Source organism: Empidonax traillii, unplaced genomic scaffold (genome assembly GCF_003031625.1).
Source record: "Empidonax traillii isolate 1590-97213 ecotype Southwest subspecies unplaced genomic scaffold, ASM303162v1 scaffold123:size1378231, whole genome shotgun sequence".
In the NCBI taxonomy this organism is placed as follows: Eukaryota; Metazoa; Chordata; class Aves; order Passeriformes; family Tyrannidae; genus Empidonax; species Empidonax traillii.
In genome coordinates, this window is record NW_020955316.1 from 278,293 (window position 1) to 350,006 (window position 71,714).

The following is a 71,714-nucleotide window of genomic DNA, read 5'->3' on the forward strand; positions in this document are numbered from 1 at the left end:
TGCTTGGCCACTGACCAGCAGCTGGGAGTCCTTTTGGCAATCTCCTCCTCACCCCACCAGCTCCATGTATCCCCGGTGGGGGACCATCAGGGAAGAACTGTAGAGTCTCTACCCATCACCAAAGGCATTTGCATGGATTATCCTGCTGGATGCTCTATGTGTCAAAGGGTTCCCTTAGCAGACCATTACAAAAAGAGGGAAAATAAGAAGGAACACGTATGACTGTGAGCTGTCTGTTGGGCAGCATGGGACATTCCTGGGGGGAGCACATTCCCCCTTGTGCTGGTGAAACATCAACCCTTCCAGTCTTTTCTAAACCTTTCTTTCCAGACCTGTGAAGCAAATTGTTTTAAGTCATATTGATACTTGTTTGGGCTTCAAGTTAGCAGTGTGTGCCTTAGCTGTAAAGAGAGCCACGTGTTTGGGAAAAGGGATTGGGGAGTCAGCCCTGCAGTGGTGGAGGCAAAGCACATTCCTGTAGATTTCAAGACATGGGACAGAGATGATCTATGGACCTGATCTTATCTCCAGAAAGCCCACAGAGGAGAAGGATACTGGGTATTTGGCCAGTACTAAAGCAACATACGGAAGAGAGGATGGAATGGTTCAGGATACTTCTGTCATTTATACAGCTTTGAAAACCACTGGAAAGAAGTGGATGGCATGTAGGGTTCTCCTAAACTGCCAACAGATACTAACTCATTGCAGCAGTAGAGTAGTTATCCGACATCCTGTTTGTGCCTGGGTCCCAAAGACTTGAACCTTTCAAGACCCACAAGCCTGAAAGCTCGTGAAGCCTGCCTGGACAAGGGGATCAAGCACACTCTCAGTCAGTTTGCAGACAACACCAAGGTGGGTGGGAGTGTTGATCTGCTAGAGAGTAGGAAGACTCTGCAGAGGGATCTGGACAGGCTGGGTTGATGGGCCAAGGCCAGTTGCATGAGGTTCAACAAGGCCAAGTGCCAGGGTGTGCACTTGGGTCACAACAACCCCAGGCAGTGCTACAGGCTGGGGGAAGAGTGGCCGGAAGCTGCCTGGTGGAAAAGGACCTGTGGTGCTGGTCCACAGTGGTTGAACATGAGCCAGCAATGTGCCCAAGGCCAGTGGCATCCTGGCCTGTATCAGCAATAGTGTGGCCAGCAGGACCAGGGCAGTGATTGTCCCCCCTGTACTTGGCACTGGTGAGGCTGCACCTGGAGCCCTGTGTTTGGTTTTGGGCCCCTCACTACAAGAAAGACATTGGGATGCTTTAGCATACCCAGATAAAGGCAATGAAGCTGGGGAAGGATCAAGGATCTGGAGCACGAGTCTTATGAGGAGCAGAAGAGGGAGCAGGGAGTGTTTAGCCTGGAGAAAAGGAACCTTATCACTCTCTACAGCAACCTGAAAGAAGGGTGTAGCCAGGTGGGTGACAATCTCTTCTCCCAGGTAGCAAGAGGCAGGATGAGAGGAAGTGGACTGAAGTTGCACCAAGGGAGGTTTAGACTGGATATTAGGGAAAATATCTTCACAGAAAGAGTTCCAGTTCAGAAAGAACAGTTATAAAGCACTGGAAAAGGCTTCCTAGGGAATCACCGTGCCTGGAAGTGCTACAAAAACCTGTGGATATGACATTTGAGGACATGACAAATGTTTATTGGTGAATGTAATGATGCTGAGTTGACAGTCAGGCTTGATGATCTTAAAGCTCTTTTCAAACCTATGATCTTTAAGGTCCTTTGCCAACCCAAACCATTCTTTTATTCTATGATCATTAAGGTCAGATGTGGGTGTAGACAGGGATTTCTGTGTTGTCATAGAGTTGAAACTGTCAAGCACGTCTTTAATGAAGACCTTAACTTCTCATCACACTGGTAGTAATGATGAGATGTGGCTACTCCTGGACAAAACAATCTGGTTTCTTTGGTGAAGTGTGATTAATCCAACAGGAGGGAAGACTTTTTTACTTGGCTTTGATAAGAACTAAGGACATTATAAAGGAATTTATCATAGAAAATATCTTGGATTTAATGCCTCCATGGTATTTCAATTTAAATTAAAAATGAGTTGTTAGCTTGCTGCTAACTTTTTCAGAGGTGGAATTTTGAGAAATTCAGGGAATTAATCAGGGATATCAACTAACTTAAAACAATCTGGAGTCCAATCACAGGCAAGAAGAAGAGACCTCTCAGGGGAAAAGCTAAATCCTTAAATGGATGAATTACCACAAAAAAAACCACCCCCTCCAAAAAAAAAAAAAATTAGGAATAACCGCAAGCCTGTAATGGACGGAAAAAGAGATTAACCAGCCAAGAGAGTTTTATGTTAAAGTTCAGGCAGTGCAGGGGTAACATGAGAATTGCCAAAGTCAAGCTGTGTTAGATCTTCCCAAGGAAATTAAAACAAATAGCAAAATGTTCCTGAATCATAAACCAAGAAAGAAACGTGGCTTCTGCATGCCCAGGGTGTGGCTGAAGATACTAAATCCCTCCTAACTACTACATCCCTCAAACGAGGTGGCTGTTTGTTGTCAGGCTTTGGGAAGAATGAGAAAGCTGAATCTCAGGCCAAACTGAAGATGGATGGATATCGGAATATGGAAACAACCACATCTAAAGGGGAAAGAAAACTCAAAGAGCTCGGTGCATGCAATTTGGAGGAAACTGGACTAGCTCCACCCCAGAGTTGGAGAAGAAATGGCCATGAAATTGCAAATCCAGCAGCAAGTATTTGGAATTAATCTACAATGGTTTAGAAGCAGTGCTGGAAAATAGTAATTTAAGGAAGGCAAGAAAGATGCCCTGGGAAACTGCAGCTCTCCCTGTCTGCAGCAGGCCTGCCGAATGGAATCCTTGCTAGGGAATTCTTCAAGCTTTCCTGAATAAATGATTTTTCTAGGCAAGGACAAGACATTCAGTTACATTTTTCTGGACTTTAGTACCTTTTTCTACAGTGTCTTCTGTGAAATGGTTACTTAAAATGGAGAAGACAATACCTGGTGTGAAGAAACTGTGAAATGGGTAGCAAAGGAATTAAGGGAGATACCAGTGCTCTGTCTCACTAAGAGTTTACTCAGGCTGCACAGAGATAACTCCTGATGATCCTCAAAGGTCAGGTTTAACCATTTAGTATTTCTGGCAGTACCAGAGTCACAAAAAATAGTGTGCTGATGAATTTGTGATAACATAAATATGTAACAGTTTTCACCAGAAACAAACAAAAAAAAAGAAAAAAAATTATATGTCACTTTGGAGGAACTGAACAAACTTATGGAGTGAAATAATAGAAATAGGATGAAGTGTAACAGGACAAAAAGCCTGAATTTATGGATAATGGTAATGTCTCCTAGCAGATAGGCAAATATATATATATATATATATATATATCTTTGTTTCAAATGCTGAAGGGAGATGATGATACTGAACCACTGACACAGTGGTGTCCTGGAAAATCCAAGTACCCTCACAAGAGTATCAAGCATTTAAGAGCAGCCTCCTGCTTTTGCAGGAGACAGCCATGAAGAGAAGGGAACACAGTCCATCCATGTTTGAGAGAAAATAAGTCTAAACCTGGACAGGTTGCAGGCTGAGTGAAGTGATTCAGAGCACACTAAAAGTGGCAGCTTGGCATTTCCAGCTTGCAGGATTGATGCTCTTGCCTTCTACCAAGGAAGGTGGGAGAGACACTTAACTACCAGACTGCCCTTGGGATGGGGGCTTGGAAGCTGTGGTATCCTTTCCTCTGACACCCCATTTCCCAACCCAGCCCCCTCCAGAAGGGTTGGAAGTAATCTCCTTCAGGGATGGATCTGTCCTCCTGTGTAGAACTTCTGTGTGTCCCTCAGTTTATTTGGTCATATATGTGTTAAATAGCAGCAACTAAAGTCCAGAGATGCTGAACTAAGTGAAATTTGAGGCTGCAAGGGCTTGAAGCATTCCCCCAGCTACCACCTTGTGTCGTGGATCCCGAGGTATCTGCTGAGCCTCTCGCGTGGCTGAGCTGCCCAAGCTGCTGCAGCGGCCCTGGGGGATGCACCATGCTTGGACCACTTGGGGCTCTGTAAAGCCCTAGGTAGTCCTGGTGACAGGAGCTGCTTCCCTGCCACTGCTCTCTCCAACAGAGAACTGTCAGGAGCATCCACTGCTGAAGCCAGCAGGATTTCATTTAAGCATCTCTACCTTGTTTCTGGTAGGAAGGATCAGGAGAAACCTCTGGGATTTGTTTCTCTTAGAGGAAACACCACGGGAGCACATTTTCTGCCAGTATTTTCAGCTGTAAATACCCTGTCTCCCTCCTGGGACCATCCTGGCCAGGATGTCCCCGGGGTCTGGAGGGGACCTGCCAGTAAATAACCAAGCATGGATCCAAAGTGGGGTGCCTGCTAGGTGATGTTGTTTTGGATTGCCCACCTCTGCATTCCTAACCAAAAACGGTTGCTGCAAGGCCCCCAAAGCTATAAGTAATACTGGTAGTAATAATAGTAATAGCAATATTAATAGTAATAACAGTAATAATAATAATAATAATAATGGTAATAATATCATCCATTCTTACATATCCACAGGAAAACTGATTAGTTTGTCACAGGTTGCTTATTTTCAACCAGAAGATGTTGCCATGGGCAACATGATAATGCAATATGCTGTCTGGAGGAGCAAAATTGAAAAGGGAGCTGAAATGTGTCATTATATCTAATATTTTCACAGCAGAAATCCACATTTCCCCACAGCAAAGGGACCTTGCCCTGCACCTCCCTGAAGAGGCAGATCCCTGCCATCCCCAGGGAGCAAGGTGATCAGAGCCAGATCCTGAAATCCATGCTGTTCCCCTGGAGATGCAAAATTGGTCCTGGCTCCTGCTAGCACACCTACACACATCAGAGCAGCCAGCAAGGCTGGAAACAAGCCCACCACTTCAGTGGATTTACTTGCTCTCCTTGAGACTGGCCCAAAGCCCCAGTGGAGATCAGCCCATCAGCTTGTCTGAGGCTGTGCATAAATCACAAACCTTTCATTTTTCATCCAGAAAGTCATAAAAATATTCCATGCAGAGGAGCTGGAAGGTCCTGGAGAGGTTCCAGGGTTGGGATCCTCCTTTTTGCTCTCAGCCACATCCCCCTTTGGTGTCCCCCCACTACCACATACCCAGGGCAGCCTGGGGGACCTCCTCACCCAGGATGCAGGAGGTACATCAGCACTAAAGGAGCAGGCACTTAATCAACCACCAGCTGGCTGCAAACACTAAAACAGCCCCACCTGGCATGTTACACCCCCCAAAAAAAAAGTGGTTGAGGACGTTAGCTCAGACTCTGGACTTTCAGTTCTCCACAGCACAAAATTATTTGCCTGTTGGCCCTCCGTGGAGCAGTGAGATCCTGCCAGCTCTGCAGGGGAATCTCTGCTCTGGCGCCTGGATCACCTCCTCCCCCTCCTTCTTCACTGACCTTGGTGTCTACAGGAATGTTTCTCTCACTTATTCTCCCTCTTCTCTTCTCTGGCTGCAATTGCCTCTGCACAATAAATTTTTTTCCTTCTTAAATATGTTATCCCAGAGTTGCTACCACTGTTGCTGATGGGCTCAGCCTTGGCGAGCAGCAAGTCTGTCTTGGAGCTGGCTGGCATTCATTCTGTCAGATGTGTTGGAAGCTTCTAGCAGCTTCTCACAGAAGCCACCCTTGCAGCCTCCCAATACCAAACAAGTTTGCCACACAAACCCACACCCATGTATGCTTGTGACCCCACCACCCAGACACCTATCCCCTCTGTCTATCTGCTGGGAAAACCCCAACCCAGCCAGCTAAGGCACAACCCTCACTTTATGGTGGAAACTTCATAAAATAAAAAAACCCCTCACCGATCAAACTACTGATAATGCCCGTGAGCCCCAGCAGTGCTGTAGGGGAGAGCTGGCCTGAGCACTGAGTCGTGGGGACACGGCTTTACAGAAGAGAGCAACCCTGGGAGCTGGGGCATCCATAGCACCTGCCCCCCTCCTGCTTGGCCTTTAACCAGTGTCCCAGGCACACACCTTCACCTGGCCCAGTCCCTGAAGATGAGTGAGGTTCTGCTAAGCTGGGCTGGAAGGTCAATCCATCCCATAGCACTCACTCAGCCATACCATCTTGGGCAGGAAATACGGTGAGAAGCAGATGCTGAACATGACCTGGGAGATACGTGCTCATGACACATCTCCCCAAATCCAGGAGCACCAGCACATGTTGGCATTTGACTGAGCTATTAAAATGATCCAACAAAGTGAAGGAGATGAGGATTGCAGCAGGACCAGTGGAAAGCAACAGGCTGTGGGAGCTGTGGGAGCTGTGGGAGACTAAGGGAGATAGGAGCTTTGGAAGAAGCCAAGACCCCAGCCCACACAGGGGACACCAGAGGAGCAGGAGGAGGAAGATAGAGGAGGAACAGCACTGTGGAACCTTTGCTTAATGGTGGCAAGCCGTTATTTAAGCATCTCGTAAGCATGACAGGGATTTCTTGCTCACTGGCTGACATGACACTTGTGATGAACTTTCACTGAACATCTTTCAGTGCTATAAATGCACAAGGTGATTCTGGAAATGCAGTGCCAAAAATAGGGGTGGTGGAGGCTCCTGAAGTCTGAAGACTGAAGCAAGGTCTTTAGAGTTGGACCCCTAGGCGGAGTATGGCCACTGCTATGTGGGAGGAAGACTGTGCCTTCCCAGTGGGGATGCTGAGCCAGAGCATCCCAGCACAGGGGAGGAGGCCACAGGGCTGGGATGGAGCCATCTCCTATGAGCAAGGAAGGACTGTGGTGTGGGATGGAGTCTGAGGGGGCAGACAGTTGCCTCTGGCAGATGTGGTGGTACTTGGGTGAGAGGCCAGGGCTGCCAGCTCTGAAAATGGCTCATCATTTCCAATAGTCAACAGGGTAAATCTTCCTTCCAGTTAGCTGGTATTTTTCCTTCCATTTAGCTGGTATGGGGTGGGATGCTTGGTTCCACAGTGTGATCAAAGGGAAGCAGGAAGAGGAAATGAGTTGGAAAAAGAACATTTCTTCGGTCTGTGGAGGTAAAAGGAAGGTTTAGCACTGAGCATGGGTTAATGCAATGGGGTAATGGTTGCCCTGCTTGTTGCCCCCCTAGCCCTCAGCCACCCTGCATTTGAGTACTTGAATGGGTCAGTCTTACATAAATAACAGCTTTTGCACTTTTCTTTTGGTTTTCCAAAGAAAGACTGTTCTATTCCTGGAAAAGATACAGAATTAATAGACATGACCTTCAAATAAGACATGACTTCTGTGTAATCAGAGATTATTATAAATATTATTAAAATATTAGTCTGTGTTACCATGAACCGTTTGTTTTTTTTTTTTAATAAATGCCAGCCAGCAGTTTCAGCAGAAGCTGAAAGCTCAATTCTTTTTGTCTTCTGGAGATGGGTTTTCTTTGACCCTTCTGAATCAGTGAGTTGAAATGCTTTACTTGGGTCAATGTTTTATTTTTCCTCGAACTTTTAAAATACTTGGAGGCATGTGGAAAGGGGGAAGGGTGCTGCAACTTTTGTCATTTGCTCAATCATTTTAAAGGGAAAACACAAGCAAAAATACAATTTAAACAAGGCACAGAAGAATCTGATGCTGCCCTTTGTTGCCAAGGAGAGCTGTCCCCTGCCAAATAAACACTAGTTGCCAGAGAGGAGTCAGAAATGCAGAGTGTAAATTGAGCATGGACAAGGAAACGAGTAGTTTATATTAAAGGAGATTGTTTTCATTTCTTTCTCTTGGGATCTCTTGGCCTTGCCTTGACCCGTCGCGAGGTGTCTCACAGCCTGCAATGTGGAAGAGTTCCCTGGTCTGGAACAACAAAGAGGCTGTTGCAAGAGATATCACTGATAGACAAGTGAGGTTGTTTTGTCTTCACTGTGATCTCCACGTCATCCTGGGGTAGCATTAATGCATTGCAAAGGTGCAGCCGAGTGAGGTCAAGGCTTGGCTTTGGGATCTGAATACTTCAAAGCAAGGAAAAAAAATGGTGGGTGTTTTCATGAGCATTGGGCTCCTTCCATGTGCCTGGTATTGAGGAGAAGGGCTTTCACGTGGGCTTTCTCTCTCCCAGCTGCTCCTTGGTGAGTCCCACTCATTGGTGGGAGCCTTGTGGGGACCAGGTTTTCGCTAATGGACATCCAATGGGTAGCCCTGGGTGAAAACACTTGGAGAAGAAATAAGGTGTTGGCATAATAGAGAACAAACACATGGACTTGGGGGAATTTCAAACACAGCAGCTCCAAAGTTGTTAAAATGTCATGGAATGAGTTCTCCTAGTGTGTGGGGAGGCAAGGTCTACAGACCTGGTTGCAGTGTGCTGGGTTTCCCCATCACCACTCTACCCATGCTGAAGAGCTTTGGCGTTATGTCCCCAGGGAATGGTGTCCCCTATGGCACAGGGTGTCCTGGAAAGTGACTTGATCAGCCTCTCCTCTGGATGATGATGACTCAAAGCTCTTCACTTGGTGAAGGTCTCTGGGGTGAGAAGCACAGCTGCACTTTCTCTTCTCCTTCAACATCCCCCTTTTTCAGTGTTGCCTTCAGATCTCCAGCCCTATGAGAGCTGCTCCCCCAAAAGAAACTCCTCAAAAGAAGCAGAGGAGAGCATAGGTGGCATGTCTGAGGAGGGGCTGTCCTCCTTCCTCAGAGATGCAGTATATTAAACTCTCATTCTGCACCCAAATCACAACTGCTGCCCCTTTTGCTGCCTTCCAGAAAAAGTATAGAGAAGTTTTTCAGAGCTGTGCCTGCTTTCCAGCACTCTGTATTATCGCCACACTGGTAGGCAGGGAGAGAGAGTGAAAGCAACTCATGCCAACTGCAGAGCCACACCAGCTGACAGCAGCTCCCTGTCCAGAGTGCTCCAGTGCCTGCACACCACTTATCACGAGGTCTAAATGTTTGACCTGACTCAATCAACAGCACTGCAGTCAAACCATACCCATTTTACAGCCTTACTGGCACTGAGTAAGCCAGCTGCCATTGGCACCCTCACTTGCTCCTCAGGCAGAGAACGTAACCACCAACCAGCAGCATCCCTTCCTGCTCTACCAGATGATTCCTTCGAAACAACAGCCATCACACAGTCCTTGTATTTGAGGGCAACTGAGAAGTTTTATAATTAGCCTGAACCATCTCTTTTTTCAGAGATGGGAGGAGAGGATTTCTGTTTCCAGTTCATTTACCTTTCTCTTGGAACTGGATTTGAATGCTGCATTAAGGTAAATCTCCAAGGAGGTGTGAAGCCAGCAGTGCTGCCCTACCAAAGCCGATGGGTGTCCCAGCACTTCCCAGAGACTCTACTAGGACCAGACCCACACTGTATGGATACTCCTACACCTGAGGCATAAGATTGCATGGTAATGCAGCTGCCTTGTTCCGCCTGATGCTCACCCGTGTGCCAGCGGTGCACTCACGCTCCCTGGGGAGCTACAGAGGTCCTGGTGAGGGACACATCTTCGGCTCCATTTCTGAGCTTCCCCAGGGTGGAAAGTAGAGTACACTTGTGAAATTCCACATTGCATTCACTGGGATGAGTGAGGGAGTGCTTACAAGTGTTTTAGAGGACTGGATTAAATTTCAGCTTAATCCTGGTAAATAAGAAAGTCCTGTCCACCCCAGTAAACTTGAAAACTGCCTTAAGAAACAACTACAGTGTTGAAGAGGTCCATCAAAGGCAGAAACTCCATCAAGGAACAGGCAGTCCACAATCAAGCTGTTGTTTACCTCGCAGCCTGGAATAGCAGCAACCAAACTGCAATGCAAGACGGCAACCATTGCTCCAAGTCGCATCCAAGATGCACTCCCCTGCCACACCAGTGCTCTGCTTGGCAGTGACTCCATGGAGAAGCTTATAACCTCAAAATTAGGAGTGTCACATTTCCTCCTCATTTTCCCCTACAACTGTGCCTGTACAAATACCAGCTTCTGGAAACACCAGAAGCCAAGGATATGGGAGATGATGGGTATGAGCTGGAACAGCCATTCCTGCTGCATCTGTTGTGTTGGGTTCATTTGCATTAGTTGTCACAGCAGTTGTTCTAGCCTTGGTGTCCAGTGCCAATTCACATTGTCTCCCACAAGGCAACACCTGTAGATATCAACCTTTTCCCAGTTCCCAGATCACAATAAAAAGGAAGAGAAAGTCTGGGAGCATCTTCATACTTTCTGATTCCCCTGGATATTACTTTAAAAAAATCAGCTATACTCTGTCCCACTGAATGCTGAATTTAAAAAAAAAACGAAAAGAAACCAAAAAAACCAGCAAGCCCTGGACTCACTGCCCTGCTGCAGAAATTGGCTTAGCTGAAGATCCAGTGCTGGTCCCACCGCATCCTTCACGCCCCCACTCTACCGTCCCCATGCCTCCTCTCTTTCTGCTGCATCAGCAAAGAAAACTTGCAGGGAGTTTTCAGCTTGCTGACAAATCTCTTTCCTTAGGAAGAGCAGCTGCTGGCTTGGTCCATAATGATGCTCTTCGGCAGCAACTCACCCCTCCTAAGCTCAGCTTGTTGCCTCTGATTTGCAGCTGGTACTCTCAGACACTCGGTTATTCACTGTCCCTGTGGCTGGTGGGGGCAGCTCATCCCACCAGACTCCCTGCACTTGGCAGGATAAGACTCTTAGGATGTCCAGGATACTCAAAAAAAGTCTTCAGTTTTTTGTCATTTCCACTTTGAAAACACACTTCACTAAAAAAGGAATTTCAAGTATTTAGAAACATCTTGGTCTTGCTCTCACATTTACTGCAGCAAGGACCAAGAATAACTCCACCACAGCCAATGGTGTAACACTGGGATAAAACTAGAACCATGCCAGTCACAGGATTAATGTCTCACAGCACTGGATTTTGAGCATTCTGGGATAGAAATTAGAGCTTCAAAAGCTTCCAGCTCCCTTTCAGATGCCTCTTAACTGACCACAATCTCAGACATTGCTCAGCATTTTCTCGAAGACACTGAGTGCTTTGGAAAACCTGTTGACAGGTCCCTGAACTAGTTGTCAGAAAAGCAACAATCTGTGCTGAGGCTCTGAAACTCATCCTTTGGGGCAGCTGAAGCAACTGCTGCTGAGCTGTCGAGAGCAGACAAAGGAGCCCATCTGGTCCCACTTAGTGAGTTATCACCTCTGCAGCTAAGCCTCCTTGCAGGAGTGGGAAGAGCTTCTTTCTGCCTACCTTTCTCTGTTCATCTTTCCTGCTCATCCATCACACTCCTTCTGATCTCCTTATCTGTTTCCTTAATTTAATCATTTTATTATTTTTTCTTTAACTTTCTGCATCTAGTTCTACACTGCATCCACCCCCAGTTGAGTGCGATCCAAGCACCCTCCAGGTCTTCTGTCAAGTCTCTCCTCACATTCCCTTGCACCAAGGCACCTCGTGGCATCTCTCCATTTCCTTGCAACACGCTTGCTCCAGTTCTCAGATTTGATATTCTTGGCAAGGATAATATCATGGAAAAAAATGGATGAAATCAGATAACAAACCCACTCCAAACCAACAAATGCTGAAGAGGAGCCAGCCAGGCTGCAGCAGCATGCAAAGGAAAGGCTTTATCCATAAATGCTCCCATCTGCAACCAGCAGTTGCTAGTAGCTTTCTATTAAAAGGAAGAGTAAAATTAAAAATATGTTTCTGAGACAGATCACTGCTAATTGACCAAAAATGTTGCCTTAGACAATGTGTAATTTTAATAAAATCTTAATGCCTTTGGCATTCTCAGCCTAAATCTAGACACGTTCTTATGCTCTGCAGCTGTGGCTGAGCTAACAGGCATCTCAGCGGAAAAAGGCATGTCCCAAGCTCCATCCTCCTGCAGGAGTCTGACCTGGAAAGTGTGAACTTACCCAAGGGACCAATGCTGAGCAATATGAACTCAGAACTCTTGCATCTCTCTTGTGACCACCTTATGCTCTAAGGTGGGTCCTTGCCTTGTTCCCCATGGTCCAGCACTGCAGGGGTAAAGAAAGGTAGGTACACCCACTTCCACCAGGAACAGAGCTGGGAAGAGCTGGGATGCCAGCACCCTGCTCTCTGCTCAGATCCAGGGTTGGGACTAGAAGGGTTTACATGCCTGATCCACTCCTGAGAGTTCACACAAACTGAAGCAGAGACAAAACCTGAACCCTGCTTTCCTCCCATCTCAGAGCAGGGCTGAAATCATTGCTTTGCCCCTTAGCTTCACACCTGACCCCACAAATATAACAAGTTCTGCAGCAGAAGTCCATCAAAGGGAATAAAATCCAGGCCACCATCCTAGGTTAGTGGCTGGAAATAGACTCCAGAGTCCTGATTACAGTCCCTGCTCTAACGCCTACATAGCACCATCTTGCTTTTATTCTTTACTGGAACAAATGGCAGAAAGGGGTATTACATAAAGAAGGACTTTAATTTGCTTTTTTATTTTTTAATTATTTGGCTCTGGAATTTTCTAAAATTATTCCTTCTCTGTCTGCATTGAGAGAACATACATTTTTTAAAAGCTGGTGTTTGAAAATCAAGCATAAATTAAAAGAGGAGGTGGGCATAAAACAGCTGTAGATTTCCACATCTATGAATAACTTCTAAAGCTCTCAGAAAACATGATTTATTGTCATTACCATCAGCTTATCTATGCCTCCAACTGAAATGAATCCAGTCCTAAAAACTTTAAACCAGAAAGGAGTTCCAGTGAAGTCCCATCTTCCAAAATAAATCACAATGCTGCACTGACCAAAACAAGTCTTGCGGTAAGAAATGCCATGAATCCGTGTATTGCTAGCAGGAGTAGGTTTTAATGGGGGAAGCTGGTTTAACAGTCCTTCCAGAGGTGCAAGGGACAGTTCACCAGAAGAAAGAAACCCAACAGGACCCAAACCTCTTCCACTCTCTGTCTGGTGTTGACAAGCCCCAGCTGCAGCCTCCAGCTGTGGAACCTCTTCAGAGCACGGGAGGAGACCAAGACTACCACACACTAAGCTTGAGGGCTGGCAAACAGCACACAGGACTATCAGCCTTTGCAAACCAGGTCGTGAAACAGGCGACAACTAATTTTGTTCAAGATCATAGTTGTCCTCAGAGGGACAATGACATTTTTGTGATGTTGGTCTGCATCAGATGGACAAATTCAGCAAGAACATTCACAAGAACTCTGAATCTGTTTCCATAAATAACAGATCCCCATTGCGATCTTTAAAATGATACCCTAGTACAATTTAGAAATCATCTTTCCTCTCCAGATGATGCTGATTTCAACAGAGAGCAATCAGATTTCTCTGTTGCATTTTTCCACCTCCTGTACAGTTCTGCTTCCCTCTACTTCAGAAGGTCTTTCTTAGGGTTGGTGGCAAACTGGGATTTGGATTAGGAGACATAATTTGTTTAGATTTAGATGACTCTTTCTTCTCATTAGAGCTGCATTTGCACCCACAGGCAATTTTGTGCTTGGTTAGTTTAGTTTTTTATTATCATTATTTTTTAAATCACCAAAGCTGCAGTTTCCCACTTGAAATGACAAATTTTGGTAAGATTGGTGATATCAAGCTTCTGCTCCTGAACTGCTGTTTAGATGCTGCAAAGCAGAAAGAAAAACATTCTGCACAGACATTTTTATCACATCCCTTTGGTATATTCCAACTCTCTGAACTAAAGCAATTTAAAAATCAGACAGAGTCACTATTTCATCTTCAATTTTATTTCCCCAGCAGGCACGATACCGTGGTCATTCTTGAATTACATCCCATGATATGCCCACTTATGCCAAGAAAAGTCTGAAACTCATAAAGGCCAAACCTGTATTGCCTCAGTCAAAGAAGGAAAGCAGCACAATGGCAAAATGTATCTATGACTGAACAACAGAAGAATTCAGTGTGTTTGGTTTCTGTGGGGTTTTTGAAATTTGTTTCAAATGAGTGATTTGAACACCCCTGGAAACATTACTTTTCTTTCTGCCTATCCCCAGTTCAAAAAGAGCTCAAAGAAGCCTTTCTTAGGAAACACGACTTTCACAAGTGTGCCTATTTATGCTCTTCTTGCTCTGTGTTTCAGGGGACATAAAGTGTGGTAGCAAGGCTGAAATTGCTTTTATTGGTAAATATGATGTGTCATTCTGCCTTCCCAGGGAAGGTGTAGCTGAATTTGCACCAAAACATAGGCTTTATTTCGCTGGAAAAAGCATCCCAAAATTTTTCTCCCAAACGATCATGACAAAATTAGACAGGAAGTTTTGTTCTTGACTAAAAACTAACTAAACTTCATTCCAAAAGTTGACAGGAGATGGAATGAGGACTTGCACAGATGGAAACATTCCTGTGGGCATTTTCTTTCCCTCCCCCTGAATCCGTATCCCAGAGCACTAATAAACGAGAAAGACATAAAATCAGAGAAGCCCCTACATGTGATTCTGACTTTCCTTAAAAAAATTAAGGCTTCAGGCTCCAACTAGCCCTGGCTGCAGATATGAATAAACACTTTAATCTGAAGCACCTTCTGAGCATCATAGCATCCCTTCAAGGCTTGAATCCCAGGGAACTTCTTTCAAGTGAAGCACTTGAAGGCAACATCGATTTGATGGTTTGACCTTGTGCTCAGATCTCTCCTCCAGCATAAAAGACTTTCAGGTATTTGTAGTAGTAGAGAGAAGTTTCAGCAGCTCAGTGGGAACTGACACCTGCACAGCTGAAAGGAGACACCAGGCAGGCATCAGCTGGGCTGCCCAAGAGGCACTCAAAGGCAAACAAAGCAAGTACGAGATCACTCCTGCCCTGGGATTTTACTTCAGACAAAATGAGTGAACAGAGGAACTGGAACTCACCAAAAAGGCTTTTTTTTTTTTTTTTCTTTCTTAAGTAAAACCCCCAAAACTCTCCTTTCCAGGCATTCACAGCATGCCTACATGGTACCTTTAACGATGTGGAATCCTGAAAAATGTAGGTAATAATTCTGCTGGTTGCAACGTGCAGCCTGTAATATTCAGCCATCCGCTTGAGGAAGACAAATAAGAGCTAAACATTTCAGAACCCTGTATACACACAGCACAATCATTTCCAGCTGCAAGACTACCATTAACCTTTATTCCTCACATTATTAATCCCTGCAGAATTTGAAAACATATTCCAAGAAAAGTTTTCAAAGACAAGGCTTTTTAAAAAACCTCAGAAGTTAAGCTGCTAGTCCCTATGGAAAACAGATCCTGGTTTTCAGTTGCACTGCTACTGCAAAGATAGCCATAAACAACGGGAAAACTGTTTATAAACCAAGTGGCTTTGTTTCAAGCTGCCAGTTATAGTGAGTCCAGGTGTTGCTTACAAAAACACAGGATTAAACAATCCTGACCATTAAGAGCTGCAAAATATTGCCTTCCTTGAAATGCTGAACCGTAACTTTCGTTCACTTCATCTTCTGAAACAAGCTGCCTTTGCCAGGTCCACTGTCCTTGCTGAAAACTATTTGTCATACGGAACAGGGGTTCCTGGAAAAAAACCAAACCTCTGCTGGGAGCGGAGGTGTAGAATATCAGTCTAATTTTTTTCTAGGAACTCACAGTCACACTGCAGTTTTACAAAAACAAATGATCTGCTTCGTTTTTTCCCAGATCAGTACAAGAAACACAGTAGAAAATTAAACATCAATACAGCATCCATACTGAAAGCAGTTCCCCAACAAAAAGCACCGAGCGCTTTAGATTTTCCAGTACTGGTGAAGAAAACTCAGCAGTTAATGATGCAAAACCCACCAAGAGATAAGGCTTGAGATTCCTTAATTATCATATTGTGTTGGGGTATTGCTGAGTCCTCAGATTGTGGGTCAGCTTACACTGCAGGAGGCTAAAATACAAAAGCTTTGAGGGGGGAGGTCAGAGATAGGATCTGCAAATTCTGTGGTGGAGCTGAAGAACAATGCGGACAAAAAACCGCAAACGAAGCTGCAGCCCGGAGCTACACGGTCCCTGTGGCCCTTTCATCAGAACCAAGGAAGGGAGAGAGCGCTACTGGGAAAAGTGACGGAGCACACCTACGCATTATAAAGAAGTTTAAGAAAGGGATGTTCCTGCAGGTGTGGAGAAAACTGCCTGCATGCCTGAGGAAGATCTCATCCAACCCCAGCCACCCGACTTCTTTGAAGTACTACTTTCGCCAAGAAAAGTTGCGTTACTTCAGGAACACAAATGACGCATCATGCACTTAAGATTTCCATGAGGGCATTGAGCTGGCGTTTCAGCTATGTCTCCCCCCTCCAATAAAACTGTACGCTCGCTCGCTCCCTTGGCACAGCAATTAAATCTTGGAATACTGCGAGACCGATGTATTTTTTTTTGCTGTTGCCATGACAACTGTGCTGTTAGGTCAGACCTAAAGCAGCAGCTGGCTGCTCCACTGCCAGACCCTGATAAGTATCGCTCTTAACTTCAACACCCCCCTGCTCCCTCTTCTAAGTATGTTGCCTATATACCAAGATTTTAGTAGCTTTAATTTAAAGAGAGTGAATTACAAACTACACTCATTTTTCTTCTTCCCAAGAATCATGTCTATCATGAGGCAGGGAGCAGAAGTAACACAAACACATATTCCTCCGGTAGCTGTGGGAGCTCACATGACCTTAAGCATGTTGAAAATCTCGTTTCCAAGTAAATATGGGTATTAGCTGTTGGCATTAGTAAGCTATGCATAGCTCAATGAAAGGGTGGCAAATACAGATAAAACTAAGGAAAGCTTTTACAGGATACCAGAGTCATGCCCAACAAAAATCTGAAACGTTGTGCTTTACATTTACTCTCTTCAAAAAGAAAATCAGATATGTTTTCAAATTAAGAGCTTAAAAGTGATGCTAAACCACAATGTCTGTAAGAATGAACTCAACTGAGCATAACATAGGCAAGGAAAAGGGCTGGAATTTTCCATAAACACACTCAAGTTCTGCCACTGTAACCTTCTAGGCAGAGAGGTAACTACTACAGTTTGAAAAAGTTCTGTTCATACCCAGTGCATCACTTGGCCAAGATTTCAAATGCAACTGAAGGTGACAGAAGAGTAGAAAAAAATAAATCCCTTTGCAATTGAGATTTTTTTTGCAGTCATTCATATTTTATACTGTCCAATTAAGTGTTAAAATGGACATTTAAGGCATAAAGTGTACTATGGTATCTTGAGATCACTTGTTTGATAAGAACACAGGCAAGTTTCTGTCAGCGCTGTTATTTCCACAGAAGGGCACACACAGGCTGAACCTTGTGGCCACGTGGTTGTGGCTGAGGGATTGAGCACAGCAGTCGTTTATTAAGGAGGGAAAAACCCTCATGATTCCACAGAGCATTCCCCGCTCAAGGCTCCCCTTGGCATTACACAGCATGGCTCCAGATGTGCTGAGACAAGAGAGCCCAGAAAGCAGGAAAGCTGCTAAGAACTTGGAGCTATCCTGCCAAATCTTAACTTGCTTGTCTGTAGGAAGAAACAAAACCAAAGACTAAGTTTCTAACTAGCTATTTAGAGGAAGTCCAGTTTGCTAAAGCAAGGATAGCTCTTTTCAGTTCACACTGCTAACCATACTCGGCTCTTCCCCATCTTTGATAATACTGACATTTATCTACATTGTGCAAGTTACGACACACCATCACTACAAATACAGGGCATTTTGGAAAGCAGTTTAAAGGATCAGCAGTGTTTATTGCAAACCAGTTTCTCTCTTCTACAGTTTACAAGGTGGCCAATAAAAGTAAGCACACGTGAACAGAAAAACATTCATGAAACACAAACTGGTTTAATTAAAACTGAAAAGGAAAACACATAATGCAGGAATAAAAACTCCAGGTACATAGCAATTATTGTGAAGCTGCTGATGGTCTTGGAAAAGCATTTGGGAATCCATGACCAAATATTCAGACTTAAATTCTGAGGGAAAGGGAGGAAACGACCATGACCTTCCAAGTCCTTCCGCACCACTCCACATAAAACTGTACTACTTGATATATTTTTCCATGAACTTTTTGTGAAATTCTGATCGCAGAGTATCATTCACGAATCTTTTGTCCTTTTTTGTTTCGTCTATCCCCTTGGCACAATTCTTGAAGACAACATCATCATCCCACCTGAAAATAAAAGTGTTTAACTTCAGTAAGCTTGTATGAAAATTAAGTGCAATTTACAAAAAACATATAAAAGGAGTTTGATGCTCCTATTTAAAGAACAACTAGTCATTAGGACTAGGTTTGAGTCTTTCAGAAAAGAAGATCTATTTTTCTATTCTAAGGCATCTCCTACATACTCATGAGTTAGAAGCAAGGTGAGTATCAGCAGATTAAAAGTTATCTTCACAGAAATGAATGACAATTTGAACAGAGCAGAAAAAAACCCCTTTAATCTGATGGGCCTAATTTTTGATAAACACAACAGTAACTGGAATACCTGCAAACAAGAACTGTGTTGAGAAAAAGGTTTGTATTTATTAATTTTAATAGGCACAAGACAATCACTACACACATCACTATCCCAATCCTACATTACACTGCTTGTGATGAGATCTGAGGAAGGAAACAAAAACCAGAAGCAGTGATAACATTTTCTGACTGAATAGCAAGAGGGAGTAAGGAGATGGGTATCAGGAAACAAACTGCACAGTACCTCCTCTTCACTTTGAAGTTTGCCTGAGGCTGTGCTGGGCCGGTTAGGTTCAGCAGTGGGTTACCGCTCAGAATGTTCTCCATCCGAATTCTTTCTTCTTCAGCCTTTTGCTCTTGTTCCTGAGAATCAGAAGAGGATATATTACTTTTCTAGGCCACTTTTCTACTCTTGTTGGTAGAGATAAACATTATTTAGTTGTGAACACTCGCACAGATGGAGCTTTAATTTCTAGCTCAGACTTTTCAGAGTGTTTGGCACTTGCTTATGAGGATAGAAGCAGAGATACTCTAAAGAGCTTAACTTTGCTAATAAACAGTCAAACTAGAAACACTGATATCTGCTCTACTTAGCTGTGATGCTCCATCAAATATTCATTTAAATTCTAGCTTTACCATTTACATATTTATTATATTAAAAATTGTATACAGATTAAAAGACTTTCTTTATCCTCATGAGAGAAGAGAGTACATCATACAATATTCACTAGGTAGAAGAAACCTTACAGCATGTTGAAACTTCTCTGTTTTCAGCAGCTGTTTGGGTTTTACAACTAAAACTTCCCTAGGGACCAATTAAAAAGAATATTGAGAATTCCTCAGTGAAACTGAACAAAAGATGCCATAAGACTATTTAAGAGTTCCAATATTAAGGAGCAGAAAAATTTTCTTCTCCTTGTACTGTCAAATGCATGTAACTCAAGCCTAAGTGAAGCAATGCACTACAAGCAACACAAAGTAATTTCACTGCCCACGCTTCCAAGATCTATTAACATATCTAGTGACTTAAATGTTCACAGACTTCAAAATGGATGTGTAATATTCATTTTATGTCACCGTATTTTTCCACAACCTTTCACAAATATTGCTGGGAGTGATCTGTGATGAAAGAACCAGAAGGAAGAAGAAAAATTTAAATTTGGATGACTAACCAGGTCTGAAGACATTCTAGTTAAAAAATGAAGTTTCATTAGCACTGCAGGAAAATCAAAACAGGGCTTTTAAAAATTATATAAACTAAAGGCAAAGAGATCACAAGGTTTGTGGGTTTTTTTCCCCCCGAACTGCAGAAAATTCATGCCTGAGGACTTTTACAGGATCCTCAAAGAGGAAGCCATATCCTTGATGCAAGTGTTTATCAGGTTTAAGTGCTAAACTTGATGCTGATGCTAGCCAGAGCTCTCTAGCTTTAAATATTTCATCAATACTAAGTGATTTATTACTAACTACAAATTACAATATTTTTCAATGAAATTGATCAGGTATGTGAAATCTTGGACGGATGACCCATCCCTGGAAGTGTTCAAGGCCAGGCTGGATGGAGCTGTAAGCAACCTGGTCTAGTGGAAGGTATCCTTGCCCATGGCAGGGGGGTTGGAACTAGATGATCTTTAAGGTCCCTTACAACTCAAACCAGTTCATGATTCTATGAAATTGTCTTCTAAAATACCTCAACTCTCCTAAGAACAATACAGATTTCACAAAGAAAACCATATGATTACCTTCCAAAATCTACTACTAGTTTTAGTTATGAAAAAACACCCACCATTACGCTGCTTCTCACAAATAAAATGTAGAACCAGCAGCAATTAACTGCCAGTGCGATGAGAAAAGCTCCCCAAAAGGGCATATTGCTTAAAAACATGGCACAACTTCAGGACGAGCGCTGTAATGCCCTTATTAAAACATATGCATAGGCAAAACTTGCCCTTGCTGCTGTATCCATGGAGCTTTAACACAAACCACAGCAGTTAAGAGTTATTAACATAAATCAACTAAACTTTTGCATTTTCAAACATAGCTCTAAATCCAACATTTACATTCCAACTTCAGTTATTATCACCACAATAAATAAGGAAACACAGAGAGCAAAACTATTTGATATGGAACAAGAATTTCTCCCCGTATTTGAAATATAAACTCAAATTATACTTTTCTCTGTGGATAAGGGACAAGACGTGTATGCAGCTCCTCTGCACAGCATGTCAAGCTTTGATTTACCATCTTCTTTCCCTGTAACATGGAGGAGCCAACAGCAGTGAAATACATTTTACTGCAGTCTGTGTCATGTCTTTCCACCAGAAGTCCAGCAGCCCTCAGACTACTGTACAGCACATGCATGCAAAGCACTTATTCAAAACCAAGCAAAATCTAGGATACTGGTACGAGTGAAAAAAACCCCAGCACTGATGTTCAGGTGCCTCCTGGGAGGTGACCACATTTTCTTTAAGACCATTAAGCAAATTTACAACAGGATGCAAGCATATGAAGTGTCTCTGTGTTGTCCAAAGTGAGGTGGGCTCTGCATCATTAACTTTAATCTTCAATGTTCCATTAAAAGTGAGCCTTCGAAAACAGGAAGCCTGGGACAAACCTTGAAAGCAAATAAGAAAGCTGCATACCAAAAATTCATACTCAAGAGAAGGTAGCACTAATAAGACCATTGTAAGAAAATAATAGTCCTCTGTTGAAAAATGCTTCTGTGGAAAGAACTTCTTCCAAGTCCTATATATGCAAACAGGCACGGCAGTTTTCCATTTCAGAGCTGAACTCTAGGTGAACTCTTCTGAAGGTGGCATGTAGAGCACAGCACAGCCTTGCCCTCAAACTTCCAAGACAGTAACCTCAGCCATGACCCAAAGCTACTAAACCTGTGCATCACACACTACTTTATCTGACGCAGACATTACTATCTTACGCTGGGTTTTTATGATGCATGAAAATTCATCCACATACCACTGACAAATACAGAACTACAATACCCTCCACACACAGTGTTTTTTTAAATGATCAAAGGTCAACTGGAGTCAGCCAGCACCTTTTGGTAGAAATTACAGTTTTTCTTCCCTCTCTTCCTCCATTTAAGGTTTAATCTCAACAGCTCCTACAAAGCTGGGAGTTCCAGCACTCTCTACCCTACATGAAAAGAAGTGAAAGGCACTCAGTCATTTGAATTGTAAACACTCAGAATCACTAGGGAATTATAAAGCCAATATTAAGAATCATAACAAATATGCCTACAGTACTCCAGTGTTCTTATTTCATAAAGATGTACATTCAAATTTTCGATAATAAGACTTTTAAAAGGCATGTTACACTTCATTCTAACTTCTATCTGCTTGACATAACCCATGTAATATCCTTCAGCCTCAATTAGCCTCACATAGCTCGCTTCCTGATAACAAAGAAAAGCATTACGAGACTGAAGTGATAAAATGTGGTGATAGAAAAAAAAACCCCCAAAACTGAAACAACACTTTTAAGAAGTGTTACACTACAAGCAATTGTATAAAACCAAAACAGGGATTGAGGTCTAGGTTAAGACACAGCTAGACATGGGCCCCTAGGCACCTGAGCTCACATCTCAGCACAGATCAAGAGGATACAACACGGAGTCAAGATGGTCCTTTTGCTCACACTAAACTACTCACACAGGAGATCAATCACACTCCAGGCTCTACTGACTGCATTTTCATGGCACCACTGTGGAGGATGGGATACATAACCTGTACAGTAGCCCCAACAACTTGGCCTTTCACACTCAACTGAATTCTGTCTAAAGCTGATTATTGCTAAAAAAATATTGCATTGACTTAAGTCAACTACAATTGCAGAAGACTGGAGGGTGGTAAAAACTGCATTATAATTAAAAGAAGTGGTAGGGGCAATCTTGGGAATTTAATACGATTACATTTTACTTTTGCACCTATTAAATAAATAAAACCAATAATGAGCATAACATTAATAGAAACTGTCAAATGTCCTTTTATAGTGACAAGAATACAGAAAAAAATTCAGAAAATACAAAACCCCCCATGTTTACTGTATTTGCAGTAGGAGGCACTGCAGAGCCCATGGGCACTACGTGTGGCCCTTCACTGTTTCTCAAATCTGTTCACAAACACAGCTCTGCTGTCCTTTAGATCTGCAGAGGCAGAACAACTAAAGTACTAAAAACTGCACAGGTTTATCTTTGTCATTAAAAATCAACAGATTTAGAGTGTGAAAGCAAAGAAGTATTAGGAATAAATAGGTGTTCTTGCAAAGTTTGTAGTGTGGTTGCATTTGGTGGTGGGAAGTGACAAGTTACTGGCTGTTCAGTTGTCAGTCCCAGAAAGATGCAGTTTGCCCAGAAACAAGGGGATCTAGCAGCAGCAAAGGATCAGGAACCTCAGTTTTGAAAATGCTGGGGACCTCACCCCTAATGACAATGGAACGGGGAACACACTGTAGGCGTGTCAGGAAGCCTGTAATGTGGGAGTACCTCAGCCAGTGGGGAAAGGGGGAGGGACACGGGTTTCAGGCAAGGGGATAAAAGAGGCTGTGACCTCTATCAAGTGGAGAGACCTCACTGGGGATTGTCTAGTGTACTCTCTCTTTTATTAGAATAAAAGTTTTAATTAGCTCCTCTGTCTCTGAGATATTTTTGAGGCTCATAATACCAGAAACAGATATATTTTCCAGAACAGAAGAAAGCAGATCTGTTGACTAAGGCATCGCCACTTTTAGTCACTTTACAAAGAAGACCCAGCACACATGGTAATTTATTTATGGAGTTCAGTTGTTCAAAGCTCTTCTAGGTTGGATGACATTTCAATATATTTGCTATGATTTTCAGGAATCAGGCTAATTCTAAAGGCTGATCTCAAAGATTTATTTTTTTTTTGCATTATTTAGCTTCACTAAAAGCTCCCAAAGAAAGTATTCAAGAAAAAAAAAAAAAAAAGAAGATAATTTACTAAGTTTTGTATCTAAGAGATATGACATGAAGAAAATACTAGGTGTAATTCACAGCGTTGTAAAGTTGACATTTACACTTAAGCTAAGTGATACATTTTGGCCAGAGATACAGAATCCCTCATTTCCAGCCAAAAGAGGTTTTCATTATTTTTCATATTTTTCCACATAAATCTTCCACTGCCCACTCCTCCACCGAAAGCTGGGATGCTGCAGGCGCTGGAGCATGGGTTGTATCAAATCAAACAGACCAGACATAACCTTCATAGCTGTCTGAGCTTCACACCTCTGAGGCACAATCAAGCACAGCTGTTCACAAAATAAGCGGCTCCCAGTGCCTCCCTTGTTCTTGTGTGTGGTGGAACAAAGCCTTATTAAGCTACAGCACTACACATGCAACAAACCCACAACAGAAGAAAAGCCTAAGGGGGAAAACAATATATCTGTATTCACCCTTTCTAAAATAATGCCTCGTTGCCTGCCTTTCTGTTTCGCAACACGAGGTGGTTTATAACGCTTTTCCTAAGCCATTTTAGCAAAAGAACACACTAGGGATTATTCCCTCACTGCAGCCAGCAGCGCTGTGCTGTTCAGAGGCAGAGTGCTGCACCAGCTCTCTGCAGAGATCAATCAGACTTCTGCCACGTAGCAACCACCGTATTAGGGGCAGAGGCAACAATACAAGAATATTGTGGGGTGGGGAATACAACGGGACTGACAGAGGGAGCCGCATACCCCGAGCAAGCAGATAGACATGCTGCTATGTAAATTGGATCTCACAGCAAGCCTTCGCTGCGCGGCTGCACTCACCACGCAGCATCACAGCTGGGGGGAAGAAAGCGGACAGAACTATATTAACCTTAACTAAACAATTATTCCTTATCTTGCTGTAAGATTTAGCAGTCCCTGGGCATACTTGTTTCTGACAGCAAAGGAAAGAAAAACAGTATTGTTACCATGGTTATTTTTTTTTTAGAATAGTTCCTACCCTTAGCACAGAGCAAGATTACTTTTACAGAAAGTGCTGAAATTCTTGAAACACTTCCACTGTATTAAAGTCAGTTACCCTACTTTGTTTCATAGATGTTGAGTAGCTAAAAGGAAACCTGAAATACCCACATTCACAGAATTCTGAAAAAAAAGTAAAAAAAAAAAAAAAATCACATAACCTGATTTGAATGCTAATTTTTGAGTGACACACTGTGACAGCCCTTGCCCTTAGCAGCAGGGAACTAAACTCAATAATGCAGAGATCCACCCCAGTTATTTGATCCTGTGCAAATTACTAACTGTGCAACACAGCGATTCAAATAACTGACTGAAACTGCTTTTGCCTCTTTAGTGAAATTCTTTCTTATATCACCAATTTGATATTTTAGTTTTAGTCAGATCCTTAAGATTTAAGGGGAAAGGTTAGTATTTACCAAGACTTATTTTCTGATGTTTTATTTGAATGCCTGTGACATGGCTAAAACACAGGGCAGAGCTAAGATCTACTGTGACCACTGGTAAAGTAATATATTCAGTTACAGAGAAACATTTGGTGAAATAAAACCGCTAAGAAAACATATCAAAAACTTTAAGTCTGCTCTCAACTAAGTAAAAAATGAATGGATGTTCCAACAGCTTTGCTGAAACTGCACATGTACATTCAGCTGCTCACTGATTTGAAGTTTGTTTTTAATTATTTAAATTCACCTTTTGGGGAAGCACTTGAAAATTGAAAATCAAGAGCACTGTAAAGCTGAATTTAGAACAATGAAATGCTTCCACGAAACCTATCCACAGATAACAACATAGACAAGGGACCTAGTGTTTGTACAGTTTTATAAAGATCTAAAATTATTCCACAGAAAAAGCCTTCAAAACTAGACTTTCCTGGTCAGTTTAGTGCCTACTAGAAACAACCTGAGATTACAATTGTGGATGGAGTGAAAAAAGTCAGGAGGACTCCTACGCTCAGTTTTTAAAAAACGTGTAGTATTTGTTTAATGATTCTACGTAATTCAAGAGAATTTAAGTATTTTGAGAAGTTAACGAGCTTTGAGAGGAATTGCTTATTTGGCTGACAAACTATTACAACCTCTTAAAACTAATATTGTCAAAATTAGATTTAGAGGATTTTTACGGAAATTGGTATTATCACACAAGGGAAGTTAACAGGGAATACAATGACCCAAAAAAAGCAGATTCTCAAATTTTCTTTTTAACTGCTGTCTCACCAGATATGCATTTTGAAAGGAGCAGTCCTCCTTCCATGGCAATGCAAGTCACAGACACCAAAGTGACGAGTGAAAACAATCAACAAAAATACAGTTTACTTTAACTGAAGTCTCAGGAATAACTGGACTAGGATTTTAATAAATCAAAATAACTAAACTATCCAGGGAAAATTACATATTGCACAGGTTTGGGATACATTACTTACTTTACCCACTTAATCTTATTAAGACCCTGGGACGTTCCAAGAAGATGACAAGAAAAGACACATTAATGTGTCCAGATAACAAAAAGATTCAAGAATGACCTGCACAGTGGAGAGAGAACAGGCATTCACTCTGCAGTTTCCCTTTGCTTGGACACTGTTTTACCCACACTGCCTGCCATGGACAGCAGCATTTCAGCACATAAAGCATTCCTGGACATGGATTAGGATTAACAGCAACTACACAATTAAGACTTTACATGAGATGTTATCCTGAAGTCAGCTGAATGATTAATACAAGGTTACTCACAAAATTATGTTTAAATTACGGTTTGCAATACATAGCTATATGACATCCCCCATATCGGAAGGGAAAAGGAATTCACATAAAATTACTATAAAATCCTCTGCCAGTTACACCTTATTTCAATGCCATGGAAAACAAGGCATAATCTAAAGAGACTGCATCACTTAGAGCCAACACACATACGCAGTCTTTCTGAAGGAGACACTTACTTACCCTAGAAGACTCTTTCCAAGACTGCGCCCCACTCTGGTTTTTACTTTTTTCATCAACACAGAGTTTCTTACTCTCAAAAAACCCCAAGAAAATAAAATTCTAAGAATCTGTAGAGCACCCTCTATTTACTGAAGATGCCAGTTTTAAAGAGAGCCTACCTGCCGCCAACCAGTCAAAGGATGAACAGTGTAGGTCTAGACAGTGAGTGTGCAATACTGGGCACTACTGCAAATAAATAACATACTTAATTTTTAGGAAGACACAAACATTCATTTCATGTAATCATGAAAATATTGAGTATGCACATAGCATTGGACATTATAAACTCTGCTTCTGGGGGAAGGAAAATGTCCATGACGGTAAAACATAATACCTGTTAAGAAAGCAAAATCAAACAAGTGCTATCCTAAACACTTCATAGCTTTTAGCACCCTCTAGTGATAAAATTAGAATTTCATGGAGATTCCTATTTGCCACACACGAAAAGAGAAGCACGCACTTGGCTGTCTGAGCTGCAATTTACTACCATTATTTTTCTAATGCAAGTTCTCTAGACTGAAATGTAACAAGTTATGCTCTTTAATCTAGATGTATAATTTCAACTATCAGGCAAAATGAAAAATCCATGTGGACCTAAGCTTTCATTTTAAGCACTGTGCAAAGACAGCTGAAGCCAAAGTCTTTCCTACACATGGCTGGCTACACCGTATTTGCAGTTTTGTACAATTTCACACAGGAATACAAGGAAGAACTGTTGCCAGTGTTTTTAGGTCATTTTCACCATGTTGTTACTGCAAAAGACAATTTAATTTCTGTGTGATGTGCCTCAAATGTCCAGATAAAGAGACGAGAGATGCCTTCAGACATACTTTAATGCAGGAGACCACTCACAGGCCAGATGCAGAATCAAGTATCAAGTCTTGTACAGCAAAATTTCTGCACTGCAGCAGCATGGTACAGCTTTTAGCCTTCCGTACTACTTAACTCCAAAACTGCAGAGCTCACTGGCTTTACAGGCCTTGTTGATTCTAAAGGTAAATTTCTGTATTTTTAGGCAAGAACAGGTCCGCACTACATTGCTGCCTACAGCAATTAAAACATCATCCTCTCCTAGCTGTTTCTAGTGTCTGCTAGAGGCTATGCCCGGTTCACTGCCAGCTAAGCATTCATGAAAAACATTAAACTATGAATATGTGTGTTAAGCTACAGGAAAGGTCAGGGGTAGTTCAGTGGCTTCAAATCATTAAGTTGACAGAGCAGCCTTTAAATAGCCTCCTGTTCAGCATTTAATGTGTTTATTCAGCATGTTCTAAAACACATCTCAGACTAGTTTACTAAAAGGTGACAGGTGGCTTGGTTTTCTGACAGATTTTTGTTTGTTTGTTTGTTTGTTTTGGGGGTTTTGTTTTGGTTTACACTAAAGGAGAATATACTCATAAAAACGTACAAAACTACTCCAGCTGAAGGAAGCAACATTTTACAAATGCACTAAGATGATTTAAGCCCTATTCAAGAAAAGAAAGCACTTGGTAAAAGTAGATGAGGGAATGCTGCTCATATCCACTTCTGTTGCACCCCCAAGGGCAGAGCGTTTCAGCAGTGAAGATTGAATACCTGGACTGCAAATCCTATTGCAATACAATGTTATAGCCAGTACCCAATACAATTCTAAATCCTGATCAGTTTGACAACACCGACTACTCCCAGGAACAGTCCCTGGAAGTTCTTTAATCGATCAGGGATTTTGCTAATTCACACCAGCCCAACAATCTCTCTTATACAAAGGAGCCAAAAGCATAGGATTTAATCCCACTCACAGGGAAACATCTGTAGCTACAGGGACTTCACTCCCCTTTCAAGGCAGAAAATGGTGGTTTTGTCTGTAGATAGATATTATTAGACAGGTGTGAAAGCTACATGTGCATTGAGTTTCCCAGTACTGAAAAGACTGCAGCATTATTGTTCGTTTTTGCAGAGACATTTTTCAAATGAATTTGCCTGTGTATAATCACATGGAAACAGTTCCAGTCTTACAGTTAAAACTGGTGCTCCTTGTCAGGGCAACACAGCACCAATTCTATGAAAACAACTACTATATGAAACCTGCAGCCATAAGAAGCAGCATCAAGAAGCACATATCTTTATTTCAGAAATCATTTTTTTTGTTTCATAAAAGCTAATTAACAAATTAAATTACACTGGATAGTATGCAGCTCACTAATGCCACTTACACAATTTGGCAGGATAGCTGTCTTCAGACGACTTGCCTATGAAAAGCAAGATTATCTTGACTGACTGCCTCTACCAAGTGTAGGAAAAGTGAGTAAAATGTTTCAGTGAGTAAAACATTCAGTATATCTATATTCTTGACAATTATTAGATAGAAGAACAAATACATCATACTTGAACAGCACTGTGTTTACCAGTTCTCACTGGTCCTAAGTACTTCAGGCACACCAGTTTTAATAAACAGCAGTTTACAAAAAAAACAGGTGCTCTTTAATGGGTGAGATTTTACCTTTCGAGCCTGTTCCTCAGCTCGTTCTTTCTTGATTTTTTCCAGTTCAGCCAGAAGAGCTGCAGTGTCATCATCATCACTGTCTTCCAAGTCCTCATCTTCATCATCTTCCTAATAGCAACAAATAGAAGCAAGAATCAGCTCGTTCATTTCATTTAGTAAAAACAACCCTGGTCTGCCCAGCTAAGGCTGCAGTTTGCTGATTTCTGAAGTACGTGGATGCTTGTAGCAGCAAAAAACACAACACAAATGGTTTGCTTGCTCTTGTATGGTAAAGCCAAGACAAAAATATGTTTGTGCTTTCAGGACTACTGCAATTAAAAATGCGGTGTAACTGACAGACCCCAGAGAATGGCCGTCCTCAAACACTCTCTAATCACTGTGACATAAGTTATTACAACAGCGTGCTTGAATACCCCATCCTATATACTGGGACCCAGTATCACAGGATTAAAAAACCCTGAGCTCATTGTCAAACCACTGACCTAGCTCCTAGATGTCAGCACGAGGAAAGGAGTCAAGGGTAAGCATCTTTTGCTCATGCAGACAGTCATTTGCATATATCCCAGCAGTTCTACCTTTCGGGAATTCTAACTAACCCAGTAGCTGACCAAAAAGTCACCCAGTACCCACACTGTAAGCGGTATTTTCAGTTCCCTAGTTTTCGTGTGCTTTCCAAGAATAGCATTACAGCATAGACCAGAATCCTCCAACCACTCTGGACTTCCACCACACTATAGAAACTGTAAAAGGAAGATAAGCTGGAACTTGTCTTAAATCTTTAGCAAACGTAAAACTACACATTCCATTGAAAGCAAATCCTGAAGGCAGGACAATGAAAGGAAAGAAGACAGACAAAAGATACATACATCCGTTAGCGGATCATCTGCATCAAGATTTGCTGCAGGAATCTGGTCTAGCCGAGGCTTCTTAGACACAGAAGACGATGTTGTATGTTCTGTGGCAGAAGAGTTTAAAAAAAAAAAAAAAGGGACTAAGTCACTTCGTTTAACAGCATCTAATGTCAGAAAGCAAAAATCTTCACAAAATATTTGTCTTGCATTACAGTAAGAGAAACAAGCTTATGCTCACTTTTTTTCATTTGTCAGTCTCAATGGCCATGCTAATTCCTCCCCTGTAGATATCCTCAAAAGAAGCAATAATATCCCAAACTTACAATTCGGCCTCCAGAAATTTTTTAAGCCAGGATTTGAGGCAGAAAGAATAGCAGAAGAAATAGCCATGGAAAAAATATAGGTATTCTATATATCCAACTGGAGGATTCTCATTTAGGACCGCTCCAAAGCATTACTGATGGGTAGTTTTGCCAAAACCAAATTTGAAATTTGAAAGCCGTGCAATACCTTTACACCTAAACTTGAAGTCTGCCAAGCTTAATGCTAAAAATGAGTATTTCTCAAAACGCTCTTTGATTTTAATTATGTGTATGAACAGAACAGTGTACTTTCAAAACAGATTTATTGTAACACTGGTGCTGTTAACACCAGAGGATGAGTCACTCCCCCTTCTCCTCCCTGTCTCGCTTGTCCAAGTACAAGAAAAAGCCCTTTATTAGCTGTACGTAGTTGCTGCCAATTCATTACAACCACACTGTATCAGCTGGCCTGCATGATGGCCTAGGCTTTTCTACTGGCTGGCCTAGATTCCTGCTAGCATGAAGCCAGAATGAAAGCCAGCAGACATTCCCTTGCAGGTCAACAGCTCTGAACTATCAGACCAATACCCTAAATTCTACTCCCATGACATGCTGTCTGCAACCTGCAAACTTCTTACAATGCTAAGCTTCATGCAAGAGCGGTGTCACACAAAGCCACCGAGATTTTTGTTTCTCTGTTTTTACCTCTGGTTGGTCTGTCTCTGTTCTTCTCTCTCGCAGCGACCCGTTCTCTCTCCTCCAGCTCCCTTCTGAAATCACGGTTACGCACCTCTTCAGGAGCATCCTGAGTGGTCTGCCTAAAATAACAAGGGTGAAAGTAAGCCTGAATTTTGACAGTCTGCATCTGAGAGCAATTTTTCCAAGGAGGCCAATAAATCCTGGGGTGAACAGTACTATGGTGACCTTTCTTCACCATTTTATTCTCCAAAGTTGCTGCTGCAAACCCAGTCTCTGAGGCTTGCAGACAAGACCAAGACTAGAACATCCGTTTCATAAACCTTCATAAACCATGGCCACTAAAAAGAAGGTTGGGAGAACAAGCAAAACACGAGCTTTGGTGAAACATCTTGAAACACGTTTGTCGCTCTGACCAAAAGCAATGAACTATGTATATCCAAGTCACACCAAGTTCCACTTACAGAGTGCTGAAATTGCTGTGGAAATCTTGAAAAGAACTAAGGAATACAAACAAGCAGCAATTCCTTTCACCTCTCTGTGAACCCAGTGCTGGAAATAAGAGTGCCTGGAAGAAACCCAGACTTGAGCCATTATAAACACATTGTGTGCACAGTCTGTCTTTATGATGAAGTATTTCATTTACTTTTGTAATTAAAAACCTGAACTTGGAATTCCTGTTAGAGCTGCAAAATCCCCCCAAAACCTGTGTCATTCAGGCGAACATGAGTGGGACTGAAACACTGAACTTTTCCTGCAATGATGTAGTCCTGGCAATTTAACAAAGACAACTTTGTATTAGGTATTTGGGAGAAAGAACAGAAGACACTTAATGCTCCCTCCATCTCTCCCTCTCAGACAAACAGATGGATTTGTTAAAACATACATTGTTTAATCCTGTACATACCTGTCCCTACACACTTCTTTCAAAGCAACAGACTGGTGTTCCAAATCCTACTTTTGTTTACAGAAAAAAAGCACCAGCAAAACCCGTCTGACAGCACTTTTTGTGCTGTTGATTTTGGTATCCTCCAAAACACTCCAACTCCCTTATGAATATGTATTTTTAAAAACCAAAGGGCCAGGACAGAAGAGGTGTCAGGGTAAACATCTACACAAAAATGCACAGACGTAGAACCTTGAAAGTAATTTCATGGAAAAGAGCAACATCAGTTAGATAAAACAAACATTTTCAGGTTGCTACATTTAATATAAATTCTATGTATCACACTGACTACAGATTTTATTTAATCTTTCAAAAGATAACAAAGATTTTTATGCATTTCAAACAGAGGAAAATATTCCTAAGATCACATTATCTTTCTTGGTGGCTAAAGCAATTTCCTCTCGTAGGACCTGCATGAACCACCTGCAGTGTTAAATATCGGCTCTTCCAATACATAGTACTGACTGAGTGCTATTCCATGATTTTCCTGCCTCCTCTTAATGACATTATCAAGTGGTCTTTCACCAACACCATGATGTGGTTTTCCTGCTTTTAAGACATGCTCAACTTCTCCCATCTTGCTTCTCCCATCCCATCTTGCTCTGCAAGTGACAACACTTTCAGTGGCTCAGTCCCAATGACAACTTCCTTTCCACTCCACTACCTAAAATATGCAGTCTCCGATGCTAATACTCTCCTTCTGATGTTTCACATCCACAGGCAGTAACAAATACCACTAAAACTAAACCTCTCCAGTCACCTGCACTGCATTTGATCTCCTAGGTCTGCTTTTGAGACTTTCAGCCCACTTGTAGAGCATTGCTGCACAAGCTCTGAGCCCTGCTCACTGTCGAGCAACATCTACCATGAAAATTTCAGAGTACCACTCATAACAAAAATATCTTTCCCAGCCTGTTTTGCCCTAGGACCCAAAACCCCAATACTGACCTGTATTTGATTTTAGTATGAGAAGGAAGATCTCTGCTGGAATATTGTTTGGATAGCTGGCTTAAATCTCCTTCACCTTTTCCTCTTCCTCCTCTTGCAGGTTCAAACGTCGGCCTTGCTGCTGTCGTCATTTTAACTCCTAAACAATCAGGGGATAAACCCACATGTTACTAAACATGCAGTGAAAGACACTCATCAGAAGCTACTTTGCTCCTGAACTGTAAAAGCAGAGACAAGTCTCACCACAGAGCATCAGCTATCACTTGGCTCCTGGTCCTCAAAATTTAAGGAGCTTTTTATTGAACTGAATTTACTAGATTTTCAAAATAAAATCTTTGCCAACATGCTTGAAAGACAACACACAGACTCTAACAAGAATATGTAAAGTACCTTTGTAAAGTAAATAAAACCGTCCAGGAGCTGGTCTCCCACCCTTAAAGCAAGCGTCTCAGTCTTGTAAACGAACTCTTTCTCCTCCTGAAAAAATGCAGTCAAAAATGACTGCCTGCAGGGAATGTTCCCTTAATTATTCCACAAACTGTATCTAGGTACCATCACCAGAAATGCTGGTGGACACATAGGACAGCACGCCCGGGATGGTGCTGGTTGTTAAATACTGATACAGATCACACAACCTGACCACTCCAGCCCTGGCCACGGCCCTGCATCATTCTCCTGCACAGGCACAACCCTGTTATCAATGCTGGGGCACAGTCCTTTGGGACTGACTTGGGCAGAGCTCCAGCTGGCCAGCAGCACCTTCTGAAGGGTGGGATCAATGTTTTCCTGGTGGCACAAGGCTGACAGCTTCACCCTTATGTAAGCAAAGAGTAAGTACAAAAGCTCAGGCAAATGCAGAATTGTCACCAGCTCTCACCGAGAAGCTACAGGAACTCACATATTGTCCTAAAAAAAAACCTGGCTGATGCCCCAAAATTCCTCCTATCAATTATTCTGTGGCAAAGGAGTGAAACAGACTCAGCCAGTCTCAGCCATGCAGATACTCTGTTAGCACTCACTGTGTTCAGTGCTGCCAGAGGGGACCTAGAGACCCTGCAATCCCAAACCACTGTGCCAGCCAAGAGTTGGAACGGGTTAACCAATGCCAGAAAACCCTGTGTGATCAACCAGCACCTTCGAGACCTAGGTAACAGCATGATGCTGTGTCGGAGGGGGGGGTTGAATTGGATATCAGGAAAAGGTTCTTCACCCAGAGGGATGGCTGGGCACTGGAACAGGCTCCCCAGTGAAGTGGTCACAGCACCAAGCCTGACAGAATTCAAGAATTGTTTCGACAAAGTGTTTCTGAGGTGCACGGTGTGACTCTTGGGGCTGTCCTGTGCAGGGCCAGGAGTTGGACTTTGATCATCCTGGTGGGTCCCTTCCAACTCAGGTTATTCTACAATTCTGTAATGTTAAATCTATCTGAAACGATTCTTATTCCTGCTGCACCAAGACATACATCCACTAGCCACAGCCTAAAGATATTTAGGACACAGAGACCTGCAGAGAATATAAAGGCACTAGGCACTAGTCCTACCAACCAGAAGGTTGAATGTTGAAGGGTGACAAGAGAACCTACTAAAAATATTAAAAAGCAAAGAAAAAAAAACCATGACATTGCCTTGTATGCTTCTGTGGTACAAAAATATTTATGCTCTACTTACATTATTTGTTATTTAGTCACTTTTAACGACAGCACAAAGCACACAGCTTCAGTGTCAAAATCACAACATAATGTGTGGCTGAAAGTAACATCCCATCAGCCAGAACACAATTACTGCCACTGACCCACTGAGAGGGGTCACACAATGAGAAAACAAAATTAACAGAAGGAAACACCCTTAAAAAGAAGTGAGAGAGTAACTAGGCTTGGCTTGTTAATCAAGAACAGCTGACACATTTCACTGATGCTGTGCAAGTCAGCTGAAGCTCGGCGAGACATTTTAGTTCAGCCTTGGCATAGACTCTGCCAGACCCATGATCCAAGAAAGTCCTTTGCTCTCCTAACTTACCTATGCTAATTATGTGTAACAGGGTGAATCCATGAATTCAGGTGAAGAATGAGATCCAATGTGGCTGCATTAGTTTCATGAAGCATTAACAAATTGCCTGGCGAGCAGCCCTGATTCGTTTAAGTCACAGAATCACCGAATCAGTTAGGTTGGAAAAGACCTCTGAGGTCACTGAGTCCAACCTATAATTGATCACCACCTTGCCAACCAGATCATGGCACTAAATGCCATGTCCAGTCTTTCCTTAAACATCTCCAGGGACAGTGACTCCAATACCTCCCTGGGCAGCCCATTTCAATGTCTAGTCACCCTTTCTGTGAAGAAATTCCTCCTAATGTCCAACCTGAACCTCCACTGTTGTGGCTTAAGGCTGTGTTCTCTCATCCCGATACTAATCGTCCGGGAGAAGAGACCAACCCCCACTGGCCATAACCTCCTTTCAGGTGGTTGCAGACAGTGAGAAGTCCCCCCTAAGCCTCATTTACTCCAGGCTGAACACTCCCAGCTCCCTCAGCCGTTCCTTATAGGACTAAGTCGGTCTGTGTTCACCTTGCCCTAAAAGGACCCAAACCCCACCTGAAACCACTCGCGAACCTCTGAGGTTTCAGAGACGCGGGCCTGAAAAAGCCTCTTTAGCGCTACCAGGAATTATGGGCCAAGAGAGAGTGATCGGTTCGGCCTGGAGCTGACCTGGCTCGGCCTCGCCGGGCTGCGCCCTCACCGGTGGGGTGGCCGAATCTCAGCGCCGGGCCGCAGCCCGTCCCCTCGCTGGGGGAGCTCCCCCCCCCCCGCCCCAGGACCGCCTTTCCCCCGTCAGGGCTTCCCCCGCAGCCCCCCAGGCCGCCCCCGAGCCACCCCCCCCCCGGTCACTCACAGCTCAGCCTCCTCCGCCCCGCCAGCGGGCCCTACACCGCCGCCATAACTCCGCCACGCGCCCACAATGCACCGCGGCGGCCGCGCGGACCATAGAGCGGGGCGCGAGCGCGTCCGCCATGGCGGCCCTGAGGGACTGGGATGGTGGGAGCGGGGGGGGATCCCTGCCCGTGGCGGGGGACTGGAATTAGGCGGTCTGTGAGGTCCCTTCCAGCCTAAACCGTTCTGTGATTTTCCATTCACTGCTGTCTCTTTAAAGAAGCCAAAGCATGAAACGAGCGTCACTCGGGGATTGAATTTCCCCTCTTAAAAAGCAGTTCTTTCCTTGTGTTTACCGTTCCCTGTGGATTGCACTCTACCATCAAACTTCTGCGAATCCACACGACGGCACGTGAAGTAAAAGGCTCTTTGATGTATCTGCAAATGAACGCGGAAGCATTTTTCCCCCAGCGCTGTGCACCCAACGTGCAGTTTAGAAGAGAGCCCACAAGAGGTCCCACAGACATTGCCATCCAGGGAGCTGCTCTGCAGCAACGACGGAAACTGCACCCTTTGGGTCAGCGAGCCACCAGAGAAAGCAATTGGAAGAAGCGGGCCTTTAGTATAGAAGGAAACCAATTATTTCAAGCAGTTTTTTTAAAAAAATGTTTAGCTTCACTCTGAAGTCGGGTAAATAGTAATAATAACAACTGTGTCATTTCCTCAGAGCTATACCTGTCAGTAACCCAAGTATCCACCACTGCACTTTCTCATCTGCAAGCCTCAATCTGCTCCCCGTGAAATGGGTTTACGATTTCTTCCACTACAGCCAGTTTAGACACAAGATCACAGAGAACTCTGGCTTAAAGAATTTGGTACTGTTGGGCTACAGATCACAGCAGCCTGAAATTCATGCATCATCCTACAATGGTGGGTGTTGTTCCTAGACTACAAATCTGTAGAGGAGCCGTTTTGCTCATCTGACTGTTGTGGTACAGCAGAATGTTTTATTTTTCTCAGTAACATGTCCTGAAGGCAGTGCCTTCTGTTCAGTTGTAATATCTATCTGGAAGAAAGTATCAAATCTCTATTACAGACCTCAAGAACCAAGGGGACTTCTGCTGTTGTGTTAGAGGAAAAGGCAAACATTCTGTGTGTGTGCTAAAACCTGGCACAGTCCCTGCTCGAAGATTCTTCAGATAACTAAAGGAATGGCCTAGTGTCTTTGGTCAAAATTGTTCCCCAAGGAGCTTTCCTTCCCCCACCTTGTGTGTATCAATGTGAATGAAATACAAGTAGTTACAGATGTGTTTTATAGTCCAGGGTTTGGTTTCCTTGGAAGACTTGAACACTAAAGATTGGTGGAGTGGAGGTGCCTGAGTCCAGACTCCTGAAGTCTTGTTGCAGAGGCACCTAACCTTCACGGGCCCACAACTTCCGGGTTTAAAGATCTCTGAACATACAGAGTTTTGCCCAACCTTGAACTTGTTTGAACTCAGTTTAGGTCTAAGAAGTTTAGGATCATGCTCTCTTTGGGGCCTAACAGATCTCTTTCCAAGCTCAGGTGCTCAGGGAGCCTTCATCCAGTAATTATTCTCAGACCATGTCTGCACTCTTCAGTGTTGCCATCAGCCTCTCAGTCCCTCCAGGGCGCATCCTGTAGCTCTTTCCCAAGCAGGGCTGACTCCGCATGGGAAGAATTATTGACCCACCAGACGGGCCAGCTCTAGGCTGCTTTGCCATTTAGGGATGTTCTCCCTGTGTTTTTGAAGCTGATTAGTCAAGCATAAGGGAAGAGATTAAAGATCCATCAAGAAGAAGAGCACAGATGTAGAAGGGAGCACCACTCAAGTTCAATGGCAAAGGTGACAAGTGTGAATTCCTGTATTCCAGATGATGCACTGAAATGTCATCAGACAGTGTAAACAACCAGACAATAACAAACCCCTGGATCTTCCGCCTTCCCATGGCTACTGTAATCTTTGCTGAGCGATTTGGCTGTAGCAGCCCTTAGAAAGGTATTATGTACCACATGGAAAACATGAAAAGCAGGAGAAGTCGCCACTTCCCTTGATCATTTCCTCCAGTGATTAATTACCCTCATAGTTTAAAACTGCACCTTATTTTTAATTTCAGTTGTGTTTCCGACCATGGGTGCCTGTTGTGCCTTTCTGTGGCAATTTTAAAACCCTGTTTTCTCACCAGATATACTTTGTAATCTAGTCTTGCCTCTGCCTTTGGATAAGGTAAGCAGCCTGGGCTCTTCTGGTCTTAGGATTGTTTCCTTCTTCTCACCAATTATTTGAGGGCTTTTTCTTGCTCTCTATCCAATTTATAAACAACAAAAAGATAAGAGTTTCAGCATCTGCTCCATCAATATGAACTAGAGAGATAAAATCACTTTTCTCCCCCAGCTTTCTACATGGTTGGTTGTCTGAGGGCCACACTGGCCTTTTTACCCACACCACTACCTTGGGTGCTTGAGTCCAGATACATGTCCACGGTGACTCTTGACTCCTTCTCAGGGTTTTTGTTTTCTGAATTAGAAAATTCCACGTAGTCTTCGAGCTGAGACAAATAAGCTTATCTGGCTGTGTTAAAGGCTTCTGTCTTGAAAATAAATCCCTTGCTGGTGTCACTGGCATAGCCTCTTAGTTAATGTCCCAAATTCTTTATGGTACCTGCACATATTCTCAGTGCAATTTTATATTTGCTTGTGGATCGTACCAGGAGACCAACATTCTTTGGTTATCCCAGTGCTCTAGGGTGCTGATTTCACCTAAATGCTGGTCATTCTCTGAGATTATGGCGAGATCCCAAAAGACATTGCGTCCTGAAAGAGAACAAAAATATTTATAAAGATCTCGTGCCTCTTACAAGCCTTAATAATGTTTTTCTCATCTACTTCTTGGCCTGTAGTGTAATGAAGATTGCTTATGTTCCTAATAGACTTTAAAAACTCCCTTTTAGCCTTACCAGTGTAGAGATTTTTACCTATTTCCTGTGTTATTTTCCTGTTCTTGAAATCTTCTCAAGTGTACTCTTTGCTATCTGGTTCCCTTTCTTCCAACTGTAACATTACTCTTACTTGTTGATTTTCACTGATTTTTTTCTGAATCCACACAGGAATTCAGTTGAGGCAATTGTCATTCCCGAGTTTTTATGTCTCTAACTGTAGGCCATCTTCTGTCCACCCTAAATGTACAGGAGCAGGGTGTGCAATCTCCTCTTTCAAAGCAGTGTGGTACTGTGAAGGTGAGCATTTTCCCCAGCAGGGCGGAGGTTCAGTGTCAGAATGGAAATCTCCCAGCTTGAATTTTCCCCTTGCCTCCCTTCCTGTGAGAGCCTGTCTTTTGCCAGCTGAGGCAAAGCTTGCACGGGCGATCAGCAGAAAATCCCTTTTCTGCTTTGGAGAGGCCACAGCACCATTTCCTCCCTCAGGACATGGTGTGCTTTGAATGACTGTGCCTCCTGCTGGGTAACAGATATGGAAGGGCACAGGGGATTGTTCAAGAGTGGAAACTTGCTGCAGGAATGCTCAGCATCCAAATGGCAGCCTTTAAAGAAGTTTGTGGGAAGTTGCTGTTTCCTTCATTGGAAAAAGAACAGAGGCTGGGCAAGGCTGTGACTCAGTCAGTGAGTCAGCAGGGGCTGCTTTCCGATGAGGCCATCTTGGCTCTTTATCTCTTCGTCACACCTTCCCTGCTGCCATGGAACAGTAAAAATCTTTTACTGCTGCTTCTCTTTGCTCACAAAGTCATCTTGGCCTTTAACCTCCTCCCTGATGCCTCCCACTGCATTGTCTTTCCAACTTTCTGCTTCTGTGCTTCATCCCATCCCCTGGGCTGCTGTTTGTTTTTGTGCCTTCAGTGCTCCAGTTCTGGGTGGATTTAGCAGCTACAAATGCCTGCTTTGCAGCAATAGAGAGACATTGTGACCTATTCACCACAGAGGGAAAATCCCAGGAGTCAGCAGTAATTCTCTGCAAGAAAAGACACAGGATGAGGACCTGATCTGGATCCTACCCAAGGCAGTCATGACATTCATCAGACACCGCAGACTGTGGTTCCTTTGCTAGACATTAAACGAGCTGGACCAGTGCTGCAGGTCTGACACACTGGTTTTGGATACATCTTCTGTTTATTGTGTCTTTCCCTCTCTGCTTCCCCATGCACACAGCTCTCTGCTGAGATCCCAATGCTTTTCAACATGAGATGTCAACCAAAAGGCACTCAGTGACCTGGGGAGAGAGAGTGCTGGAGGAAGGAGTGGTGCCCCAAGAGACACACAGTTCACGCTTCCTGTACTCACAGCTTTGGATACAGGCTCAGCTCCGTGGAACCTCTCTTGTTTCTACTGAATTGATTGTTTTTGAGCTTGGACAAAGCAAATAATTTTAGTCATGCAGTATTTACATCCAGGCAAGCAGCCAGAACATACCTCTGTCTATGGTTGCATCCACTGTTATGCAAAACTGTTCCACTGTTTTATTTATTAGCCAAACATTTCTAATAGCCAAGCTAATTTTATCCTTTCCTTAGCGTTGGTGACCCAGTCTGGCTGGGAGGAGTCTCGGTAGCACAGCGCCCAGACTCTGAAAAACTGGCTGGCCATGCACCACTGTGGCTCTGGCTTTGGCCCAGCTCACTTTCCCTCTGTCTTCTCAGTGTAGATGTGGAACAAGGAACCAGTAAAGTATTCCACAAGTGAGATTTCAGGCAGGGTGGAGTGAAGGTGCACTCCTCTCTGTAAGAGCCAGCTGTAGCTGTGACTTTTAGCAATAACATCAGGAGCTGGTACCCACATTGCTCTGTAAGTTGTTTTATCAATATTTGTTCAGTCAATAGTTTAGTTCCAAAGAGGAGATTAAGTTAGATGTGATCCATCTGAATTTAAAATTTCAGTTACTGAAAGCTTCAAGATGCAGATAAGTACTTGTCATAAACAAGGCTGTAAGGAATAGAGCAGCCAGTGTGAAAACACAGAATATCCTAATTTATCTCAAGTCTCCAAACCAGGAGTAGAAGGAAGAGTTTATAAGAAGAGTAAAACAGCTATATGTCATCCTGACCAAGTTAAAACACAATTCAGTGTCCTTTCCAGGAACATCTCAGTAGTGCAGTCCTCAAACTCATTGAAAAGAAGGTCAGCCATAGGATCAATTTCCACTACATCCAAAGATGGCACATGAATGTAACATGTTTTCCTACCTAAGAGGATTCTAGCTAGTATCAGCCAACAGTGAGTTCTGTTAACCACTGTGATAACTTTTAGTACTCCTTTAGTTACTGAACTAGCACAGTGTGCAAAGGGTTTGCCTAGTAGAGAGGCAACTCTGGCTTTGGAAGAGTTTTAACCACTTGCATTGTTTCTTTCAGACGTGGGCAGAAGCAAGCTTACTCTGATTCCGATGGAAACAAAGAACAACAGCTTGGAAAACAATGAACTCTTGACCTACAAATGGGATCAACCAGGTTGTTTTCCTTTTAGCTCTTGATTGAAAATTCACAGTATTTTAGCTGCTGAGGCCTCAAGGGAGCCTTTTGCTTATGTGGAACTGTGCCAGTGCAGAGGGCTGGCACCCAGAAAACTGCTCTTTTCTTCTTAGCACTCCCACTAGCCAGGGGACCTTGACACAATGATCCCCTCTCCTCAAGTCTTTTGCATTTCCCTCTTTATAAAACTAGGAATAATGGACCAAAGGCATTTGCTCTCTGACTTACAGCTGCAATGTCCAATGTAAGAGCAGGCTATGAAATTTGATTTCTTGTATTACAAAGCCTAGAGGGCTTTATAATGTGTAATTTTACCATCAGAAACATCACCTCTATTTGAGGTAGACCAGTGAACTGAGTCCTGCTGTGGGACTCAGACTACAGATAAGTCAGGCTTCTCCTACAAGATAAGGCAGGCTTCTCCTAGAAGTTCAATAACCCTGAACAAAGCCCTTCATGGATGAGATGAGCCTGGCAAAATTTGTTCCCTTCCTGGGTTTCGATCTCTGTTTTGGGATTTGTGCAGAGGGGCAGGAGGTGTTTAGCTGAAGTTTAAGGGGCTAGTGACGGTTAAGAGTGTGAAACCCCAATTATCAGAGTGGGTTGGTTCAGGATTTGTGGTGGCCAGTTCCTTCAGTAGAACATGGAGCTTCACAGTGGGTGTAAGCAAAGCTCTACCTGCAGAAGCAGGAGGCCTGAACACAGCATTGCTCCTCTGAAGACTCAGGGCACATCAAGAAGTTGTGTGTGCTGCAAACACCTCTGCAGACGTGCTTCGTCTTGGCAAGAGCCTGCCTGTTTCTGTATCATTGCTGCTGAGGATTAGTAACTGAAACTGAATTTTACATTCCCCTCCCTTTTCCTGTTCTCCTTGGCCACTTGCCTGCCATGAGCATGGTGCAAGCAGCCCCATCTCATGTCTGTCCCTGCAAAAACATGCACATCGAGCAGCTTGACCTCATTGCTTCTGTCCATACTACCTTACTGCACCCCTAGGAACTTTGGTTTGCTTTCCTTATAGGTAAAACTTTAAGCAGGAATAGAGGCAGTATTCCAGGTCATGTACAAGGTGCTGCATCCCACTGGTGGGGAGTCCCACTCACCACAGTACAGCAGTTCTGTGAGCAGCTGTGGAGGGAAGACTGGTGGAGATGCTGCCTGTGGGGGTAGGGCTTGCACAGGAATGTTTGGCGTGTGATGAATGTGCTTTCTGCACTATTTACATCTCTCTCCCCTTCTAGTTTTCACTGTGCTGGAGCCTGCCTACTCCAACAACTGCAACTCCTGCAGTCTTTACCAGCTATGAGCTCTGTAGTCCATGATTGGTAGGCCTCCAAGTACTTCCCATCAGGTGTCAGGATGTTCAGTTAGAAGCACGTGGAGTGGTTATGCACTGGCTTATGCTGGAGGGATGTTAGAAGGTTGGGGTGGTCTCAAGAGAGTCCTGGTTCATCTGGTGCTGCAGGCTTTCAGTTTTCTTTACAGAGTAGTGCCAAGGCCATACACTGTGTAATAGTGACTGTGTAGCTTAAGAGGGTCCCTGTGTAATGTGCTGGCTTCTATGAGTACTGTTTTGTTGCTTCCTGTGGGAAACCTATCCTGAGATCCTGAGTTTTACTGCGTGGAAGGAGATCTTGACATGAGACTCTACATCACTGAAGAGTAGTGTACCCTGAATATCAGCTGATGAACCATGTGTTTGGGGACTGGCTGCTTCTCAGCCTGGTATATGACAAGAGTTACACAGACACAGACAAGTTAATACCACCTCTCAAGAAAGTCAAGTCAGCAGTTACACAGCGGATCCCAGCAGGCACTGCAAAACCTAATTCTTCTGAGCTAGTCCTGAAATCAGGAGGCTCCCAGGTCTGCTCTTCAGACGCTTTGGGTTTTGCACTTGTAATTTAAGCTGCAGTTCCAGTAGCCACCTGTTTGTTTAGAGCTCTAATTTGAGGCCAGTACTTCCTTCCATCCTGCTGTCAGGAAAAAAAAGCCCTGCTGCTGTTTTATTTTAGAGGAAATACCTTGTCCTGGCTGTGATGCACCAGTGCTATTCTGTGAACTCTAAGGGCAGAATCTGAGCCCTGTACTCCTGGCAGTGACAGGATCCTGGGACTGGCATCTGTGTTTTTCACATCTGACTCTTTCCCCAGGCAGTACTGGACAAGAAGCAATGTATGTGAAAAATATAGTATTATGTTTATGCCTAGCAGCAGTTGCAATATGTATTTCAGTAGCAAGGCTGAGGCCTGAAATGAGAATGGAGAAAGAGCTGCTCACTATCTCTCACACAGCCAACACACTTTAAAGCCAGTGCAGAGACAGAGGCACATCTGGAAGATTCCATCTTGTCTTCCCCTGGTCATGTAGGATGATGCAAGTTACACTCTTGCAGTGCTTGCCTCTCTCCTTTGCCTGTTGGGATGAGTAGGCTCCATGTGGGCATCTCCACCTGACGATCCAAGTGGCACAGAGGACACTGGAGCTGGGAAGCAGCTGGAACTTCACCTCCACCTGTCTGGTCTGGCCAAAGCTTTAATGCAGAACATCTTGTTCCTCCTCCCACTCCTTGGTTCCAAAACACAGTGGTGTTAGTGCAGACAGTGGTGTTACTGGAGACAGTGGTGTTACTGGGTGTGGCTACTATCTTGCCTCTTGATTAAAGGTTCTGGATCCTGTCATCAGATTTAGCTTTCTCAAGGATTATGCCTTTCTACTTCCCTCCTCTAAGGTGATGCAAGCCTAACAAGTCTGAACCTCTAATTTTGTTCCCACCCATCAGTCTTCTGCCAATGCAGACTGTCGGGAGCTGCCTTAGACCTTGTTTTCAGGCAGCATGTAGCATGGGGAGCTCTCAGCATTGACTGAATCACACCACACTTCGGAAAAAATAAAACAAATCACGTAATAAAAAATCAGTGTTAATACCCAGAAGAAAAGCATGTAAGTGGGTAACTTTCCTGTCCAAAACAGATTTAAGGTGTGTAAGAACTCCTGTGGCTCTGACCAACTGATAATCTGCAAAATAAAGCCCATTACAGTTGAAACATCAACGCTTTTATTGTAGTTGTTACTGTGTTAAAAAGCATCTCCTAATTTAAAGAATAAAGTATTGGAGCTTTCAGCACATCTCTAAATAACTCACTTTGACAGTAAATCATTTGCACTATTGAAAACATTGCCTTATATTGCTAATCTATGTCTATCCCAGTTCTGCTGTCTAGCATGGGATTGTCATTGTGCCTGTTTCAAGCAGCCTGAAGATTAACAGAGATCTCTTGAGTCTGAAGACTGTGATAAAGTGCTAAAGGATGTAGCCTTTGGATTTTATAATGTTATTCAGTATTTATGCAATGCATTTTTACTTCATGGCTTACAAGGTCCCTGCCAGGCTCCCAGTGTGCAAGGTTTTGTACAAAACAGAATACGCCCCTGTCCTAATTGTGAGCAGAGAGCGGTATGTTTGGGTGCTTCACTGTTCCCAGCTGTCACCCTCTTCCTCTGGCTCTGCACCGTGGACAACCTCCTCCATAATTTTATGTTTGAAACCTCCCCATCTTTTTCTCCTCTGATTTTGGCTGTGACACTACTTTGAGGCATCCACTGGCTGCTGTGGGTTGAGACTGTGAGTCTGAACAGGAGAAAAAGCGCGTGAGGAAGCAGAAGAGCCAGATCAGCATCCTCGGCAGTCAGAGGCGGTTAATGGCCTCTCACTGGCCCACCCTTGCTTGTGAGCATCGTGGCAGAGGTGAGCAACAAAGCAGCACAGTCAGTGGAGGGACATTCCTCACCAGCACCAGCGACACCTTGGGGAAGTTGTGAAGACAAAAGGTTGCAAAGATTGGCATCAAGGCCTGGTTTAAGGTGGGAATCAAAATCTCAACAAAGTGTTTCTAAGCTCTTTCTTAAAGAGTTTATTGTCCTTTCGCCCACCCTGTCCTTTAGTCTTTGGATATCTTAGTTATAATAGGAAAATTGTTTCCCTCTTGCTTTTCTCTCTAGCTCAGCGCTGGGCTCCTTTCCCAGACCAAGTTTTTAAACTAATTTTAAAAAGAGACTGTTTCCCCATGAGACAGTGAGGAGGCAGATACGCTCTCTGACATGCCATGGCATGTTTGCTAGCACTGTTGTGCTCCAAGCCGAATCTTGGTATGCTGAATAAAATGGTGTCTCTCCAGTGAGACTGCTTGCCCTTTCTTTATCCTTTCCTTCTCAGAAGAAAAGGACAGTCATATACAGCACTGGAGTCTCCCAGAGGTCATGGTAGGAGACAGGAGATCCAGCCCAGAAAAATATTTGGAGTCAAGAATGTTTTGAAAGACTAGAGTAGAAGGGTCAGGCATGTGAGGAGATAGATCTTCTATTTGTAGCAAATCCAGTGTAAGCCATGTGAACAGAGACAGGGCTGGAGGAGCAGTGTGGGAAAGCAGGCAGACAAGCCTAGCAGCTTCTTAGTGGCTAAAGGGTTTGGATGCTGGCATGCTTTTCAGGTTTGTTTTTCAGGGAGGTATTCTTTTCATTGAGACATTGGTCTTGATGCTTTGAGACCCTTGGGGAAGAGTGTTGGTCATCCATGTCAGGTCAATGAAGGTGGATGAAAACCTCCTTTCATTCTCCTTTTCCTGTCTTCCTCCTAATACTTTCTCCTTCTTATCACAGGTGACTTCTCAAAATGCCCTCATATTCTCACTTGACCTATCAACAGTCTGCCTCCTGTGTTTCCTCACACCTGTTTCGATTTGTTTTCCTCCTTAACCTTTCCTTAGTACCCCAGTTTTTCTCAACTCTAAATTTTGTCCTCCTTTTCTGCCTGGTCAACACCATATCTTGGGTCTTTACATCTTTTCTTGCCCTTCCCTCTCTCCAGTCTCTTGGTCTTTATTTTTCCCAACAGACTTTATCTCTGTTATGCCTTGCAAACTCTGTGTACATGTGGTCTGCTGCCTACAGCCTCTCCTGTCTCCTATACACCCCTGTCTGCCACTGAGAGATCATCTTCCTCACAAGGGGAAATGGAGGGGCAGGCACTGATCTCTTCTCTGTGGTGACCAGTGACAGGACCTGAAGGAATGGCCTGAAGTTGTGTCAGGGGAGGTTTAGGTTGGATATCATGAAAAAACTCTTCACCCAGAGGGTGGTTGGGCACTGGAACAGGCTGCTCAGGGAAGTGGTCACAGCACCAAGCCTGATAGAGTTCAAGAAGTGTTTGGACAACGCTCTCCGGCACATGTGGTGTGACTTTAGGGGCTGTCCTGTGCAGGGCCAGGAGTTGGACTCGATGATCCTTGTGGATCACTTCCAGCTCAGAATATGCTCTGATTCTATGACTGCTTTTCTCACATGTCCCTTTGGCCACATCATCTGCCTCTTTGCATCTTCCTTGGGCTCCCAATGCTCCATCATATTAAATATTGGGTGCACTGCTGGCACTGCTGGGCTTGTTGTATTCTCACCCCTCAATGGGTTTGGAGGAGGCAACTCCAGCTCCTGTGAGCCCTCACTGCTGCCACCACCTCATGCTGCACCACTAGCTGACACTGCCCACTGCCAATGTAATGAGTATTCTCCCAGAACCTTTCTGCTCAGATAAACGGCCTTAGGGCTGTTTTGGATATGATCTTAATACTCCTTTGGGCATCAGTCCCTATAGGCCTCATTCCCTATCCCTACCTGTAGGCATCACTCCCTGTTGCCCATAAAAGCACCTGATAGCAGATAAGCTACTGCAGCACTGAGTCATCAAACCTCTGACCAACTGTGAAAATATTTTCTTCTGCTGCCCAGGTAATTGCAAGTCTGGGATCAGAAAGACATCTAATAGCTAATATTTAGCTTCAGTTCTAGATTTCCCAAGAGCCTTTTAACATGCAGGAAAATTAAATTTTGTGTCTGTGCTTTCCTTTCTGTTGCCTTTCCTGAACATGACTAACTCTTTCTGTCAGGCATGGGTGACCAGTCATCTGTCTGGACCAAAATCAAGCCCACTTACTACATTTCCTGCTGTTCCCCATCCTGTCCAGCCTGCTTCTGTCTCCCCAGATGATATCACCACACCAAGAGGTGCTGACGTATTTCCTTGTCTTGATACTTCCAGAAGTCATCCCTGAGTAGAGGAATTATAGAGTGCAGTCTATTTTTAGCCTTTTACAGGCTCCTTCTCTGACCTTGGGGAGGCACTTCAAGCACTCGTACCATTTCATCACTTGTAATATGGACTACTCCTACTCTGTAGGAGCACTTGTGGAATGGTAGCACTTGGACTTTTTTGCTTGGAAAACACATTTTAAAAGGAACTTGTGCCCTATTGGCACCCAGAATTTTTTTAATTGTTGGTGACACAGCTGATCACATTTCAATTCATGGGTGGGAAAATGCCATTTATTGACTCTGTGGAACTGCCCTGTAATCTCCTTTCCATCCCCACTATCCTGAAAACATCAATTTTCCAAGTCACCAAAGGAATAGAGCCTTTTACTCAGCAGCAGCCAAGGTATCATAGAGAGCTGTTCACTGGGCAGATGGTTGCTCTGCTGAACATAAACTCAGAGGACCGGTTTCATTCCCTTTATTGCCAGTTCTACAGGTTTGGTCAAAATGTTCAGAGGGGTATGTGATCTGAGGGTCTTCATTCTTCTGCTCCTTTTTAATCTCTTCTGAGAGAGGATTTGCCACGGCGAGGTGATGCTGGAGGGTTTTGAATGCCCCATACAGCGCCAGGAGAGATGGTGGGGCGAATGCCTTTCCCAGGCATCTAAGCAGCATGTGGCCGGCAGCAGTAGTCATTACAGTCACCCCCAAAAGGGGAAAAGTGGATTCCCAGCAGCTCCAATATCTGCCACCTCTCTTCTTCCTCTCCCTTTCCTTTGTCCAGGCTCGCAGCTGGAGAGGACAACTAATACCTTCTTTGGGGCGGTGAATCTGACTTTGCAGCATCCCCCTTGACAGCCCCAGGAACATTTCTGGCTGTGTCAGCCAAAATTCCTGCCGGGGACTGCTGCAATGCAGCACACCACACCCCCGCCGGCACTGAGCTCCAGCCTGGACAGCCGGTGCTGCTCAGCTCCAGCCCTGCACTGCCACAGGCTTCCCTCCTGCTCTTGCCAGCGAGCCGGATGATTTCAGGTTGCCCGGCGTTCTCTGCCGCGGGCAGTTGTCGTCCGCAGCGTGTGTCAGAGCAGCCCGGCGCACGGTCGGTTTCTCAACGTGCTGCCTGCAGAACGCGCTGGCTCCCCGAAGGGATCGGCTGTGGTTTCATATTTCATTTCCCTCGCACGCTACACCCGAATTCCAGACGCTTTCTGGCTTCGCTGCCGCATGGACTCAGAGCATAGGTCTTTTGCCATACCCAGCGGAGGCAGACGGGGCTTCCCTCAGCGCCAAGGAGTGGACCATGAGGACGTCAATTGTATTTTTGCTTTGCATCTCGGTTTTCCCAGGCTTTTCCCAGGGCAGAGTTGTTAGAGAGGATGAAACTGGTTTTGCTGAGTGTAACGTGTTCTTCCCTGGACAAGTCCCACCCGAAGGATTTACGGAGCCGTTCCATGTGAAAATCTGTCAGCAGTACAACAAAGAGCCACGCTTTGCAACCCTCTACAGTACTAAGGACAAAATCCCCCTTTATTCAGCTTTTAAGTTTACAAAGCCAGCCCAAAGCGAGGAGGAGAACTGGCTGGTTGAACCGCAGGTAAGTCAGCTTTTCCTTTGCTGTAAAGCAAATGTTCCTGGTAAACATTTCCTCTGGGGTAAAGCTGGGCTAGGATTCTGCTAAGGAGGCAGGAACTCTGCTTGTTGAACTTCTGTTGGTATGAATTTCATATGAACGGAACTTATTTTTCTGCTTGGAACTAAGCAAACAAATAGTTTCTTGTCCCAGGTTAGTTATAATGAAAACTCTGAGGCTGCTGCAATGCCAGGGGAGAGGAAAGTTCTCTTGGACACCAGCTGATGTGTCTGTCCTGCCCAGCCAGCTCTTGGGGGCAGGGGGAACTGCCAGTGGGTTAAACATCGCAGTGTCAAGTTGAAGTTTATTCTGTTGACAGTGTGATCGCAGTGTTGATAGGAGTTCTTTAGCTTCACTGAGCAGAGATAAAGCATCCATTTGTGGTTCACCAAGTTGATGCTGCAGATTTTTGGTGTGTCCCTGTGTTGCAGACTGTTGTGGGGAAATAATTTGCTGTGTCCTGGAGCGTGCAAGCTTCAATCAGGTCAGAAGTATGCCGTATAAAATGAATTTCACTAGTGCCTCAGTAGTTTTTGTCTCCCCTGAAAGGATTTTTGGTCAATGCCATGGAGGCAGCAAGGTAAAGCTACTGAGATGAGATCCTTCCTCACTTGCTTTGGGCACTGACATATTTTGTAACCTCTAGCTCCCATATTTCCTCCTGCTCCTTGTGGTCTAACTCTCCAGACCTGCCCAGGCAGGCTCAAAAGCTGTTCCTGCCATGGAGCAGTGGGCAGCCCTTCCACAGCAACTTTGTTTCTCCTGCACCTTCCTCCATCTGGCTTCTCTGCCCTTCCTTACTCCTTCCCTCTTTACCCCTCACCTTGTCTATGTTCTTACCAGCACTCTAGGGCCCCAAATCTTGTGTATCCTGCCACTAAAACCTACTGCAGCCTTAGAAATAAATGGCCAGGTGCTACTTCTGGTTGCTTTGGCTTCTCCAAAGCATCCTCGCAGGTTTATATTCTTATTTGACACTAGTGGGTCCCCTTCACCCATTGCTCAAATGCATGTGTCAGGAGATAAAAGGTAGCAGTTCTACAGTTCACTGCAGGAACCTCCATGTGAGACAGAAAAGTACTAGGAAAAAAGTCTGCAGAAGAAACTGTAAGGGGAAGAAATCTGGACAATGAAACATGCCTATAACTTGAGAAATAAATATATACACCCTTCTCAGGCACTGCCACACTGGATCTGGGATGACAAAGTGGGGAAGAACTTTCATACCCATTATGTATTCTCTATCAAGACCAGGTCAGATGGCTTCTGAAGGGAATCCTTAGCAACACCTGCTTTGCAGAATAGTCCAATGAGGTTGTGCTTTCCTGGGCAATTTCCTTGCCAAGACAGAGATAGCCAGGCATGAGCTGGCTAAACTGCACAGTGGTATGTGCATGCACATGGAGATGCAGAAACATAGCAAACAGAAAGAAACCACGATAGAAACACACTCAGCACTTTGATGAGGGCCTCAGGCTTGTCATATGTTTTTTTTGGGGATAATGACGTAAGTGGTGAGGAAACCGTCTCACTCCCTGCATGCCTACCTCCTCAGGAATGTCTGCCTGAAAAACAAATGCCAAATGTAGCACAGAGCCAGTAATTGGGTGAGAAGTGTGAGGAATGTCAGTGCCACCCACTGCCAACTGGCAGCTGGAAACAGTGAATTAATTCAGCAATTAGTGAAAAATTAGAGAGCAGGAAGGGTAGATTGATGAGTAGGATACTGATGGGACTCCCCCAGGCGCACGTCTGAAAACCTGCTCTGCCACAGATTTCCTAGGGGTTGAGAGCAAGTCATTTAGGTGTCTTTCACCTCATATCATTTTGGTTGTCTGAAAATCTGTATTTGATTCTTTCTGTTGCTTAGAGAGACATGGAAAACTCTGGAGTTGCTTTTTACATCCTAGTATGTGAGGGGCTGGATGAATACCCTTGTGTTTTCATTTGGTTGATGACTACCACCAGGCAGATGACCAAGGTGGGATTGTGCATCTATAGTACAGCTACCTCTGAGCTGCTCTTGCCATCTCTCCTGGTAGAGAGTCAAGAGAAACAGATACTTCTAGAGCCATGTCTTTCTACAGAAACGCTGGCATAAGACACACTTTGCCTTCTCCCTGAGAAATGAATCCCACACAAAGTTTGGATTAAGTATTTCCACTGCAATCAAATGTATAAGCATGCCTGAGGCAGTAGTAAGGGGAGTAGGATGGTGAAGTTCACTAGGGTGGGGAAGGTGGGAGGTGGCGTTGTCCTGCCTTGTTGAATGACCAAACTCAATGGAAGTTGCTGCCCTGATAACTGTGTGTTGCCATACTTTTAATCCCCCTCTGCCTCTGCCCCATTTGGGATACTGCACCCCCCACTTATGACACATCAACATTGTTATGTGCTAATATCCATACAGGCGTTCAGGTGCATAATTTTTTTAAAATCCCCATCCTATGAGTGAGGTGTTTACCTGTCTGCTTGGATCTTGCCCTGAGCTGTTCCAGGTTATTTGGACAGGTGGCTTCATGGCTGACTCCATGAATGCAGATATGCTTTGGGGTGACACAAGCCAAAAGCTTTTTGAAGTAGTGAGGAAAGGTAGCTTGCAATGCAGATTAGATGCATGCTGGAGACAGCTTGCCTTTGGGGCTGAGCTGGAGGAGGCATAAAAACCTCAGTTATGCGTGAGTTATTACAAACCATAATATGAGTTATTATAAGCATAACTAGGTGATGTCAGAGCCTTACACATGAACAGCACACAGCTCCGTTTTTATCGTGTTGTTTTTTAATTGCACCTAAACAATCCTGATGGTATGTACTAATGGCTGAAGCTGGGCAGGTAAGCAGGGACATATTTTCTTGATAGGCACCTCAAGATTTGTATGCAGCAGCTCATAAAAAGAGAAAAATTAGGTTTATACCATCTGTTTAGTGTAGACTGGGAATCTCTGCCAGGAAGTAGAGCTGATCTGCCTTGGGTCTTCGTGTCCTTGTGGTATGGCAGCATTTGCCATGGGAGTGAGACAGGATGAGTATCTCTGTGAGGGTGTAAAGTTCCAAAGGGTCATAGCACTGAGGGCAGATCCTGGGCACAGCCTCACACCTGTGCCCTCTCCCCCTCACCTGTACTGTGGAATTAAACACACTAGGTGCATCCCTTGTCCCATGGCACACCATCATCTCATCAGAACAAGGAGAATGGGGGGGTGGGAGTGGGCAGGAGGAGACAGTGATTTTGTTGAATGCTCATCAGCCAGCTGCAACCTGTGAGTTTAGTGTATCTGAGCAAGAGGAGCAGAACAAGTCAGCAGTAGTGCAGAATAAGTCTTTTTAAAGTGGTACATTCAGACTTGTGCATCAGCACATGGAACTCACTATGTCCTTCCAGTCCTGAAGCAAGAAGCATCAGATGCTTCAAAATGAAGAGCAAGAAACCTCCTTTAGCCAGAGGTGGAGGCAATGCAGCCCTCTGCAATCGCCAGTCTTGGCACTGTGACCAGGCTTGGTGCAGAGGGAGCTCTGTGCCTTGACTGCAGGGGTTTGGCTGATGCAGGAGGCCAGTGAGAGCTCCAGTACCCAGGTGAGGGTGATGGACAGCTGCTGACACTTGCTGACACTGGCCCTTTCACCCTCACTCTCAGCACAGGCTGGTGAACTTGAGAAGGTAATATGGAATGCAAACTCTGTGTAAGGTTGCAAGGACATAGCTGGATGTCTGTCCAAGTGCACTGCAGGATGACCAGAGGACAGGGAATGACTGGGCAGTGATTCAAGGTAGACTATGAACTGACTGCCGTAGATGTCTCTGAAGTACATATTAGTGCAGTAAACAGTTTATAGGCCAGGGGCAAAGGCAGCAGGTTTTATTGGGCCAGCACAGTGCTGGGAGCTGAGGACCACAGCCTCTGAAACAGAGACTATCCAGAGGCAGTGACTGCCGGAGATCGTCTGGCACTCCCAAGCTTCTACCAACATGTTCACCCTCTAATTTGGGGATGAAAATGACAATCTGGCACAGCCCTCTGGAGCAGCTGCAGGCAGTGTCAGTGGGAATGACAATGGAGAAGACAGGGTTGCAGCCACCTGGGAAAGACCGGACACACCCTGACATTTAATGCTTCTGAGAAAGACCTGAACACACCCTGACATTTAGTGCTTCTCCTCCCACTGCTGTTACTGCCTCTCCCCTACCCTGCCCCCTCCCCTCGTGCATAACTCCAGGACAAATTCTCACTGCAGTAGTTGCCACCTCTGGCTCCATTGCACTCCAGACACAAGTAGGCAGCACAGATTCCATCGAGGACCTGAGGTGATGGCACCCTCACCCATGTTATGCCAGGAGCTGTGTGGTCACTAAGGATGAGGTTCAGACGACTAATGACAGGAGGATCAGACTACTAATGATCAGCCCAGCGAGAGCCCTAGGAGCTCACTTCTGTATCTCTTGTTCAAGGGAGGGAAGTTCAAGTCACCTGACATGGTGCCTGTCTTCATTCTGGCTTCTTAGTAAGTGGTGAGAGGTAAATGCCTTCTCTAGGCATCTTAGATACCATGGGTTGTTTTCTTTCTCCCATGGCTTGGATTTGATAGTTCAGAGGGACTGAATTAAGGTGCCATGGTAGCTTCTTAATGAACTGCATGTACCACCATCATAGGAGGTAACAACATGGTCCTGAATCAAGCCATCTATTCAAATCTCTTCTAGAAAAAAGCCAAAGTTAGAGTCTCGGTGCAGGGTGGTTGGTGAGATTCTGGAGGCTGTGCTGTAGACCGGACTGGAGAGCTGCAAGTATGCTTTGCAGCCTAAACCGATGTGTTTGGCAGGGAAGCTAAGTAGAGAATACACTCCTCTGAAGCACCACAAGGAAAATAAGGAGGCAGTGGAGGATATTAATCCAAGGTATGGCATGTAGTAGCAGTCATAATGAAAAGTATATTTGAAGGTCCATTTTATACATTGCTTTCTAGAAAGGTGAATTGCGTCCAATAACTCTTCTTTCTTCTGTTTCAGATAGATGATCCAGAAAATGACTTGCATGAGATGGTGCGTGAAGCCGATATCATTGGCACTGTGGCCAACCTTGGTGCAAATCAAGCCTTGACCTCAGACTATGTAGGCTCTGGCTATGAGAGAGGGCTACTCAATCCCAGCTTGCTTCATGAGGAGGATTTCCAGATGGCCACTTACACACTCACGAATGCCGTCCCTCTGAGCCCAGCTCTGAGCAAAAGCTGGCACAGAGACATTGGGAACGTAGTGGAGCAAGCTCTGATCCCTCACTGCTCCAAGAAGGATCATCTGTATCTCCTCACAGGTGCAATTCCTTCCAGTGTCCGAGTTAAAGGCAAGGTGTCAGTGCCAGAGAGCCTATGGCTGGCAGCCTGCTGTGATGCTCCAGAGGGATGGTCCCTGGGACTAGTGAAAAAGGTTAATGATGAAAACAGCCTGGCAGACCTCACGGTGGGAGAGCTGGAGAAGCAGCTTCTAGCGGAAGTTCGCTTGTTCAAGGGCAACTGTGGGAAAGACAAACAAAACCAGGAGAAAAGAGAAGCAGTATTGCAAGCTGTCAGTCAGATCTGCTCTGGGGAGCCAGTAGAAACAACTGACAACCAGGAGACTAAAGACAGTGGCTGGGTGAGAAAAGTGGCTGGCATCGTTGCTACCCCTTTCATCAAACTTCTGGAACTCCTCATCTACATCTTTGTGGAGCTAGTGAAATTTGTGTTTTATTTTCTGTGGCTTGTTGTCAAGCGAGTTTGTGGTACAGTTTTGGATGGACTTTACAGCCTGTGGAGTGGGTTGGTGTCCTACCTAAAAGCCATCAGCATGGTCCTCATAAGCATCCCCTATGATCTGGGGAGGGTCATCATCAACATCTTCCTGGGCTTTCTGCAGATTGTTCAAGATGTGGTGTCTCTCACCTACAGGATCCTGAGCATCCCAGTGGGGTTTGTCCTTCACCTCGCTGCTTTCCCCTACCACTCCATCTGTGCCATTCCGTCTGTCCTTAAAGACATAGCCACCGGGCTTGGGGGCACCTTCTCTCTGGTCATCGATGCCACAGCCACGGTCCTGCATGGCTTTTATTACCTGGCTGCTCACATAGTCAAACGGTTTATCCCTAAAGTCTCCTCTGATGACTGATAAGGATGGAAACCAAGGCTGCAAATGCACGGAGTGAAGGAGTAGTGGGGCAATGCTTTAAGATACGTGGACAAACACTGTCAATTTTGTTATGGTATTTATTGTAGTGACATTATGAACTGACTGGGGAATAACAGGGAGGGCCGAGGCAACGTCTCTGGGGGCTGCCACCATTGTAACTCAAATTCTGCCTGTTGTAAAATGTTTGGGTTTTATTGGTTCAGGCAACAAAGTTTCTGTGATTTGCAGGTGTCAAGATGCTTCCTCTGGGAAATGCTCACTAAATGTGGTACGAGGTTATTTCTTTCCGTCTATGATGACACTGAGATTTGCACAGTGGCAATGAGCTCTGCAGAAGCCCATCCCTTCTAAGAAGGTGATGGTAGTCAGAGAAAGATTTTTGTTTCATAGGGTTTTCTGGGACTTGAAGAAAACAGGAGACAAGAGACTTGGGACTGGGAAACAGCAAGGGAGCAGGGTGGAATGAGGGCAAAGTCCTGCTGTTGATTGCATTGCTCATTGCACTGGAGTCCCACTGGTGGAGGCAGTGCAACTGTGTGCATCTTGTGGTCCTCAGGCCTTTCCAAACATTTAAAATGGAGTGGATCTTGCTGCAAGGAAAGACTCACTGCCCATTTTTTTGCATGGTGGGAAAGCATTTTCCCTTAGCCATACCAAGGCCATCTTCCCCTATCCCTTCCTTACTCTCTTGGTGACCACTGAAGGTCTAATCCCTGAAGTTTCAAGATGTGATGTTCTCTGGAGGTCTAAGCCCCTGAATGTCTGAGTGTGGAAGCCCTTTTGCCTGCTCCAAAGCTCAGCAACACCCAGGAATTGCACTTTTGGCTTCAAATCTGTTGCCACCTGCCTTGTCTCCCTTGAGAGCTGACTGCTCCTGAGGCGCACAGGGGGCTATAGACTGCCAGGTGGGAGGAGAGGCAGGAGGGGGTCCTGGGGTGCAGCACTTATTTTGCTGTGTGAACACCCACTGAGTGAGCCCATGCACAAGCAGACACCTTAATGTTGAAGGCAGAAGCAACCCTTCTTCTGCATTGCTCATCATCTCTTCTCACTCTTCACCCCTTCTCCCTGCCAGCATGAGCCATGTCCCCTGACATCTGAATACTGGAGCTGGGGCACACATGGGGGTTTTGCAGGGAACTGTCAGGGGTTTGCAGCCACATGAGGAGCACAGGGACATCTGCTGCTGCTGGAGGAGGGCACAGGGGTGCTGCCCCTTCCCCAGGGCTTTGGATCTCTTGGAGCACTTGCCTGCAGGAGGGAGGCTCTAGGTCTCAGTAGCACTTACTTTTGCTGGACTCCAAGAGGCATTTAGGAGTCCTGCATACATGGATCTTTTCCTTTATCCCCATCCCTATCCTTCCCTTCAACACCAGGTTGGTGTGGACCTCTGATATGCCGTAGCATCCCATAATGAGTCCCAGGAGTGAGCAAGCTGATGCTGCCATCTCATGGGGGACCCAGTAGTGCTCTGCTGGTAGTGCCAGTCCTGGGTTGAAGAAAACCCAGTTACTAATACAGCAGCTTTGCCTTTCTGTGTCATGCTGCCTGCAGCAAGGCTGAGCTGGGGGTGGATGGATTAAAAGGGAAAAGGAGATTTACCTGGTTCATGATGGGACAAAGAGTTGTTTCCTTAGCTCAGGGGCTGTGTCCAAGGCAAGCAGATTTGTGTGCATGTCCCAGATCGTCACACCCTGATCAGGTGGCACTCTGTTCAGCAGTGATGCAAATGGCAAAGTTGGGGATGCCAACAATGGGGATGAAGTGGGAAGGCTGTGGGGTGAGTTGTAAAAAAGGATGACTCCTTGCCTCACCCTTCATGGGACACAGCTGGTTTATGGAGAAGGAGAAGCCATCTGCAAGCAGTGCTGGCTTTGTTCAAGAGGAAAGGTGGCTTTTGTATGTCAATACAGCTATGATGGGTAAAGTCAGCAGTGTTTTACTTCAGGGATTTTGGTTGCAAAGTGCGTGGTCCAGGTCACTGCTCCCAGCAGGCCAACAGCAGCCTGCTGATGCTCTCCAAACTAAACTTTGCATCTCTGTCCACTCAAATATACCTTCTCTGCTGCCAAGACAGGTGCAGAGCTGGTTTCCCACTCCTTCACGAGACCCTGTCTCAACCCCAGCACTCCTCTTGGCCTGCATGGTAACTGTCAAGGCAGAAAATCATCCAGCTCAGGTCCCAGGAGATGTCAGAGTGGGGTGACAGGATCCAGGATCCCCAGCAGTCTCTGAAGGCACCTGTCGTAGCAGTAGCTCTCAAATGCAGCCCAAGCACTGAGGAGGAGGAGCTACCCCCACAGCTGCCTCTCTTGTGCCTTTTATGTGGCCTTCTCTCTGACCCGTCTTAGCTGTGCAATGTTGCACAGAGGCCAGTGATGCACTTCTTGGGGGTTCTTCACCCAGAGCAGCTTCCCCACACCTTAACCCAGCAACCCCTGCACCCCAGCTCCACCAGCATCTCCAGTGTAGTGCCCAGTCACAGTGATGTGGGAGCTCATTTGCTGAGAGACAGCAAAGTTGGGGAACCTCAAGAGGTCTGGATTGTCTCATCCCCATCACAGTCGCTCCCCAGCCTAGCTCGGGTCAGGCCACCAGGTCTCTGCTGCATCTGTGACTTCTGACTGCAAGTGGACAGTCCTTGAAATCTAAGGCACTGCAGCTCTGTAGGATTTGGGCAAATGTGTAACAGTGTTATTAAAATTGTCTTAACACTCTCAGATTTCAAATTCTAAGAACTGTAACCATCATGGGGCATTTTTCTTCCTGGATGCATGTCTGGGCAGGTGATGGGAAATCTGCCTCAAATGCTGAGCAATTATCACAGAACAAGCAACATCCTGCTACGAAACGCTGCTTGAGATTATTCTTATCTAGGCATGATTTATGGTTCCTGAGCTTTACTCTATCCTTGGAAACATATGGCTTCAACAAAATAAAATGGCTTTTCCAAAGAGGGGCTGGTATAACTTTCTGTGGTAGTTGCAAATGAGATAATGTAATCTGGGGTGCCCTGACTAATCAAGAAAGCATCAGCAGCACAGTTGTTCTTTGTTACAGATTGACATCTGATATTAATGGCCTTTTTGTGCTTTTAGTGCTTTTAAAACACCTTTCCTCTCGCAAAGCACTGTAAGACTCAATTTGTTAAGCTGCAGAATATGTAGGGAAAAGCTGAGCGGTTGCATGCAGCAAATTTAGGTCTGCATTTGCCAGGAGAGGGGATTGTTTGATTCTTGTGAGATGTGGTGAGGTGCAACTGGGGTGCAGCATGATGGCCATTTTGACACACAAGTCACATTACAGCATCACAGTTCTTCACAGATGACAGAGAGGTGCTCCCTCTTGTACAGTGCTGGTCCCTGGACCAGCTTTATCAGAACTTCTTTAGAAGGAGAACAAGCACTCTCTGAAAGTGACAGTTTTCCTTCTCTGACAGTATAGAGATCCTGGGATGAGTAGACCAGATGTTGGCACCTACATTTTGCAAGTACCTCTCTTAGGGCAGACGAACCCCTGCAGCCAAGTCTGTATCCGTCTCAGATGTGAAGGAGCTGGTAAGGCACAGGTTGCCTGGAGAAGCTGTGCCTGCTCCATCACTGGAAACAGTCGAAATCAGGTTGGCAGGTTGTGTGGAGCTTTGAGCAACATGGTCTAGTGGAAGGTGTCCCTGCCTCAACCAGGTCACCCAAAACTTCGACACAGGGGTCTCTGCACCTCGAGGCAACCCTGGTCTCTGCTGCATCCACCCTGGGACCAGGCATTGATGATGGCTGAGGGACTCAACAACCCCAGCAGCACAGCCCTGGGCTCAGGCCCTCTGGATCACACCTCTGCTGCCATTGCATGTTTTGGAGCTGCTCACCTCTGTGTGGAGCTCCATCACCAGCTCCGTCCCTCCCTCTGGCAAGGGAGCTGCTCCTGTTCAGGAGGGAATCGAGCCATGCTTGTTCACAGGTTATCTCTCCAGCACAGTCAGTGCCAGAAAATGGGAAAGATATTGGAAAATAAATACCAGTGTAACTCGTTTGGCCAGGAGGGGATTGTCTGGGAGCACAGAGGGTGAGGTGTGTCCAGGGTGTGTGTGAAGTTGCAATGCCATGGGTTTGGCATGGGATGATTTCTCTTCACTGCACAGTCTCCTGGGCTGTTTGACTTACTTTGATTTGGGAATGGATTCACTGGGTAACATCTGCCATTGATTTCCACAGAACTGGTGTTTCTAGCAAAGCAGAAATGCCTAAAGACTTTCCAGTGGTGTTAGTATTACAGCTGTTTGGAAAATCTCCAAGGAAAGATATCCTGTCAGAATGGGGTGATTTATCAGAGTTCTTTTCATGGCAGTTTACCATTTTTAGTGGAAAAGATTTTTCATGTCCAGGCTGGAACAAGCAAGGACAAGAATTATCCAAGAGCAGCCCACAGTCTGGATTAGAGATTTGGATGTGGACATTCAGCACCCACTTCTGCCTAACAGTAGGTTTGGCATGAGAATGTGGCTGTCTGCATCTCAGAGGAGTATCCTTCAGCCATGGCCCACCTTAGCATAAATGTTCATTTCTCCCATTTGTAAGGGTGGCAAAAACCCTGTGTCCTTTCCAAAAATACTGAAATTGTGACAATATTCCTGGGAGGTAGAAGCCATTTTCTACTGAGTCACAAGCAAAATTGCCTGCAAAACTGAAGCAGAGGCTTCAAAATCCTCTGTAGTATCATCTTTATTAATAACTTGATGTTTTAAACTAATTTAATGTGGTGAGGAATGGACATCTGGAGCAGATGTCACTGTTTGACTTTTCCGAACCCCCAGTACCTACTGGTAGAAGACAGTTATGGACCAAAGCCAGGAGCTGCAGCAGGTCTCTGCTTGGTCCTGACACCAAAAAGCTACTGAGATAAGTGGAGCAGCTCCAGAGGGATGGACTCATGGAGACATCACTTTCTGGATTTATGCCACCCAAATGTAGTCATTTAAAATTTCTTCTCTTCAGGCACCAGAGTCCTTCCATTCAGTATAAACATCTCCCCAGCTTTTACCTGGGCATCTCTTCTGGCTACCTGAAGCTGGGGCCAATGAAGCTTAGCTGGGATTGGTGGCTGATGGGGTTTGTTGCGCCCATGAAGACCTTTGAGGTGTCCATTGATGTGGTTCATCCAAATGATGGTACGGGTGGGGTGATCTTTTCCACAGTCCTGTGGAAGGCTCTTGGGTCACTAAGTCCTTCCATACATCAGGTAGGACTGATATCAGGGTCTGATTCCTCCTGAGTGCTGCTTGAAGTGACCCACAGCACTCGCAGCCACGTTTGGATGGGGATAGAGATTTGTGTGTGGTCCCACTGAAACAGATTGGATTAACCACTGTGTGCACCTCAACCTCATGAGCTGGCCTGACCTGTGTGGAATGATTCCAGACCACAGAGAACTTGGCCCACAGTTTTTTGAGTTCATGGAAAACGCGCATTTGTGGAGTGGCTGAGTTCATCCTTCACCCTCAGGCATCTGCGGGGTGTAACTGTACACCTTTGCACTGTAGGTGACAGCCTGCACTTGAAAACACCACTGCACTTTCCAAAAATGAGATGAGCATCTGATGTGGAGCAAAGGGGCTGCCTTCTCAAGGATCTGTGAGAGCTTGGAGCCCATGGCTGCAGAAGAGGTTTTAATGGTAACAACGGGCATCCTGGTGTCAGAGGGGTGCAAATGGTCTCTGAGCCTCATCATCCCACCAGTTAAGGAGGATGACAACTCAGAGAGAATCATAGAATCATTAAGGTTGAAAGGGACCTTTAAGATCATTGAGTCCAACTGTTAACCCAATACTGCCAAATGCATCACTAAACCACGTCCCCAAGTGCCACATCCACACGTTTCCTGAACACTTCCAGGGATGCTGGCTCTACCACTTCCCTGGGCAGACTGTTGTAATTCCTGACCACATTTTTCCTGATCTCTAATCTAAACCTCCCCTGGTGCAGTTTGAAACCATTTCCTCTCATCCTGTCACTTGTTACCTGAGAGAAGAGACAGACCCCCATCTTGCTATGACCTCCTTTCAAGTGTCATCAAGGGCAAGGGAATAAGTGCTCAGGCTCCAGTGATTAGACAGTTCTCTCCATCCCCAGATCCTGTAATGCTTCAAATCATTCCCCTATGGGGGGAATCCTCAAGGGAGGCTTAGTGGTGTGGGATCTATCTGGGAACCTGGCACGTAGGGTTTTTATTTCTCTCAGGAATGTATTCAAAGTCTCAGTCTTTTTCCATCTCCCATTCCCAAGCTGAGAGCCGATGCAAGTGTTCTTCACAGAACACATTCCCCCAGTGTACCCTGCTGGTACTGCACAGAGGGACACAACACTGAGGTTCTGGACCTCTTGTGGCTGTGGGGATTCTGCATTCAGGTGTAATAATTAGAGCTGGTAATGATGCCTCCAGCTGAGCTGCTTCTGTTCATTCTTTTACCAAAAATTGTATTTTTCTTGGTTTTTTGTTTGTTTGTTTGTTTTCCTGGAAGGAAAAAACTGGAAAAGCCTAGGGATTATCTTAAATCTAGTATTGTGTTTTCAGCTGATTTTTTTTAATATCACTGTGCCGTATTGCAGATGTACACTGCAGTTTAATCTTCTGTGAGATGACCACTGCATGCCAACCCTATGAAGGTGGATCAGAGTCTCCTGGGAGATAATTCAGGGCCCATGTCACCCTCTGGTGGAGTCTCTCCCTCTCTCCATGGGCTGTAGAGGAAGCCAAGAGAGATTAGCTAGGTAATTTAGCAAAGCAAATTAAGTGCCTGTATTCAGGCAGCACCATCTCCTCAGCTCAGCTCTTGTCCTGATGCTCTCAGTGCATCATGGGAGACAATGCACCACGAGGTCTGCATGGGAAAGGTAGTCTGGGCTGAAGCTAAACCCTTCTTGGTGAGGTCACATGCTGCAGCGGCAGCTGCTGGGGAACTCCTTCCTGGGAATTAAAAACTGTATGTCACAGGTCACAACCACTGAAACGCTTCCATTTCTGATGAAATCACGTTTTGTTGTATTTTCTGTATCCAGTTTTTGACAACATTTTATTGGCTAAATATGTTGATACTCTGAACACCAGTTTCAGACAGGAGGAGGAGGAGAACTTCCCTTCTGCAAAAGCACTTTCAGAATGTTCAGAATGGCCAGAAATGTTCCAGTTTTGCTCCAAGGATCTCAAGAAAGCCCAGTGACAAAAACCACATGCAGAGGACACAGAGGGTAGGTTTTAATTTAGCAGGAAATACAAATCCAGTGATTATCTTCTTTTATATATCAAAAAGCATACAAGAATCAATTATATTTAAATCAGCTTATTAGCATGATGAGTTATGTAACTTATAACCTCTATAATTCTACCTTGGGTTTGTAAAGCCTCTGCTCCTCTGGCCAGGTGCCTTACCAAACTGCTACATCATAATCCCATTAGAAGTTTTTGGGGGGAGTTTGCATGCTCCCCTTTTGCCTGTAATTTGGGCTAATTTCCTGTGTGTGGCTGAAATGAAGTCATGCTGGTAGGTGCACTTCAGCAGCAGTTCTTGTACACTTGGGAGAAGATACATCCACTGATAGTTTTGTACAGGGGGCCACATTTCTTCCCAGTGCCATGGAGGCATGAGGAGCCTGAGGCAATGCTGGGAAGAAGCAAAGGAGACCCCAGCACAAGTGGAAATCCACCCCTACAGATGTGGGCTTGCTCAGGCCATGAGTGTGGAGCCGGTCTCTGGTTGCGATGGCACAGTACTGCTGCTGCCCACCCCACTGCCGCCCGTGGCTCCTCGGATCTGTCTGGGAGCATGTAGGTGGCTGTACTCCCAGCTGATGCTGGTCATGGGGCACACCAGGATGTGTCCCCATGCTTTGTGGGAAGGGGAGGGACCTGGCGTGGCTTGGGGTCAGCCCAGACAGGTGTCTCCCCAAGGACGTTCAGCCCATGAACAGCCCAAGGCTGCCCACCCTTATCCTAGCCATGGCCTTTTCCCAGATCCCAGGGGCATCCCCCGGGGGTCACCTATGGGCTGCAGGGAGGCTGTCCTGCAGCCACCAGCGTGGTCACATGAGCATCCCTGTGCCATGGTCCCTGACTGACCACTGCCCTCTGGTCTCTGGGTGTCTCTGGCCATGGGCTGGTTCCATCGTGAGCAGTGCGGGCGCAGCAGGCAGTGGGTAGATGGCAGCAGAGCCATGGCAGCCAGGTGGAGGGTCAAGGAGAAGTTCTGGGAAATCACCAACACACAGAGATTTTTTTTGGCTTTGGATTTCCTGGGGGAACCATCTGGAGAGGTGAGGATGGGGTGCAGGGAAGTGAGGCTGCCCTCTGCCTGTGCTGGGTACCCCCATCTGAGCACTCACACCACATGCTGGGGGAAGGTGCAGGGACCAAAATCAGGGCAGGGCTCACTTGTGGAGAGCATCATCCTGCCCTGCTGCTCACCTGTCTCCTGGGACTTCTAGGAACTAAAGCAGGAATTCCACAGCAGCACTTGGCTTTGAGGAATACTGAAAGTTTATTATCTTTTTCCCGATGGTGCTGGACCTAAGATGACAGATATTTTCAGGGTTTTGAAACTCCCACTGAAAGTAAATAAATAAGCACTTTATGTACATATATATATATACTCTACTCTCTCTCTCTATATAAAGAATATGTATTATATATGTAATTATTTTATTGTGATCAGTGCATTTTTCAGGATAGGATGAAGCTGACCCAGCCAGAGATGCCAGCAGGTAATGGCTATCAGTCACAGCACTCCTCGGAACACACACTACTTTAAATGAACTTTAAATAACTTTGGGAGTTATTTCCATTGTGAAGACAGGCCAGCTGATCATCCTACAGCTGGAGGATAAGATATACCTGAAACATCCCAGGACTGCAGCTTGTGTTAAGTAGTTTTGTCTGTTTGGAGGGGAGTTGAGCACCTCTCCCAGGACAAACCAATTGGTGATCCCTCAGCTTTAAGTCACCCCTTCCCTGTGGGCTGGAGAGGGTAGAGGGCAGGACTGGGTGAATTGGGGGCAATTTGGTTCTAGATAAGCTTGGCACTGCCCTGAGCCAGCACTGTTGGCGCACATTTCCTCTCTCTTTCACATTTCCTTCATGGTTTTATGGCTCTCACCTACCGCTGCTCTGGAGTTCACTCTGGACACCCTGGAAGAGGAATTAAATAACCTCTGTATTAAATAATACATAGATTAAAACCCACAACAAGGGCATGGAGGGGAAAGACACTTCAAGGACTGGATTTTGTCCCAAAACACAGGATGTTCTGCTCCAGAGACATGTTCCCCAGCATGTGGCAAATGATGGCTCAAACAGTAAAAGGGTTTTATCCATTTTATTTAACCAATGAAATTCCTACTGATAACAATGAAAGTAATTTCAGCAAGTATAAATGCGATACAGTTTTAAACAAACCCCATTGTTCCGTACCTATAAATAGATTTTTCAAAACCTCATAAAAAGTGCAGATTTATGAATTGCTGTTAAAATGTTAATACATGATTCCTTTGTTTAAAAATGCGTTTTTGTCTCTTAACTCACAAAAAAAAAAAAAGTTCCTTCTGCATCTGTTCAGATAAATTCAAGTCGGGTAACTTAAAAACTAACAAAAGTCACACACAAAAAAAATCCATCCCACTAGTCTGTCCTCTGCAGAAAAAAAACAAACCCAACCAGCAACAACAGAAAAAAAAAAAAAGATAAAAGCTGCTGTGGGAACCCACAGTGAGCTCCTAGCAGCTGCCTCACCTTTCAGGCAAACCTCCTGTGAAAGCATGGAGTCTGTAGCCTGTCTCCAGAGCTCAGGGCAGGTGGCCTGGGAGGCAGGACAGGTGATGTGCCATCTGCCCACAGGATGCTGTAGGGACTGTGGGACCCATAGGGCTACCATGCTTCCTCACTTTGTGGTGGTGGGAGGGAGCAGCAGGATCAGAGCTTTGTCCTTAACCCTCCATCCTGAAACACCCGCATGGCCGTGGCAGAAGGAGGCAAGAAGCTGAGAGCTGCTGGGCTGGGTACAATTTATCCCCTGTCCAGAGGGTCAGAGGTGGGAGATGCAACGAAACGCCTCTCCCCAGGCACAGCACTGCCCTGCCCTGCCCTGGCCTGCCTGTCACCACGGCCAAGGGGGCTCAGACCCACAGCTGCCAACGGGGAGCCAGCACTGCTTCTTTCCCCAATGTGCCAGGCTCTGCAGACAGCAAATCAAGGGCTAATTTTTGCACTCGAGAGAGGCTTAGAAGCTTTTCAGCTGCAGGAACACCGTGACCATGTCTGCAGTCCAGCAGCTTGTCCATCCATCTCTCTCATACCAGCGAGGCCCAAGTTCTCCCCCATGCACTGGTAAGCAGACTGTGGAGGGAAGCCAGTGGCAGGCTTACGGGCACAAGGGGCTGAAACACATGCCAGACCCCAGCCTTCCCAGTGTTTGGGTCCCAGTGGAGTCAAACACAAGGTGGCCATGCAGCTCCGACCATGCTTTTTGAAGAGAGGGGCTCCGCTCACCCACAGTCCAGAGAGGACAGCTGGTGCTCCTCCCTGTATCTACAGTGGTATTTTATCTACAGCAGGGTCTGTTTAGCAAGAGCAGTTTAAAGTGGCTATGTTTATCAAGTTTGCTACTTTATGAATTAAAAAAAAAAAAAACAACCAAAAAAACAACAACAAAACAAAAAAAACCAAACCCCAACAACTATAAATACAAAGACTCTCACACACCAGACACTTGCAGCCTGCGTGACTCATAAACCGCATCAATATTCTGTTAAAAAGCTTATTCTACTTAAAACTATACATAGTACAAGAGACCGAAAAGTGGCAGTCGTGTTCGGGCACGCTATCTGCCCCAGGGTGGCCCACAGTCAGGTGCTTCCTAAAAAATCAAGGATTTACAGTAACATGGCACAGGACTGCAAAGCCGATCACAGCTTCTGCTTACACTGCATACAAAGTACCAAGGGGAACACAAAAAAGAACTGGTGTTAATACTGATGGATTAAAGAGTAACTATAAAGATCAAAACAGACGTTCACAGCATGCTACATATATTGCTCACAAACTTTTTTTCTTTTTTTTAAAAAAAGGCTAATACAAAACAAGGAGTTGGCAGTCTGATTTTCAGTTATGTCGGATAGAAAGTAAAGCATATACATTCATTGTGTGGCTTTCCAGCAAAAGGAGAAGAGGGTAAAACTGAGAGATTTCAAGTTTACAAAATTCCTATTTTTTTAAGCTACAGTTCATATCCAGTTCTGGTCACAGTTGTGGAAAGATCTTTGACTGCGTTGCCTTGCAGAGTCCAAGGGCTGTAGCCTAATTATTATTATTTTTTTCCCTAGAAGGGGCTGCATTACTCACCACCCTGAGTGGGCTGCTCCTGCGGCCACCTGGGTTGGTAGGCAGCCAGGTTGGAGGGAAGCGGTTTGGGTCTGGTGGCACGACATGAGCATGAAGTGAGGAATGAGAAACAGTTTTGGACAGTGCATGTTTGGACCTGCTGCTGTCGCTGCCCCTCAGACCCCTCATCTGGAGACACAATGCTTGGTGATTCACCCATTTTGCCTGAAAACTCCCTTCAAATGCCTGATGGGGGCAAGAAAATGCAATTCAACAGTGGCAAGTTTTTCTTGGGCGAAAGAACCTGGTTCCCTTCCCCTGCTCCACCTGTGGAGTAAGCAAAGGGTGCCAGCTCTTTTCCCAGAGAAGCCCTCTGGAGACCTTGGAAGGAGGCATCTTCCACCATCTCCCCTATGCACAGGCATAGAAAAGAACCTCTTGCACACATCAGTGACGTTTCTGCAACTGACCAACACGTCAACTCCTCCTGTGCTGGCTGTGTCCCCTCAAAAATGCCTGTGATCTGTACCTCCTGATGCCGATAGTGCGGCTTGCTCCCCACAATTAGTACAATAACTGGCATTTTCAGTACCACCTCTAACTGCTGTCAGGAACAAGGGCAGAATTCAGGTTTCTATTTTCCACAAGCCCTGATGATACTCAGTACCTGGAGAAACACCCAACCTTGCCACTGTTCCCAGCAGCCACTCCATGGTGAGCATTTGGATTTTTTCCCATAGGTAAGTGAAAAACCCAAATCCACTTGTGCCAGAGGCTGGATGCAGTCTGCCAGGCTGCAAGGCACCTGAGGGGATGCCAACCCAATGGCCCTGTAAGCCTGCCTGGCACAAGGGGACCTCAAATCCCCCTTTAGATGTCCCTCAGAGAAACCTGCACAGCTGAATAGCTCAAGCATGGGGTGCTTCGCCAAAGAAAGTGTTTCCTTAGTGGGTCCACTGGATTTCTACTGTAACTCCAGAGATGGGCTCTGACATGCTACTGGCCAAAGGTTGCCTAAATATACTGAGTTTCATCCTTTCAAACCACATATAGAATTTTCCTGTCCAGAAATAACCTAATATGGCAATTAAGTGTTTCTAAACATAAGAAAGAGCCTCTGCACTCAACTCAATCTTCTTTTTTCAAGGTTAAGGCTGGGAGGTTGTCCCTGCATGTCTGCTCAGGGCTGTGAATTGGGAAGACAGGAAGCACTTCATGGAGGACAGGGGTGGTGACAGGTCGGAAAATGACAATTTTTGACCCTAATGAGTGGCAGAAGGATTTAATGTCTGCAAAACAGACCTGATGTTTTTGTTGGGGGAGCAGCATCATGACCACATCACAGGAAATGTGCTCTACGGAATAAATTAACACTGATCAAGATGCTCCTAAAGTTTCTTTATATTACTGTGCTCTCTCCACCTCCCACACCTGTGATTTATGCAGTAGGTATGAAATGCTAAATTAATTTTCATTTGGAGATAAAAACTTTCACTTAGATACAGAAAAGCTGGTGGATGCATCTCTTGAGACAGACATAGTGCTGGGGGACATTAGGGACCGTAAATCTGAAGTTCATATAGTGAAAACTGACATTTTTGTCCAGCTCTTGAAATGATCATTAACAGAAAATTAATTCTTACACCTTTATATTCAGATCTGCTCTGTGAAAGTTCATTTACAATGAACTCACTCCCCTCTTCCTTTATTTTGTGCAACATCACCCCTTACGGGAGAAGGATCCAAACCTCTAAGGAAAGTAACTGAAAGAACATCAGTCGAGATCAAGAAGACTTGAGTATTTCTTTTTAGCCAAACTTTTTAGTCCAGGCACAAGCTATCCACTTACTACCTCCAATGAATCTTTTCTGCAAGGAGAAATTAAATAATACAGCTCTTCTGAAAGGGAGTCCAAATTCTGGAACGTGAGCCTGAAATGCATGCTTATGTTCATGGAAAACACACATGCATAAGAAACATCGAGAACCTGTTCTGCAAGAGCAGCAGCTTACAGTTTAACTGCTTTAGGAGAGATTTCTCTATGCTTACATTAAGTCCCCAAAACAGCCCATTTCATTAACAATTGCTGCAAATCACATGGATCTGATACACATTATTCCTTTAATCTCTATGGAAACTAATTTTATTCTGTTGAATTTAGATGACTACGTTTCTTTAAAAATCTGACTCAAAAATGCAAGTGGGCACCTGCTAGGATTTTTCCGAGTGCCTGGGTGCTTAAATGCCCACTGAAATTTAGACAGCTAGCTACTTTTTCCAAACCCATGAAAATATCTATCAGCATCACTACAAACAAAAATACTTTTGAAGAATTTGGTGCTTTGAACTTCTGCACTCAAGTAACAGAGCAGCAAAATGTTTTCATTTTTGTTCTGTTCTGATCTGTTTTACATTTAGAGAGACCCACGTATATAATTGTTTACAATCATTGATTTTCCTGTCCTTAAAGGCTTTTTTTAATACATAGGAAGAGTTGATAGTGGCAGTTCTTTAACTCTTACAGCTGAAAGTACATCCTTTTCAAGGATCAAGGTGCTGGTCAGAGGAGATGATTGTCCCACTCTACTCTGCACTGGTGCAACTTCACTTTGAGTTCTGTGTGCAGTTTGGGGCACCACAATATAAAAAAGACATTAAACTATTAAAGAGTGTCCAAAGGAGGACAACAAAGGTGGTGAAGGGTCTGGAGGAGAAGCCATATGAGGAGCAGCTGAGGTCATTTGTCTGTTCAGCCTGAAGGAGACTGAGGGAAGACATCACCAATCTCTTCAGTCTTGTGACCAATGACCAGTGACAGGACTCGAGGGAATGGCATAAAGCTGTGTCTGAGGAGATTTAGGTTGGATATCAGGGAAAGGTTTTTCACTCAGAAGGTGATTGGGCACTGGAACAGGCTCACCAGGCCTGACAGAGTTCAGGAAGTGTTTGGACAGTACTCTCAGGCACCATTTGTGACTCTTGGGGGTGGTCCTGTGCAGGGCCAGGAGTTGGACTCGATCTTGATAGGTCTCTTCCAACTCAGCATATTCTATGATTCTGTGATTTTCATTTTAATGAAGGCTTTAGGGAAAGGATATATGTTTCAGTTCAGCCTTGGTGAAAATAAGCCCATCTACAGCTCACCAAAATTCTCATATAGCAGTAGCTGTAGCAGCTATCTGCACAAACTGCACCCAAGTTTAAAATTATTATTTCTTTTTTAAAAATTATTTCTGTTCTTGTATGATGACAGTCTTGTGATGTTCAGCTGTGGGTAGAGTGTTCAGGAAAATGTAAATGCTTTCTCCAATTGGCACCTTTTTCACTTCTCTTCATTACCAAAAAAATGGAGCAATTTCAGCAAGGATATACTCTATTGCAACTCACATTTTAAAGTGACTCTGCAATGATAAGAAGCTGTCCATGCTCAAAAGCTCTGTTCCCTGCTTACAGTGTTCCCTGTGCTAGTTGGTTAATTTGTACCTACCAAGCTTTCTCTTCAGTAGACAGGAGAACTGTACACTTTGTTTTTATGTTGGTCATGGCTGGGATTTTGTAGACTAACATTAATGCTGGAAATTACCAGTTTCAATAAAGGAACACAGAGGGAGAGTGTCTACGCTTCCAATGATTACCGTACTCTTAAGAAAAATATTAATGAACAAAGTGTGAAGATTCACATTCACGAGTGCTTAAAAATGCAAAAAGAGAAAAACCAAGAACACTTGCACATTAACATTTGGCACAGTGTGAACCCAAAGCGTGCATAAAGAGTATGGTAGCACTGTCTGACTTTAAACACCTATTCTGAACAAACATCTAATAAAAATCCAAAATTTGATTATAAAAACTAGGCTATAAATTGTTGCACTGTAAATGCAATACTTTGGAAAAAAAATGCCACGTGGAAAACATTTCCAGATGTTTCAAGTTTGCATTTAAGATTACAAAAAAAAAAAAAATTTGAAATATCAAACTAGTTGTACAATGACATTTCCTATGATGGAATGTCTTGCAGGCCATATGTGACTTGATATGGCATTTTAAAAAAAACAAAACACTGGTTTACTACAAATTTTATTAAGAGATCCATTTATGGTTTCTGTGTTTCAAATCTGCTCATGTACTTTGCTCAGAATGCATTTGAGCTGGCAAGTATATTTCATAATGAAAGAAGTAAAGGCACTCATGATTCCAAATGTAAAACTCAACCTACCCAAGAAGTCTTTGCATTTCTGAAGGGAAACTAAGCCATCATGTTAATTATCCAAATCTAGTTTCACCTCTTTTCCAGAAGCTCAGCTGTGCTTCTTGAGAACTACTTGACTTTTCAAAACAAAGGAATTTAAAATAGTACTGAACAGTTCACATCACTTGAAAAAAGCAAAAGTATTGCATGAAAACTTCTCTCAGCAGAACTGTTTTATGCACAAAAGCCATTAGGTATGGCCACTACAATCACAAGAGGGAGGAAAAAGAATCATAACAACTTAGAATGTTAATCTAAGTTCATACATATGAACATCTCAATAATTCTGAGAAATCTTTGCAGTTAGCTATACAAGATAAATAAATCTATGTTCTACCCAATGCTCTCTCTTAGAAGACAGTCTGATGCTGCCTGTTGGGTAGTTTTCTAAATAGCCAACATGACATTAAAAAAATTAATTACTGATTTCTTCCTCAAAACGTTTTCACATGCAGTCTGAAAGTGCAGAAAAGTGTACAATCATTTAGCTTTCCAATCTGGAACAGACAGATAAAGCAGAAAAACCAACATGCGAAGTCACAGCAAGGATCATAAAAGGGAAGAAAAGAGAAAACTAACTTTAGTAGAGTACTGGTCCATGATTTTGTAAATGAAAAGTGTCAAAATATGACTGGTAGTATTTTTTTTACTATTCTGCAATCACCAATGAAAAAAAATCTGTATTAATTTCTACAATCCAATGGAACATTAAAAACAAACCTGTCTAGTTAGTTTAGAATGTACGCCACAGAAATAAAGGTCACCCTCTTGAAAAGAAATATGAAAAGTCCAAACCAACAGACAAAAGTTGAAGCAGTGACAACTTGTGTTCTACTGGGTAAATTTAAGCATCTCTTTAGGCACTTCACTGGTTCATTAATGCAATACAAGATAAAGCTATAAATATCAACATTTTGTGCTCTTAAAAATTAGTCAAAAGCAACAAAACCCAGCACAAAAGTGTGACATTTTTGGCAGCTTATTTCTTCCCTTCCCCAATATTACTGGTTGTCCAAAAATGCTTTGTTTTGGGGATGCTTTGGCATCTCAGTATCAGGTTGTCTTAAGCCATAAAAGCTAAAACAAAACTGCTAGGCCTTAGACAATAAAGAAATTTGGTTTTAAAATTTCTTTATGGCTATATAAGAAGGACACTTTAGCAGTGGCATGTCAGGGAAAAAAGCTTGCTTTCTTTTTAAATATTGCACTTTTCTTTTGTTCACTCACACTAATGCATAGAAACTTTTTAAACTTTGAATATTACAATTTTATGCTATGAAAAAGTTATGGGAAGTAAATTTCTATACATCCAATATGAAAGAACAG

General features: G+C 44.4%; 3 protein-coding genes across 4 annotated transcripts in view; 1 reads left to right on the forward strand and 2 right to left on the reverse strand.

The window, feature by feature from the left end:
* Nucleotides 1-17,616: 17,616 nt before the first annotated feature.
* Nucleotides 17,617-35,501, reverse strand: CWC15 (CWC15 spliceosome associated protein homolog). The gene is made up of 7 exons (XM_027883291.1): nucleotides 35,423-35,501; nucleotides 32,534-32,672; nucleotides 30,649-30,761; nucleotides 29,657-29,745; nucleotides 28,788-28,898; nucleotides 18,592-18,710; nucleotides 17,617-18,059 (listed from the first exon to the last, which is right to left on the reverse strand). Exons 2-7 carry the CDS (start codon nucleotides 32,662-32,664, stop codon nucleotides 17,930-17,932), a joined length of 693 nt encoding a protein of 230 aa, XP_027739092.1. The 5' UTR covers nucleotides 32,665-32,672; nucleotides 35,423-35,501; the 3' UTR covers nucleotides 17,617-17,929.
* Nucleotides 35,502-48,194: 12,693 nt separating this feature from the next.
* ENDOD1 (endonuclease domain containing 1) lies at nucleotides 48,195-57,732 on the forward strand. The gene is given in 3 exon segments (XM_027883305.1): nucleotides 48,195-48,218; nucleotides 48,220-48,579; nucleotides 53,624-57,732. Coding segments are annotated over 3 exon segments (1,503 nt in total). The 5' UTR covers nucleotides 48,195-48,209; the 3' UTR covers nucleotides 54,758-57,732.
* An 11,940-nt stretch (nucleotides 57,733-69,672) lies between these two features.
* Nucleotides 69,673-71,714, reverse strand: part of SESN3 (sestrin 3) — a 41,235-nt gene continuing 39,193 nt past the window's right edge. For both annotated transcript variants that reach the window (XM_027883289.1, XM_027883290.1), the window contains exon 10: nucleotides 69,673-71,714. This exon is cut by the window's right edge and continues 978 nt beyond it. The gene's annotated coding sequence lies outside the window, so the exon portion shown is untranslated.

Excerpts from the sequence above, each read along its gene's own strand:
- CWC15 (XM_027883291.1), bottom strand. The coding sequence starts at position 32,664 with ATGACGACAGCAGCAAGGCCGACGTTTGAACCTGCAAGAGGAGGAAGA. Across the intron at positions 29,746-30,648 it reads CAGAGACAGACCAACCAGAG|AACATACAACATCGTCTTCT; the intron begins GTAAAAACAGAG and ends CTTCTGCCACAG. Across the intron at positions 18,711-28,787 it reads CTGAGGAACAGGCTCGAAAG|GAACAAGAGCAAAAGGCTGA; the intron begins GTAAAATCTCAC and ends TCTGATTCTCAG.